At 38.2% G+C, this 72,089-nt stretch overlaps 1 pseudogene across 1 annotated transcript; it reads left to right on the plus strand.

Moving 5' to 3' along the window:
• The first annotated feature begins 18,744 nt into the window (after window positions 1-18,744).
• On the plus strand, window positions 18,745-37,326 carry LOC106993405 (origin recognition complex subunit 3 pseudogene; annotated as a pseudogene). The gene is made up of 2 exons (XR_001439633.3): window positions 18,745-19,260; window positions 32,258-37,326. The product of XR_001439633.3 is annotated as an origin recognition complex subunit 3 pseudogene (transcript).
• Window positions 37,327-72,089: the final 34,763 nt, after the last annotated feature.

Below are 72,089 nucleotides of genomic sequence, written 5' to 3' on the forward strand. Positions count from 1 at the left end.
ACTTCTCTTTTAATATAAATCTACCTTCTCTATTAATTCTGATTTCTCTGCTGACAAATTGGGTATAGTAACATTTAACTCTATGGGTTGTCATGAAAATAAAGAGCTATTTCTATTTATTTAGAGCTTATATAGTACCACGATGCTTTACAAATATTAACCCAATTTGCCCAGCAATTTTCTGAGGCAGATACTATTTTTATCCCCACTTTATGGATGAGAAAATTGAGTTGAAGTGATATACCAACTGACCCTAGTTCACATATTTACCTAGGGTAAAGAAACTAGCAAAGTTCTTAGTGGATACTGGAACAATTGTAAGTTACTATGCTCTTCCTATGCCCGTGGCTGATGTCTTAAAGCCCATAATTTCATGTGGCTGTAGCCTCACCTTAAAAGAACAAGAATATAAGTGCCATCTAGATGCAGGAGAATCAACAAAGCCCACGTATTTGTTCTGATTAAAACACTATTTCTTGGATTAACTCAGCAGCTCCTCAATTTGAAAGCTCATGATGGGTTTGACTGAAGCAGCTATAAGTAAACAAACTCTTTTTCCTGCTTGGTGCTGCCCATCTCAAAAACCCAGAAAGCAGCAGGGACCCAGGAGAATAAAGTTCAGGGAGGTTAATAATGGTGACCAAGACTTGAACTCATGTCTGTCTGGCTACAAACCTCATAGCCTTTCCATTAAAGCACAATAAATTATGAAAGGGGACATAATTTATGTCATAATTTCATAAATTATGAGAGGGGTCATTTAGTGACTTTCAATTCTACAACACATGGGATTTCTACAATTCCATCTTGACTAACAGTGTGAACCTACTTGTTCCAGATTTTGCTATAGATGCTAAGGACACAAAGAGGAATGAGATATAGTCCTCTAGAAATAATTTCTTTTTTTAAGTTACACTCCAGTGGGGGGCAGAGACTGTCAGTCTTTATCTTTTTCAGCCCTCCCCACTCTTTAGCACTGAAAATATTTACACAGCTGACTCAGCTAAGGATAGCCTGGACTGGTAGAAAGGGAAGACCTCCGTGTCTCCAGCAGGTGGGTTCTGGCATTAGTCTGGCTGCTGTAACCTGATTTCCCCATGTCTAAAGTAATCCTAAGCATTCCTGTATCCAAAAAGTGAACTCAGTTCCACTTATTTTTATTTCTTCACCTTTCATTCAGTTTATGCTTCCTGAATGCACCTCAAGTCTCAAAGTGGAGCTAGAGCCCTACCCAGAGCTCCTGACTCACATAACTCAGGCCAGTCCCTCTTCTCGATCATGGACTGCTTTCTAGACCTTCAGTTGTCAGCTCAGCATTAGACCACTCTAGGTATATTATGGAGACTGACAAAATTCCTACCATGCTGGACTGCAAATACCATCCTGCATTTGTTTTCTATTACTGCATAACAATTTACCACAAACTTAGGGGATTAAAACACTACATTTATTATCTCAGTTTCTATGAGTTAAGATTTTGGAAGATTTTAGCTGGACGCTCTACTCAGGGTCTCATAGGCTAAAATCAAGGTGTTGGCCAGTTGCTTCCACATTTAGAAGCTCTACTAGAAAAAGGTTCATTTCCAGGCTTACTTAAGTGGTTAGCAGAATTTATTTCCTTGCAATTGCAGGACTGAAGTCCTCACTCTCTTAGTAGCTATCACTCAGCCCCTAGGAGCCATTCTCATGGCCTTGTGGGCTCCTTCAACCCAGCAATGTAGGAGCTCCACCCTGAATATCCAATTTCTTTTATTATTCCAATCTCTCTGACATCCCCTTCTGTGGCCAGAGAAATCACCCTGCTTTTAAAGGGCTCATGTGATTAGGTCAGGCCCACCCGGTAATATCTTTATTTTATGGATGACTATGCCATGTAACAAAACCCAATCATGAGAGTAAAATTCATTACACTCATCCAGAGAGTTATGCTGGGCATGTACAGTGGGGGTTTGGGGGTTGATGTCATGGGAGCCCTCCTAGAGTTCTGTTCCCACACACCTCCATCTACAGATCCTAACTGCCATGTCCTACTCACCAGTTAAAGCCTTCAGAGAATGGTGCCAAACCTCATTAAGGCCAAATTTGTGATCCTTGCCACCTACTCTTGGAACCTGAGATTTGGGCAGGTGGCTCCTACTGGGAAGTCAGCTTCCAGAATCACTCAGTTCCTTTAATATAATGCAGATTATCCCCAGTTTCTTCCTCTTTCCTGAAGTTGCCTCACAGCTGAGCCAGCATAGGCAATGACAGCCTGGTAAATACAGAACAGTGTGACAAAGGCTACCTGACTTATATAAAGGTAAGGCCTTGGATAGATACAGTGCAGCAAACCGGATTCTGCCTGATAAAAGAGGAGTCAGGTGGGAGAAGTGTTGGCAGAAGAGTGATAGTTGTCAAGAACTTGTTTTAAAGGATTAGGATTTTATTAGGGGACAGGAAGAGCAGCAATGGAAGAGTTGGGGAAGCCCCAAAGCATAGAAAACAGTAGTGAAGGGCTAGTCTAGAATGAATGGAAGGGGGTGTTTGGATTGCAGATGCAGTGATCAGAAGGAAGTTAAGCAGTGGGCTTATACATTGTGTTTAGACTGGAATTTACCCTTCAAGTGAAATATAGTCATTAAAAGTTCTCAAGTAGGGGAATGACATGATCAGATGTGTTTTGAGAGTAATCATCCCGTGGACTAGGTGGGTTGATTTAAGATGGGACCATTTAAGCCAATAGAAGAGTAGTGGTTGGAAAAACTGGAGAAGGGAATAATGGTTAAAATACTCATTTTGGAGGTAAAATTGAGACAGATCATGAAGGCTATGAGTATGGAAGCTCAGACAATGCTGCTAACCTACTGCACAATTTCATATGCCATATCACATAAATCATTTAATATTCTTCTCTAAGCTTTGCATCTGTCTGTCTGCTTTCCTTAATAATCTACATAAACCTCAATGCTTTTCTCTGTTAAGTGTCAGATACAATTTTTCACTCAGGCTGGACTCATTTCCACATGGATTTACAGCAAGGTGAACACTTTTGTTCTTTTCATGAACCCAGCATTATGACCTTTCCTCTCACTCCTAAGATCTCCCAGGATGCTTTAAGCAACCTCAAATGTGTCACTGATTTCAGACATCTTTTTACAAGCTCTCCAATGGGGTTATTGTTTAAGAAGTCTCTGCTCATGGTTTAGTGACTCTTATCTAGCCCTGTGTCATAAAAATGACGTTGATATTTATCAAAAACTTACGAGTTGGAAATATAATCTCGGGTAATAGAATCCAAAAGAATGTTTACCTTTTGGAGGTTACTGACCACAAAGAGACAGAAGAAAGCCTTCTGAAGTGTCAGAAATGTTCTATATATTTAAATTTTGTGATAGTTATATGGTTTTTATTGTGCAAAAATTTATCAAGCTATGCATTTAAGATCTGGGCACTTTCCTATATATGAATTATGCCTAAATAAAAACAATATAGTAAAGAAATAAAAAAAAACCATGTGCCTTTCCCAAAACTTATGTATAATTCTTAAAAGGTGGGTTTTATAATCTCCATTATTAAAAAAATTGAGGTTCAAGTTTATGTGACTTCTCTAAAGTCACATGGACAGCCAGAGACAGAGACAGAATACAACTGAAGTTGCTTTTTTCCCCCAAAGTCTGTATTCTTTCAATGACAAGACCAAGGGTTTTCAAGATTTACTTCTGCCTTGATTTTTTTTCTCCCTGGAATACAATGACCTCTGGTCATGTATATATCCCTCCAAGGTGCACGTTAGATTTACTGTATTCTGATATGGGTGGCTTAATGAGGTCACACCCCCTTGCACAGGGGCAAAGTATTGTCTTTATATTAGCTATCCCAGGGAAAAGAAACCTCTCATATAGGAACCAGGAATGAGGAGTAAGGTCTTAGCCTGTCAATAATGGACAGCCCTGCTTCTTGCAGTGTTCATCTTTTAGGATGAACACTCCTCAGAGGTAGAAGAGGGCAGCTTCTGGCAGAAGAGGTTGGGAAGACCATGTCACAGAAGTCACAGTGTGCAAATCATTATACTGTATTTCATAAATGAGACTATCTAGCTTATTTTCCCTTTATATTCTCTAGGTAATGCTTCTCCAAGTGCAGTAAAATCTTATCTATCACAATTATTTTTTAAAAACACAGATTCCTGGGCCTCACTTCAGACTTAAATAATCAGAATATCTGGAACCAGAATCATTTTAACAAGTTCCCTCAGGTGTTTCTTTTGAAGCACACTAGGTGTAAAAATCACTATCTAGAATTCAGGAAAGTGATTTGTGACATGCCATGTTACACAGTGACTCTATCTTAAAAACGGGTTATCTCCTCTCTGAGTTCAAATGGAGTTGACTACAGTCAGAAACCCCTGAGAGAAACAATAGAGGTTCTTTGAGGTCAGACTCCTAAACTCATCATGAAGATTCTTCAACCTGTACCAACCTTAAAGATCTGGATTTTTCTTCTTCTTTGGAGATACACAATGTAAAGTTCATTGTTTTGCAAGGTTTAGTTTTGGGCAAACACAATGTCATGTAGCTACATACAGTCAAGATATAGAATAGTTTTATCACCCCCTAAATTCCCTTGTATCCTTTTGTAATCTACCTGTATCCCCACCTGCCTTCCCTGGCAACCATTGATCTGATTTCTGTCTGTTTAGTTTTGCATTTTCCAGAATAATGATTCTCTGTGTAAATGTAATCATATAGCATTTTGAGTCTAGCCTCTCTCGCTTTCTTAAGATAATACATTCGTTAATCCAGAATCCATGTTGCTGTGTGTTTCAGTTGTTCATTCCCTGTTATTGCTGAATAATGTTCCATTATATTGATGTAACAGTTTGTGTGATAAAAGAGGAATTGTCCTGGTTCAGGTATTTGAGGCAGGGGATAGTGGGTTAGGCAGTGACAAGGGTGTGTGATTAAGGTCCCACAGTTTGAATGTGACTGTATGACATGGAACTGCCACTGTATTGCTACCCTGTGACACTGTGAATGGAGAGTAATCCTTAGACATCTATAAGCTAAGGGTAAGTTTTATGAAAATGGATATAGAGTGTCAAGATAGACTATAAAGCTCCGTCTAATGATTATGACTACTTTTCTTATTTCCATCCACAACTAAGTTTGAAGAGAGTGGTAAAGGAACACTATGTGTCTATTTTTTTTATTACAGGCTGCCTCATTATAGAAGGGAGGAAGTAAAAAACACCAAAAATGTAGTATAAGAACAAGGACCTGTCACTTTCCATCTATGAAGCTTAGGTCAGCTTTGCCACATGTTGGAGTCCCAGTTTGCCTCATTTGGTTTTTTGTTGTTGTTGTTCTGCTTAGCTTTCCTAGGACATAAAGATTCAGGTGAGGGAACAATGGTCAGATTCTGTGAAAACTCTGAATTGATTTGCACATGTTAATTGCTTTTTTAGGCATTTGTACATATGTTGTATCTTCACTACAAATCTATGCAACTCAAAGGTTGTACCTCTCCCACAGTGCTTCCAATAAAGACAGGAACTCAACCTTCAAAGGAATGGAAGAAAAAAAATCTATGTAACATTAAATTTACATTTAAGCAGTTAAATTTGAAAGTCATATTGAAGTAAATATTTTCCTAAATAATTTCAGGAATAAAAAGTAAGCATTTTGATTCTGGTGAGTTTGGACAAGTTATACATTTTCTTCTTTTGCTTAAAACTTTCTTATTTGGTATTCATTCTAAAAACCACAAAGTTAAATTGTTAATTATAAAGTAAAAGATAAACTCAAAACCAACTTACAATGTCAGTATAAAATCTCTTTGTTATAATTAAAGTTTACATATTACACTTTTAATTTGGTAGAGTCAAAATGCCCTAGTGTGTTAAATATCAAATCTTCTAGAATCCTGATGTGTGTGAAATACATTTAACCCCTTTTAAAGATTACACAGACCACGTTGGAGTCACAATGTTTCTTGGTGAAATAATCGTTACAAGGTAGTTGCAAGTTTAGAATGCATAGCATATACACAGAGGGCCTTTTACATTCATTGAGGGCATACTATGAAGGGTTTATCTGGAATTCACTCTGTGGGTAATAAGCATTGATAAAACAAGACATCTGCTGGCTGGGCATGGTCACTCATTCCTGTAATCCCAGTACTTTGGGAGGCTGAGGTGGGAGGATCACTTGAACAAAGGAGGTTGAGGCTGCAGTAAACCAGGATTGTGCCACTGCACTCCAGCCTGGGCAACAGAGTGAGACCCTGTCTCAAACCAACCAACCAACCAACCAACCAACCAACCAACCAACCAACCAACAACTTAAAAAAAAAAAAAAGAACTCTGCCTTCAAGGGACTCACAGTCTGATGGTGTGTGTGCATGTATGGTAGTTTCTGGAGGGAGACAAATAAATGAAAGGATAATTATGATTATACAACATAATATTCTGTATGATACATATAGACACAATTATACGAGAATACAGAAGATTGAATATTAAACCTTCAATGGTTGTGAGAAAAATGACCTGATAAAGCCTCCTTTAGAAGCTAATAATATGCGGGTTAACTTTTAAATATTAAGTAGCAACTAGGTGAACTACAACAACAAGAGGAGTGATTTCTTGGCAGACTGCCTGAGTTAAAGACCTTGACTCTGCTACTCACTAGATAAATCACCCTGGGCAAGGTGCTTATTCTCTCTTCTCTTTGTCCCAGTTTCCTATAAAACTACCCCACAGTATAGTCTTCACGTTTCAATGAGGTAACATTTGTGAAACATCTTGTGTATAGTACATACCATTTAAAAATTTTAAATAAACAAATAAATAGGCTGAGGGATCTGCATGTAGGGACATCTGAGTGAAGGAGAGGAGACTGTATTTGACACCGTGCTTCGGTTCTTCTTTGCAAGAGGATAAGATGTGAGGAGAGAAGTTGCAAGCTATGGGGTGGAGAGTTAAATTGTAGGGACACTTGTAAACCCTTCCAAGTGGGGTAGGTTTTACCCTGAGGCTAATAAGAAGTAACCAAAGGCTTTTCAGTCAGGTAGTGACCTGTAAAGGCAAGAATCAAGGAACCCAGTGAAGATTCCTTGTGATATTACCACTGATAAATGCTGGTGGCCTGAACTGGAGTGGTGAAATATTAAGGAGAAAGAATCAACAAATCTTTATGACAGGAACTAAACATGACTCCCAAGGGTCTGTTTTTGTGTCTCCAGGGTTGGAGGAGCCATTCACTGGAGATGAGAAGGGAAAGGAGGAGGAGGAGGATCAAGACGTGGCTACAGTGGATGTTGTGGATTGGACCTAGCCTGTCTGGGAAGTCTGGGACACCCAGGGGGCAACTGCTAACTCAAGGCCTGAATGGATGGTGTTCCTCCAGTCTTTCCAAGAGCAGAGGAGAGATGATGAGCTGTTGGCTGTCTTTGATTTGGGTATGTGAACCTGAGGACTGACTATGAAAGTTGTGTCCTGTTCAGGGAGTAAGCCCAAAGCTGGATGGAGCTCAACACAGAGCAGCAGAGTGGGATGGAGCCATGAAAAGTGGGGCTAAGGAATAGGGAAAAATGAGGATCCTGGAGGGCCTGTGAAACTATCAGTGCCTGCCACATTCGCAGGTCCCTCCTGAAGATGCTAGCCCCATGAGGTTCTTTCAGAGGAGTCACTGTGGTTTGGGATGTGGATCTCAAGCAAAAATGAGCAGACCACCTGTCCTAGATTGATTAGACCAGGGTCTGATGCATGAGCCAATGGTGTGCGACCTGGAAATGTGGAGGTCACTGCTGTCCCCCATCCCTACCACCATCCCTACACAGCTTTGAACAAAAAAGGTCACTGAGAAGACCTGGTATTAGATAGAGGCATATGTGTCCACTCATGCCCTCTCTTAGGGACAAATAGACAGTGCCCACAGATAGGGTATTTGGAACCATGGTGAGTTGCTGGGGGTCCAGAGTGTTTTTCCAGCAGTGAACGAGAAGACATTGTCTTGCTTCATGCACCCTTGTAGGCATCCCATCAATATCAGTAGTACCCACTTTTGTTAGAGGAGGAAACTGAGGTTCAATATGTAACAAGATTACAAAAGCCACAAAACAATTCACTGTGTAACTAGCACTCATAGTCTGAGGCTAAATTGCATATTTTCCTTCTATTCTAAACTACCTTGCCAATACTTTGATAAATATAATTTAATCAGCAGTCCATGATAAGTTTTATTAAAATGTCAAGAGGCTTACCAGTCAGAATGAAAATGCAGGATAAAACACATATTTGTAGGTTTTACTAAACCCCACACTGTTGGAATATAATTCCTACTATTCAACAAATCCAGGCTCACTCATCTCTATTCTGTTGTGCTAAGACCACAAAACTATAGGAGGAATAATGTTTTCCTTTTTCTCTGTTCAAGCTTTGAGCTTAAAACTGGACACAGCATGCCACTTTTGCTACGAAAGCCAGGGAATTTGATAGCTACCACACAGATGCATTTTGCTTTATCTAAGAATATCCCCTGAGTTGGGAACAACTGGCTACCCTCTGCACTAAAAGTTTATTTGCCTGTTTTTACTTTTCTGAAAAACCACAAATCATAATAAAGAGTTTTTATTTTTATTTATTTATTTTTTTAGTGGAACCACAATAACTTCTAATCTCTGGTAAGAACACATGAAAGAGAAGCCAGACAGACTGAAATTGGTTCCTGTGTTATTCTGCTTTATCCTGCACTGAAGCTTTTAGGAGGTGAAAGTTGGCATTATTAGAGGCCTCAAAGGCACACCAGTTGCCAGGATGTACATCAAGGAACAAAGTGAAATCTTTCCTGAATAAGTGATTATCAAATTACAGACCTGTCACCAGAGCTTCCTGGGAAGGGTCAGCACCTTTCCTTGTTCCCAACAGACAAAGAATGTGTGACAGGCAGATCGATACTCCAGTTAACTAAACAGCTGGCTAATCACAGAATTGACAGCATACAAAGGTAGGTTTGAAGACAATGAAATAAAAGTGCCTTTTTATAGATTTTTTTTGGCGTATTCAACAGCTTGGTGAATTCTACTTTTTTTACAATTTTATTTTCTTCATTTTTCTTTTTTTCCCCCACCAGATGAGGCTGATAGTGATTCTAAGCTCAAATTTAAAAGAAGCGGGGATGCACCTCCCAGCTAATGATGTTTGCATGGGGTGTGATTAGTTATGAATAAGGGGTAGCACAGCTGGGGAGGGAGGCTGACTGATTGATCAGCCTCCTGTGGATAATGGAGGGTGCCCAAATCAATTGTTATTAACTAATTACTCTTCTCCTTTTGTCAGGATAAATTGGTTCATCCAAAGTGTTTTCTAAGTGTGTCAGGTGAATTGCATTAAAAAGGATAAACAGCACTCTTTTTGTATACTCTGACGAAAATCTTAACAGCTTAATTGTTGTTCTGCTGATTGGAGAGGCAGTGCTATGTAGTAATTAAGGGAAAGGTCTGAGTTGCTCTGATTGAAAGTCTTCTCTGTCACTTTCTAGTGCTGGGGCTGGAGCAAGCTACTTGACTCCTCTGTGACACAGTTTCCTTATCCGCAAAATGAGGATGACAATTGGGTTGGTGTGACAACTTAAAAATTATCATATAGATTTTTAAAGGTAAAAAATAAAAACAGTCATGTAAGGTGCTAGGCATGGTGACTGGCACATCGTAAGATTGTAAACCCGCAATAATACACTGTTCAACATTTCTTCCTTCCTTTTTCTTCCAGTGACACGGGAGAGCCACATAAACATATAGGCTGCATATATTTAATATAAAATATACAGATTCTCCAAAAATTATTTAATCAGTAATATCAATAATATCACCTTCCCTCTATAAAGTGTTTAATGGTTTTGAATCACTTTCCTATCCACCAGCATTTTTAATTGTCACAACATCCTGCAAAAGAAATAAGTTTGGGATTTCTGTTACAGAAGAAGAAACTGAAGCTGAGAGAGGTTTTGTAACTTGTCAATGTATTCAGCCATAAGTCATAAATTCAGATCAGTAAACTGGGTAAAACATTCAGATGCTGTAATCATATCTCAGTTTAAATATTTGCTTCACCACTTCTTAGCTGTGTGACAATGGGCAACTTGCTTAACTTCTCTGAGCATCACTCACCTCATCTACAAAACAGGAATACCAATCAATGCCTATCTTACAGGGTCGTGGTGAGAAGTAATGAAATTAAATAAGGCGTGTAAAGAAAACTACTTAGCATTCAGTGCATGTTAGTTGCTAAGTGCTCAGTATTATTATTGTGGTTGTAATCATTATTACCATCACTTTCATTATTATTAATTAGCAAAGTGCCAGCAGGAGCACTCTTTATACTTATTTTCATAAAACTTGTCATCTTTCTACTTGATCGTCCCCTCTTGCTCTTTCTTTCACTACCCCCTCCTCCTCTTCTTTAGCCACATATCAAATGCCATCAGCATATGGGATATAAAGTGTGAGCAACAGTTTTGTTAAAGAGGAACATTTTGACATTTTTGGCCACTGTTATTCAACCTCTTATGAATCTGCCCTCTTGAGCATGTCTCCTTGTGCCTTAGGCTGACAAAGTGGAGTTTCTCCATCTGCAAAGGAACTCATAGACCTGACCCATAACCACTGCCTCCTGAGATGCCATCTCTCCTAATCTTTCTTTATTTTCTTTGGAAACTTACCTGTTAGGTAGAAAGAATCTAACTCTTAACATCATTTGTGCAGCAGATATTTATTGAATCCCCATCACATGGTAGGCCCTGCTTCTTTCAATTTCATGCCCCAGAATAAGTTCACATGCAGAAGTGGGCTCTCCTAACCAGAACAGACATAGGTAAAATCAGGTCCCCTAGTGTTTTATGGGACACATACCCACATGCATGCATGTACACATGAATAACAAGAATATATAGAGACCTTTTTAAAAAAGAATATATATATATACACACACACACACACACAATGAAAGTGATTTAGAGGCAACGCTGTTCCCCTGCATGGTGAGCAGGATGGGGAAAGGCAGCCCTGGCACCCCAGAGGGCCCTGCCAATGAACCCAGCTTGCTTCTTCAGCCTGCCCTTTTTCTGTGCTTCTTGCTAGTGATCCTGCCTCCGTGCCTTTGTATAGGCTGAAGCTTCCACTTGGGAAGCCCTCCCTACCCCCATGGCACCTGCCATCAACCTAGCAAACATCCCCCCTAGCTTTCATCACCATGTCAACATTCCAGTTGTCCTGGAAACATGTCCATTCTGTTTCTCTCAGCTCCTGCCACAAAACTAACCCTGCCCTCCCCTCTACCAGCACAAACGCTCAGTGGACACTTCTGCTTCAACTCTCTCTCACACTGGATCTCTGAGCTCCTGGAAAGAAGGGACTTTAATATTCGGATCTTTACCCTAGTAAGTGATTGAGAACAAATGAATGAGAGGATGGAAGGAAGAGATAAAGGAGAGAAGAGAAAGGAAGATGGAGAAAGAAAAGGGACCTACAACTGTAGCTTATGAGATAGTGCTTAAATGATGCCATGTCATGCCCGAATAACATTGAGTGAAGCTTGAATTCCCTTGACTATAGCAAAGAGTGAAATAATTCAAAGTTATTGTAGTGTAAAGACCACACTGCTGTGTCTGGGGAGAAAAGAAGAAATATTCATGTGACAGAGACTGATTTGTTCTGCTCATGGAAGTAAGGAGATAGAAGATATTCTGGGTGGCAGCCTGACAAAGCCTGCCCTTCTCTGCAGAAATGACATTGTTTCCAGAGGAGCACTCATCCATGGTGAAAAGGGTTAGGGGACCTGCACTGGTCATCATGCTGTCCTTGTCTTGGAGTATCAGAGACTGGCTACAGCTAGGGCTACCAAAGGCATAAATTAAGAATTTCCTCAAAGATCACTTAGTTACAGACACTCACTTTGCAGAAGCAATCACTGAAAACCAGAAAAGGTAAATGATTTGCTCAAGGTCACACTGCTGGTTGGTAACAGAAAAGGATTTTTACCCTATGCCTCATTGTGCCTTCTTCAGCAATAAGAAAGGAACCTAAACACCTATTCATTAATTATGTATGAAAAGTTATTGGTATTTTATTTTACTCAGGTATTTTACTCTAAGAAACATAAAACCATTAAAGCAACATTGACTGTATGACTCTGTGTAAGGCATTGGATTATAAAAACATATTTGTACGTACGCAAGAATACAAGTTTCAGAGCCAGACAGGCTTTGTTTTATATTCTTGACTTTTCCACTGTTCCTCAGTGATTTGAGGCAACTTAGTTGAGCCTTGATTTCCTTCCTTAGTGCTGTACCCTTTCCCAAATGTGTGTTTGGAGTGAATAAATATAAAAGGGTTGGGGCTCAGGTTGATCAAGCCAATGTGACATTCAAGACACAGAGCAGCTCTCACGGGCTCCAGAGGAATTTAGAATCTAGTCTAGAGTAGGTAAACAGAAAAATCTCTGGCCGGGTGCAATGGCTCATACTGTAATACCAGCACTTAGGGAGGACAAGTTGGGAGAATCACTTGAGGCCAGGAGTTTGTAATTAGCCTGGAAAACATAGTGAGACCTTGATAGGAAAGGAAAGGAAAGAAAAAGGAAAGGAAAAAGGAAAGGAAAGGAAAGGAAAAAGGAAAGGGAAGGGAAGGGAAGGGAAGGGAGGGGAGGGGAGGGGAGGGGAGGGGAGGGGAAGGGAGGGGAAGGGAGGGGAAGGGAGGGGAAGGGAGGGGAAGGGAGGGGAAGGGAAGGGAAGGGAAGGGAAGGGAGGGGAAGGGAAGGGAAGGGAAGGGAAGGGAAGGGAAGGGAAGGGAAGGGAAGGGAAGGAAGGATCCCTGAGAAACCTGTGATCAAACAAGGGTCTGAACCATGCAGGCAAGTACCAGTTCCATCCAAGGAGGTAGTATCTACCTGCACTGGAAGAACAGTGGGGTGGTTCCTGTATGCTTATTTAGTGCCAAAGCATCTTGAATATCAAAACTTACAGTGCATCTAGAATATCAATAAGAAGGTGTGTGTAAATAAGAATAGATTTTAGTGTATATTAATAGAGTGAAGAACAATGAAGATGATTTTTTCAATAGATGCAGGAAAAAAATTGCACAATATGCATCTTTTTATGATAAAAACTCTTAACAAATTAAGTACAGAAAAAATGTTCCTTGACACAATTAAGGCCATATATCACCAGCCCTTCATACTCAACAATGAAAAGTTGAAAGCTTTTCCTTCAGTATCAGGAACAAGACCAGGATTCTTACTCTCACCATTTTTATTCAATATAGTATTAGAAATCCTTGCCAGAGAAATTAGTTAAGAAAAATAAAGAGAAAGTATCCAAATAGGAAAGGAAGAAGTAAAACTGTCTCTCTTTGATGAGGAAATAATCATACATTATAAAAACCCTAAAGACGTCAGCAAAACACTGCAAGAACTGATAAGCAAATTCAGTAAAGTTCAGGATATAAAATCAACTTACAAAATCAGATGTGTCTCTCTATGCTAACAATGAACTCTCCAAAAAAGGAATTAAGAAAACAATCTTGGCCCAGCATGGTGGCTCACACCTGTAATCCCAACATTTTGGGAGGCTGAGGTGGGTAGATCACCTAAGGTCAGGAGTTCAAGACCCACCTGGCCAACATGGTGAAACCTCGTCTCTACTAAAACTTCAAAAATTAGCTGGGCGTGTTGGCAAGCGCCTGTAATCACAGCTACTCAGGAGGCTGAGGCATGAGAATTCCTTGAACATGGAGGTTGTAGTGAGCAGAGATCGCGCCACTGCACTCCAGCATGGGTGACAGAGTGACACTCTTCCCCGCCCCCCGAGAAAAGATTCCCCCCCCCCAAAATGAAAACAATCCCATTAATAATAGCATAAAATACTCAGGAATAAATTTAACCAAGGAGTTGAATAATTTGTATACTGAAAACTATAAAACATCAATGAAAAAAAATGAAGAAGATGTAAATAAATGGAAAGATATCCCATGTTCAAGAACTGGAAGAATGAATATTGTTAAAATGTCCATACTACCCAAAGTGATCTACACATTCAATGTGATTCTTATCAAAATTGCAATCATAGAAAATTCTAAAATTTATATGGAACCACAAAAGGCCCCACAAAACCATAGCAATCTTGAGCAAAGTGAACAAAGCTGTATGCATCACACTAGCTGATTTCAAAATATATCACAAAGCTATAATAATCAAAACAGCATGATACTGGCATGCAAACTGACACACTGACACTTCTTCCTGCTTTAACTCTTTCCCACACTGAACTCTGAGCTCCTGGGAAGCAGGGACTTTAATATTTGGATCTTTACCCTAGCAAATATTTCAGAACAAATGAACGAGAGGGTGGAAGGAAGAGATAAAGGAGAGAAGAGAAAAGAAGATGGAGAAAAAGGGACAAGGAAGAAAAGGGACTTACAACTATAGCTTATGAGATGTTGCTTAAATGATGCATGACACTAGCTGATTTCAAAATATATTACAAAGCTATAATAATCAAAATTGCATGATACTAGCATATAGGCACTACAGGTATACACCAAGCTAAAGTTATTCTTGTAGAAACAAGGTCTCACTATATTGCCCAGGCTGGTCTCAAACTCCTGGGCCCAAGCAATCCTCCTGTGTCACCCTCTAGTGCTGGGATTATAGGTGTGAGCCACTGTGCCCAGTCTCTTAACCAATTTTAAGTGTATGATTTAGTAATGTTAGGTATATTCATGTTGCTGTGTAACCAGTCTCCAGAACTCTTTAATTTTGCAAACTGAAACTTTCTGTCCATTAAAAAACTCCCTATTCTCTCTTCCCCTAGCCCCAGACAACCACCACTCTACTCTTGATAGGAAATATGAATTTGACTATTCTAGATAGCTCATATAGGTGGAGTCATACAGTATTTGTTTCTTTATGACCAGTTTATTTCACTTAGTATAGTGCCCTCAGAATTTATTCATATTGTAGCGTGTGTCAGAATTTTCTTCGTTTCTAAGGCTGAAAACCAGTCTATTATACGTAAATATGGTGTTTTGCTTATCCATTCATCCATGGATGAACAGTAGGGTTGATTCTACCATTTGGTTATTGTGAATACTACTGCTGTGAACATGGGTGTATGGAATGATTTAACTTTAACACATAAATGAGATTTAGAATTATTTTTCTCATAACTCTCAGAAGCTCATATCAGCTACCTTTTAAGCCCAGAGGTGTAGCTCAGAAAACCTACCTTCCAGGGATACTGGGAAGATTAAGGGAAATAGCTGAGAGTGCCACACACATAGTAGGTGCTCCATATACTTACCATCCCCTTTCCTTCCCTTCTTTTCCCTTATAACTTGCCCCATTCTTGGTGCAGATTGCTGGGGAGTACGCAAGTTCCATGGTTGCCTACAGTGCATCAAGTATTCTGAAAATGATTAGACTGCAGATTCTGCCTCCTGTATAGTCAAAACATTTAAAATACCATTAAACCTCTGCTTTCCCAGCTCTGTGGGTTTCTGCAACCTACAGCTCACAAAATTTTTGTGTCTGCAGGGGTTCATAATATACTCTAGGCTTGATGCAGTGTTGCACATGTTTCTACGATGTGATTATGGGGAAGGATGTGATGCAGCTCGCCTTTTATTTTGAGATGGAAATTTTGCATGACATTTATCTCTCCCCTTGATTATGTACTTTGGTTCCCTGTGATCATTTTTCATGGGGATGAAAGGGTCTGTGAGAGTTCTGTCATCTATTTTATTTAGATTTTTGATTTTTAGATTTTCGTCCCACAGTCAACCAGTATAGCAGGAAAATATAAGTTCCTTTGTGACAAGTGGCAAAGAGGAGAGAAGGGAAAAGGGGGGGCATTTAGTAGCAGACACCATTTGTGGAGCCCCCACCATGTCCTGAGAATGGGGTGGGAGCTTTACCTCCATGATCTCTAACCTGCCAATGCTGCTTGAGAATTAGAGGTCAAATGACCTGATTAATGATAAGTGGTGCTTAGGAAGTATTACAGTCAAGATTTGAACCCAGGCCTGACTAGATCCTAGATCTGTGCTTAGGCCACTGCACAGCAATTATGCAGCTATTGAAAGCCAGGTGCTACCTAGGTCCAGGAAATGTAGAGATGGTGACTCTGGTGTGTGAGGTTTGCATTCCAGGCAAGACTATCCTCTTCCATTACATACGACTACATAACCAGGCAGAAGTGACTTCCATGAGGTAAAGTGTTCTGGGAGTGTAAAGAAGGGCACAATCACACCCTTTACTCTTTTTAGAAAACTTTTTATATGGACCTGATGAATATGCAGGAAGAAGGGAATTCTGGTTGTGGGTGGGGGAGTGTGATCAAAAACACAGAAGTGAGAACTTTTCAAGTGGGATAGTTGAGACTGAAGATACAAAGTTTGTTTTTTGTAAGCACGAGGGTAAGGACTCAGCTTTCAGACTCTTCCCTTGTGCTGTGCTGCATCTAAAACATGTAATGGTTTGGGCCTCTGTATTTAATGCGGATGCTGCAGCCACCAGGGATGAAGTTAGGCATTTTGCCCTGGCTGGCTGCTCTCTAAGGTAGGTACCATGTGACTGGCAGGGAGCAGCAATTCAGGATAAAGGAAAAATGAAATAGGGAGGAGGAATGCCTGTTTCCAGTAGTTCCTTCCAAAGAAATCCTCAGTAGCACTTTAGACACATGATCATGCCTAGAACTCTGATGGCCTCCTCTGTGTATGGGGTTGAGTTCAAGCTGCCTTTACAACTACTTTCTTCAGGCTCATTTCTTGCCTCCATACAAGGTGGAGGAAGGCCCCGGATGGATGATCCCATCCTCTCTCCAACCTTTGTACCTGGATGCAACACCTTTTTTCCACGTGCATCCATTCTTTCTCTCCTTCTGCACGGGAGCATCTCTAATTCATTTGTTAAGACCAACTGGAAAATTTCTTCCTCAGTAATACATTCCTCCACTTAGCCAGAGATAACTGCTCCCTCCAAGTGCTCCCATATCCTGTTATCTTTGTGAAAATTCTTTGAATATGATATCATAATTGTCCAAGTTTGCCTGCTCCACTGGTGCTGTGTACCTCCAGGGCATAGGAGGACTTGATGGAACAAATGAATGAATGGGTAAGGGAGCAATAGAATGAATGGCTGATTTCTCCATCACCATAGACTGCTGCAAGATCTGCACCAGTGGGCAAATTAGCACAAGAGGGAATGAGAGTGGGAGTGAGGAAATGATGAAGAGCATTTACAGCGGTCTGGGCATTTGTCCCCTGACCAATACCCTGTAAATACAGGCAAACATGGAAGGAACAGATATAGATAGGGGCACCTTCCTGAGGCAGGTGCTGTGGAATCCAGGGGGTGACAGGTGGAACACAGGCAGCTTCTCCAGGATAAATTCAACTGGCCTAAAAAAAAAAAAAAAAAAACACCTAAAAGAGGATTAAACTGTTAAAAGACAGTGTATGCCTGTACACTTCTGTTGCTGGGGTTTTTAGTAGCTACCTGGTAGAAATCTCTGGTATATATATTATTTCCCATTTTCAATTTCATGGAGTACATCATTTTCCAAAGCAGTGTCCCCTGTCTAGTAATATCTAGTCAGCCAGCCACATCCCTCCGCTGAGCTGCATAGATAAATCACATCTCCGCACATTGCAGTAAAGGCAGCTTACTGGGGTAGGAAAACGACTCTCTGGGTTTTGCAGAGATCTGAGTGCAAATCCAAATTGGACCATTTACTAGTTAGGGAATCTTGGACAATTTCTTTTAAAGTCTCTTTTTCTATGCACATCTCATCATCTGTAAAGTACAGAGGACACCCCCAGCCATCTCTGTGGTGAGGACTGAAGGGCTTAGTAGGCAATCCCTAGTTACCAGTCTCCTGCTAGCCCCCTGCCCTCCTTCCTTGAGAGACAGCTGAGTGGGGTGGAGCCAGCAGAGGAGGCAGACTGGGGGAGCATGACTTGAATTGCAGTTTTATAATTTTGGAAAGCTCTCATAACTTTTAAAAAGGGGTTTCATATTTCTCATTTGTTCTTTCAAACACTTGTGATGCAGGCCTCTGGGGTGGGATATTAAAGCATGAGCATCAACAATATCAGACTTGGAACCTTCATGCTGTGACTTCCTTAGGCATCCTGCATGCCCCTGTCTTCCCCTTTCATTTGTTTCCTTGAATTTCATTCATTTATTCATCTATTCTTTCATTCCTCTACTCATTAGTTAATGAATGTCACTCAGTTGTTTATTTTTTCCTTTATTTATTAAACATATAATGAATACCTCCTTTGAGGTAGGCATTGTGATAGACTCATGGGATACAGATATAATCCCAATGTTCAAGGGGCTCATTTTCCACCAGATGTGCATTGATAAACTAAGGCACATACGCGCGCACACACACACACAGTGATAAAGTGTCGAGTGCTGCAACAGAAATATGAACAGGGAATTGTGATAGCATAGAGTGATATGTGATTAAACCATCTCTGATTAAACACTGCATGGGTCAAGGAGGAGGTGCAGTTTCATTTTCAGTAACCAGTATTAGCTGGTCCCTTAGAAGAGCTCTTGGCTGGTGACATCACTTAGTTATGCAATCATAAGACTGGCGTCTCCTCAGGTCTCAGGAACTCTGACTTAGTATCACGTTTATGTAATCGAGATGAGCATCTACATGTGGAAAATGAAAGCTATAATCTTGGAGTGAATATAGGAGGCCCCCACAGTACTAGCAGGGAATCCAGCAAATTATAACAGTAGGGGTCTAACCAGACAAACAGAAACCACTCCAGTCTTTATGATAGACAGAATTTAATGTGGAGGATTTGTTATGCAGATGGGCGTGTAGCTAAAGAGTCAGGCAGATGATTGTGGGATGATCCAGAGATCAGAAATAGCAGGGAAAGTTATGAAGAAAATAAGAAGTGTTATCTGATCCAAGAGCCTGAGGCAAAGAGGAAGGGAGAGGAACAGCCTGACTGCTCCTTTCACTTTCTTCTAATCTCCTCCCAGTGCCTTCTATCGGCTGAAGCCAGTTAGAAGCCAGATGACAGAGAGACCCGGGAATTCCTTAGTCCCCTAGTCAGCCCCTCCACCTTGCAATTCAGAGGAGGGGAAATGGTGAGAATGTGATGGAGGGTGAAGAATCCCAAGATGGGTTCACAAGGACATTCATCCTTATGGCACTGGGCAATCTCAGGCTGTGCAAAACCAGCTGCCAGAAGCCATGACAGGTGAGTTCTTTCTTTTTTTTACCCCAGAGATGTGGTCTTGTTCCATTGCCTAGGCTGGAATATAGTGGCACAATCATAGCTCACTGCAGCCTCAAACTCCTGTGCACAAATGAACCTTCCACCTCAGCCTCCTGAATAGATAGAACGACAAGTGGGTGCCACCATGTTCAGCTAATTATTATTCTTTCTCTTCCTCTTCTTCTCCTTCTTCTTCTTCTTTTTTTTTTTTTTTTTTTTTTAAAGAATTGGGGTCTTGCTATGTTTCCCAGGTTGGTCTCCAATTCCTGGGCTCTAGTGATCCTCCCACCTTGGCCTCCTAAAGTGCTGGGATTTACAGGCATGAGGCACCGTGCCCAGCCTGGTTATCTTTCTTGATTTTTTTTTTTTTTTTTGAGATGGGGTCTCACTCTTGTTGCCCAGGCTAGAGTGCAATAGTGCAATCCCAGCTCACTGCAACCTCCACCTCCCAGGTTCAAGCAATTCTCCTGCCTCAGCCTCCTGAGTAGCTGGGATTACAGATGCCCACCAACACGCCCAACTAATTTCTGTATGTTTGGTAGAGATGGAGTTTCACCATGTTGGCCAGGCTGTTCTCAAACTCCTAACCTCAGGTGATCTGCCTGCTTTGGCCCCCTAAAGTGCTGGGTTTACAGGTGTGAGCCACTGCGCCTGGCCCTTTCTTGATTTTTATACACTTCAAAGTTCTTGAACAATTCATAGCAGAGACATGGAATACCGGAATAGTACTCAAGAGATGATATCAGACTTCCCGTCAAGAAGGCATATATGTGATTGTTCAATTAATTAACAAAGTAAACTGGATTTAAATATAACAGAAACCAAAATTGGGAATGAGATCATATAAGTTACATGATAATATAGTAATAATTATACATACTAAGGTTGAGCTCTTTCTATGGGCCAAGTACTGTATTAAATACTTTACATAAATTAGGTAACTTAATACTCCTTACAGTCCTGTGAGGGTATATATTATTAGCTCATTGTACATAAAAAGTAACTGAAGTTTAGTGACTTGTGGAAGGTTATCTAATGAACAAATAGCAAAGATAGGGTTCTAACTCAAATCCCTTGGAATCCAAAATATATATTCTTAATCACTATGGTATATGTCTGCAAAGGAACAAAAGTATCCTTCATATCACAGTCAGAATGTAGCTCTCTGGTTCCACCTTAAGGGACAGTGAGCATCCCGTGCCACGTGGTGGAGAAAAGGCTGCATATTACTAATGCAATGTGACATCCCAGAAAACAGTATTAGGGCCTTGATCAAAATATATTTGCATCATGTATGGCAGCAATAGTCTTAGCTTCTGTAATTAGATAATCTGGCACTAGTCTTGCTCTCCCCACTGTTGGAGACAGAAGTTTGGTCCTGGGGAATGTGGCAGGGGGAAATGGGCTGAAACCAAGCTGAAGAGAGTTTGAGCTGATTATCTTGCAAAATATGTCCAAGCTCTGAGCCATTACAGGATGAGAGTACCCCTAGGGATTGTGCAGAAGAGAAGCCCCATTGCCTTCAGCTCCTCTGAGTAAGTGCTGTGTAAACACAAAGTATCCAGATGATGGCTATGACAGTGTCCCATCAGTTAAAGATTAGTGAGGGCTCCCATGAACTGGGGACCCAGAACCACTGCAGAGACAGATGGAGATGATTCAAGGTAACAACAACTTCCAATGCAACACCACTACATTATCTCCCTGAGTTTCAAATGTTTCCACAAAAGAAGCAGAACAGATATTATTATCTACGTTTTCTAAGTGAGGAAACTGAGGCTCAGAAAACGGGTGATTCACTGAAAATTATACATGCTATCAGTAGAAGAGCTGGAATTAGTCTTGAGCTACAGGTTCAGAACCTTATTGCATTGTGCTATATTGAGGAGATATAGTTATGCTTTAATGTTCTTTTTATGCCTATCTGGGTTTTGGTCTGTTAAAATGACAAACCTTTAAACAATTCCTCTAACACAAATATTCTAAACACAAATCAAAGTTTCTGTAGCATCAGTGTCTGACTTAACTTCAAATAATGAGATTATCCCAGAGAAGAGCCACTCATCCCTAAGGCAGATCCATGTAACATCAGGCAGAGTGGTGTAGAATGCAGCAAAGGGGCTTGTACCTCACTCACCACGAGCCATTCACAGGATCCAGGCCATACATAAATTCCCAGCCTCTAACGGACATTTGCGATATAAGTGTGCATTCTTGGGAAACTACGGCCACCTTTGTATCTCCCATAAACATCATTGGACCACTTTATGGTCTTGAGTCCCTTGAAAAGATCTTTAATGGGAGGCTCTGTGCTCCTGAATAGGGCCTTGCCACTCTGGAGCAGTCAGAAAAGACTTCATGCAGAAGTTGCTGCTTCAAATGAGGTGTGAAAGTGTAGGGGTTCCTCAGGAATACTGGGGATGGCTTAGTCCAACACTGGCATTTTTCAAATACAATTCACTTCAACTCAACAAACACTTATCAAATGTGTGTTTGTCAATGTTCTCAGGAAATTCTGACCCAGAGAAGTCAACATATTTTTACAATCACCCGATATGCTCATAGCAGAGCCAGGTTTGCAAGACATGTCTCCTGACCCTTAGGGGACACACACTTCCTGATATATCCCCCCGGGCCTCCTCACTTCCTTGGAGCAAAACAGCACTGAAGGACCTTAATCACTGTGTTTTCCTTGCTGTTAATGCTAGTTGTGAAAATGCCTGACACTGAGATCTGTCCTATTTCATGTGCAGGTAGAGTAGTGATTAATGATCTACATTATCATCATTGAGACTTTGTCCAAAAATTAGCTGAATGAATTTGTTAGATCTGACTATCATTTTGAGAGCCACAATTTTATTTGACATGAATGAATACTGAAATAGCTATTTAACCTCAGGCAAGGCTAGTCTATCTAATCTTGATGCTGTAGTAGGCTGGTTCCTTCAACCAAGAACCCAGCAGGAGGGTGTGCCGAGTCATCAGCAGCACTTCCAAATTGGAGCACCCGTTTGTTGCATGCCTCTTTGCATATGTCACCACATGTAGTGCTCACAAAAAATGAGAATTGTTATGTTTGTTTTACGTAGGAGAAAGCTGGAGCATAGAAATGTTTTTAAGTAAATTGTTAAAGGTTACACAGCTAGTTAAGTACAGGAGGTGCAATTCATACCAGGCTTGTCCAATTCCAAACCTCCTGTTGTTTTGCCAGAGAAAGAAAGTTTTGAAAGAAAAGAAATTTTAAAAAGAAGAAATTCAGATTTGGAAGGAACTTTATGTTGTAGCTATATTGGGGGTGGTCATGGGGCCTTGTGAGCCTTAAATCACAGAGGGTGTCAGAGAAACCAGAGAAGATGGAGTTGAGATGGAGGAGGATTAGGACCAGGAAATCAAACAGGCTCTAGTGTCTTGCTGTTAAGGGTCAGGACCAAGGGCAGTTTATGTGATCGCTGTCATCAACGTCACAGTGAGGCATGATTTTGTATTCATCTCACTGCAAAACTTAAGAAGGCTTTGAATATTATGCTCAGTTATGGAGAATTGTGGATCAATAGGATCTTTTATACTTTGCTGGTGAGAATGTAAATTGGTATAACCACTTTGGAAAATAATTTGGTATTACTTCACAACATTTGATATTCATGATCTCACCCCTAGATATACCCAAGGAAAAATATTTTTATATGTGTAAGAGAAGACATGTCCAATAATGTTCACAGTGGTACTGTCTATAGTAGCAAAAAAAATTGTATATGACCCAAACACCATCCCCATGTCATAGGATAAATAAAATATGGTATATTAATTCAATGGGATATAGTGGAATATTATACAATAGTCAAGTGAATAACTTATGATTACGTACAATATAGTAAGAGCTATTAGTATGGGGGAGGACTACATGTGTAGATACAGGATTTCCATTATGTAGGTTGCTGTAGTAATGGCTCTAAGGTGTCCATACCTCTGTGTATCCACACCCTTGATATTCTCCCACACTGGCTATGGGCTTGCAAAATGACTTGCTTTGACCAAGGGGTAAGAGCAAACATGATAGACACTGACTTGGAATGTGCTTGCACATCGAGCTAGCTCTCTCTTGCTGTTCCTAGGAACACTACAGTCATTATCATGTGAACACACTTGAGCTATCCTGGTAGAAAAACCTGGCACCACCACCTCTGTAACCCCAGCTGACTATTAACCAATAGTCCACAACAACTTCCAGACAACTGTGAACAAGGCTATCTCAGACTATCCAGCCAAACCTGCCCAGATCAGAGGAATGACCCAGGTGAGCCCAGGTGAATTGCCAGCCCACAAAATCATGAACCAATAAATCATTGTTACTTGAAGCCACTGAGTTTTGAATGATTTATTATGTGGCAAAACCCAACCAATTTCATTTTTACTTAGGGCAGCAATGTATTTTATGATAAACAAACAAACAAGTGAGAACCTTGTATAAACCAACGATGAACATATATTTTGAAACAAGGAATATAATTAATCCAATTATATGCACCTGAAGCTCATTTAAAAATAAGTAATAACAACAAAAGCACAAACTCATCTTTTAGCCTGATGATTACATCAAGCTGCAAAACAATCTCCCCCATTTAGAGTTTTTTGCTCCTTGTGGCAGATTGCTGATGTCAACCCTTCCTCCAGCCCGCAGTTAATTCCATAACTAACTCCTTAATAATAAGACATAAGAGGAAGTGATGTGTACAGGATCCAAGTCATTTCAGCAAAAGAATCTTGTCCTGGACTCTTTTCTCCCTTTTCCTTCCCATTTTCTGGAAATGGCAAGAACTGGAAAATCTTGTACACCAGTTTTGGGGAAAGGACACCTGCCCTGTTAGCTTGGGACCCTGGTGGATTTGTGGACACAGAACTGGATGCTACTTGAGTTGTTACATGACAGGAAAATCAATTTATCTGTCAGAAACACTATAATTTGTGTATCTTTGTTACAGTGCCTTCAATTTTTGCTCTAACAAACTCTTCCATATCAATCCCTACAATATGCTACAGTGATGTTTCTGATATAAAATTCTTTTTCCAAATGGGTATGCCTGTATTGCTTTTGCTCATGTAAAAACTTCAAACCAAACAGAAACATATGAAAAGGATATAATTTCTGAGGATGTCGAATGATTTGAATGTTATCATTCCATATTTTTAATGCATCTAAAATTGCATGTGGTTAGACTGCTAAAATTGTACTCTTCATATTTTTCTGTAATCTGCTTTCTCTATTTAATGACATACTACAGATATCTTTCCATGTCATCACAAGATCTATACAATAGTCCACCCAATGGATATAACATACTGTATTTTAAAACCCTCCTATGCAATTATTTTCAACTTTTCACGTTTTTGTAAAAAATAATTAGAAACATTCTTACATCAACTTTCTTGTGCACTTGTTCAAGCTATTTCCTTAAGTTTTAGAAGAAAAATTTCTGGACGAAGGGGAACTTCATACGTACAATATACATCTTATCTGGTGAAATGTTTTAAATATTTCCCACTCTCTGAAAATAAAGTCTGGACCCAATGGTCTGGCATATTCCAGCAGTGCTGTTCTTCACTATGCTCTCACTGACCTTTCTAACCTTACTTTCCACTCCCTAGAGCACTCTGTATTTGAGCCATATTGATTATAGATTTTTGTTGAAGATATCCAATTATTTCAGAAGTTTGCTCTACTTATGTTACTCCTTCTGTATTTAGTTATTTTACATTTGTCTGTTCCATACAAGAAACACACACATGCACACACTCACACACACCTACTTTATACGTTGATCTAACTTCTTTCTGTTCTTAAAAACAGAGCCCAATATTACCTATTCTAGGAAACCTTTCATTATGGTTATTGTTAGCCTATCACATCTCCCTCCTCTTTGCTTCTATAGTAATTTTACCTACTTTTATCATAGCACTTATCACATCCTGCTTTGCTATTTATTGTGTTTGTTTATTTGCCGGTCTAGACAATGTCATCCTGAGAGAAGAATGTGCTTGTCTTTGAATTCTCCTTCTCGGAATGGTAGCTGGCACCTAGCGGTCATTCATGGGAATGCACATACACTTTGCTTTTCCCCAGGCATTCTGGGTCATGTTGTCATCAGGATCTATTCTAGGTTTCTCTAAATAATATTTCATATTTTGGAGTCTCATTGGTTCTATTCCTATCACCCTAAACTACTTTCTTGGGGTAGACAGACTGAGGTGGTCCCATGCTCCCCTCTTCTAGATATTCAGGTCTTTGTATGATCCTCTCCCCTTGAGTGAACAGAATCTGTGAATTGCTCCTAACCAATAGAACATAAAAAATATTATGAAATATTGCTCCCTTGACTAAGTTATATCATGTAAAACTCTCTCATGACAGACTCACTTGCAATTCTGCTAACAACCTGAGTAGGCTTGAAGCAGATTCTTCACTATTCAAGTCTGTGAATAACAATGAAGCCTGGCTAACAGCTTGAATTTAGTCTTGTAGGTCCCTGAGCAGAGGTCACAGTTAAGCTGTTCCTGTAGTCCTGATCCATAACTATGAGATAATAAATGTATAATGTTTTAAGCTGCTCATTTCATAGCAAACTGTTGCATGGTATAGAAAATACTGGGCTTCCAATAGAAATATCTGAGATTTAAATAAACCCAGACATCAAAACTATAATCCTTCCCAGTAAGTGACATGATTGGAGTCATAGATTAAAAGCAGAAAATATAAAATTAGGTGGCATTGATATACTGAGAACCTCAAGGAAAAGTAAAAATCTGTCAACACACAACAGTCTAGAATGTATGTGCTTTCCAATGTCTGTCTGCTGGTCTACAATCCTAATGATAATGGGCACTTTCTTCCACATGCATTGGTAACTGAAGCTTGACTCCTACTTGCATATGTGGGAAGCATTTGCATGTAAAGGAAAAAGGTCCAGTGTTAGAACATTCAGCCTGTAGTGAGGCATAGGCATGAAGATAGGAGTGAAGAAAGCTAGTAAGAATTGGATTTCAATAATTTAACAGAATTAAGGAATCATTACTAACGTACCATAAAGTTATAAAAGGACCATAAGGATATATAGTTTCTTCCTGAATTAGGCTGTTATATTAATAATAAAATCCATACTTCACTGGTGTTAGCCAAAATGTTGTCAAAGATTGAATGCTTATGCCATGGTCATGGCAAGGCTGCCAATTAGGTTTCATCATGTATGCCAATGATAATTGATTAATATTGACAGCTTGTATTGAATTAGGCTTCACAAGCAAGTATGTTGTAGCTAACCAGCAACGTCTACCATTAGCAAGGGAGAGTGGTAGGGAGGTATGCATCCCCTCCCCTAGGCAGCTGATGAAATTGTGGACTTTGTATTAAAATACATGGAGTTTGAGTCCTGACAATTATATTCACCAACTTGGTGATTTGGGTCATGTCACTTAACTTCTCTGAGCCTTACTTCTCCAAATAGTTAACTATCTTGAGGAGTCAGAGAATCATTAAGAGAGTCTGTGGAACAGTATCCAGCAGAGTGTCAGGCCCCTATTTGATGTTTTTTTAAAAAAATTTTATTCATAATTGCCAAACTTGGAAGCAACCAAGATGTCCTTCAGTAGATGAATGGATACATAGACTGTGGTAGATACAGAAAACGGAATTCATTCACAATTCACTAATAAAAATGAGCTATTAAGTCATGAAAAGACATAAAGGAACCTTAAATGCCTATTATTAAGTGGAAAGAGCCAATCTGAAAAGGTTACATACTGTTTATTTCACCGGTATGACACTCGGGAAGAAGCAAATCTCTGGAGACAGTACAAAGATCAGTGGCTGGCAGGGATTAAGAGGGAGGGAGGGATGAATAGGCAGGGCACAGAGGATTTTTAGGGCAATGAAACTATTCTGTACAATATTACCATGGCACCATGGCACACACATGCCATCATATATTTGTCAAAACCCATAGAATGTACAAGACCAGGAGTGAACCCTAGTAAACTATGGACCTCAGGTGGTAACAATGTCTCAATGTAGGTCCATTGACTGTAACAAATGTATTTCTGTGGTGCAGGGCATCAATAGAGGAAGAGACTATGTACAACTGTTGTTAGGTGATATATGGGAAATCACTGTACCTTCTGCTCAGTTTTGCTGTGAACCTAAAAATTCTCTAAAAGTAAAGTTTACTAATTTTTAGAAAGTCAAATCATTTTGAACCTTTGAATATTTGTTAAGCAAGTGGATGAAGAAATCAGCAGATTTAAGGGATGAAAAGTAAACGTAAATTGCAGTAGAGATAAGTTATAGGTATCAGTGGACTGTGAGAAAGTAAATTTAGTGACTAGAGACATTAGATCAGAAGGAAAAGGGTATCAAATGAAAAATACGGAGACGAATGAATTAGGAAGAAACAGCCCAAGTGCCCAATATCAGCAATGGGCGGCAGTTTGAATGATTAAAGCACACAGTGGAAGGCGCCGCCTCTATTTACCTCTTTGTGTAACAGCCATGAGATTCACATTACCTAGAATATTACCTAGTGTGGAAACGTGCCTGTTTTCAGAACGCTTCCACCACAGCGCCACCAGCAGGATAATCAACTTGTATAATTCCAAAGGCAACATGAATAATGGTAAGATGTTCATTCTTGAAGTGATTAACAGGTGCAGACTGCTATGGAGAAGAGTCAATAAGGAGGCAGAGAGAAGTTCCCTTGTGATATGGTTTGGCTGGGTGCCCAACAAAATCTCACCTTGAATTTTAATAATCTTCACGTGTCAAAGATGGGGTCAGGTGGAGATAACTGAATCACTGGAGCACTTACCCCCATACGGTTCTTGTGGTAGTGAATAAATCTCACGAGATCTGATGATTTTATAAATGGGAGCTCCCCTGCACAAGCTCTCTTGCGTGCCACCATGTAAGATGTGACTTTGCTCCTCATTTGCCTTCCACCTGATTGTGAGGCCTCCCCAGTCATGTGGAACTGTGAATCCATTAAACCTCTTTCCCTTATAAATGATCCAGTCTCAGGTATGTCTTTATTAGCAGCGTGAGAACAGACTAATACACCTTGCTCCTGCTGAAAGGTAGGAAAACTCAGGAAGAGGAGTCCTCAGCTTTAAAAATAGGCATAAAACTCAGAATTCTGAGTGTGAGCTGACTCTCAAGTCAGAGCAAGGACTAATGCTTGGAGGGGTTCAGCTTGTAAACTGTCTACTGAAGGTAGAGGAACATTCAGCTTCTGGCTGGATGCCATCTTAAGGCTGGAAAGAGAATCAGAAATTACTATATTAAATCTTGTAATGGGAACACATGATAAACTGTTAGGCCCTTGCCCTGAATTGTGTGTGTAACTCAAGTTTCAAGAGAGAGATGGATAGTAAACCAAATGTACTGTATGCTATTCTATACTGGGTGCTATGTGGTAAAGAAATGAACAATAAGCAATGGTAACATAGAAAAGCATTTAATTTGAAAAGTGTCAAAATCTGGGCATGCCATTTTGACTCACAAGAGAAATGACTTTTGCTGACTTCTAGGCTTTCCATGCCAACGAGCGCAGTGGGATTTAACAATCTCACTGTCCAATGGAGCCAATACCATACTCTGATTCAAGTTGAATGGATTCATGTTTAAGCTGGACCACTTATTAGCATAACTTTGGGCACATCATCTGACCTCTCAGAAACTCATTTTAAAAAATGTTATCTGTAAAATGGAACTAGTAATAGTTTCTACTTCATTAGTCATATCTTAGCAGAGTAGTGTTGACTTAAATCCTGCTTAACAGTGTTGGTGTGAGGATCACTTGAAATGGTGGCTATAAATACACTTTGAAAACGGTAAAGCATGATACAAATATAAATCATTGATGCTATTATTTTTATTTATTATTTAATTTTCAACATAACTGATTAGAATTTCTGATCTTTAAAAGCAAGAAGAGCAAAGTTTTATTTCTGCCATTTCTCTCTCTTTTAAAAATAAAATTATGATATATACTACCATGCCCTGGATGTGGAGTCTTTTTAGTAAAAGTCTTAGAATGAGGGATGACTTCTCTTTTCTCCATCACCTCTCTGAGATCAACACGGCTTAACAGACTGAGGACGGTTTTCGGACAGGAGCTACTTCCATGTCACACTTTAATATACAGATGCATCTAATGTTCCTGGTCAAGAGGGTAAACATTGCTGCTATATATATATATATATATATATATATATATATAGCTTCTCTTCAAATATATATGTGTGTGTATATATATATCTGTATATACACAATGTGTGTATATATGTGTGTATAAAATCCTGATGTCTTCTCTACAGTGCTAGCTAGTTGCTAAAACTGATCCAAGTTACATTAAACTAGATGTAGTCTCAAACAGAGCCAAGTTGTATAGCTCTGCAACTAGATCTAGCTGTACATTTTTGGTATAAACCTCTTTTTATAATATTTATTTTTGTGAACATATTTCTCCATATTATATGCAGGAAATGTATTAATTTCCCAGTCAATTAAAATGTGCTTTGATAAAGAGTAAAAAAGACTGAACATTATCTCTGAGGACAAATGTGCATTCCTTAATGTAACAGTATATTTAAAATGTGGTTTGATTAATGCCAAATCCTCAGAAGGTACATTTAAGGGAAAAACAGCCAGGGTTATCAAACTGAAATTCTTGTCAAAAAAGATCAGTTCCCATTTCATTTCAACCATTTATCTTTGTAGTTGGTAATGTTTTCATACCTTTACAAGATTTTATAAATGAAGTTCTTTTGATATCCTTTCAAAAAATGCTTAATAAAGTAATGGAGCCAATTTTTTTTTTCACTGACTGTTCATGGTAACTGGGAATAGTTTGCAGAGAATAGGAAAATTTCTTTTCTTCAAACTTGCTCAGTAGGGATGAACAGTTAAATTCATTTTTTTTCATACCTGCATTTCATTTAAACACAAATCTCTCCTTTCCCTCACACTTGCCTTTCACAAACTTAAGCCGAGTCTACAAAGAGCAGTAAACCAAAGAAAGAACAATGAGACATTATTTTAGGTTGTAGGGAATCTATTACAGTGGGAAAATGCTGAATTCTGAATCTGAAAACCTGGGATAAAATTTCTACCTTCAAGTTGTAATTGGGTCTTCGGGAAAGTTACTTAAGCACTAGAAGTTTAATGGTAACAGTCTCAATTTCTCTATCCACTAAATGGAGGATAATAAAATCTCCTCTTATTTCACAGACTTGTATGTGAAATTCAAAAAAGGTGATTATCCACATTATCATTAACATTTTTAATTGCTTCCTGTGCTTCCTGTGAATCAAAAATAAATGCAACATATGTAGTGTGTATTAGAGATCTACTCATAAACACAACTTCCTGTTGCTTCCTGTGAATCAAAAATAAATGCAACATATGTAGTGTGTATTAGAGACCCACTCATAAACACAACAGCCCCATAAGGAATGTTCTATCTCTATTTTGTGGTCAAGGAAACAGAGTTTCCGGGAAGTTAATAGACTTGCCCAAGGTTAAAAATCAATGAATGATACAGCCAGGATTAGAATTCAAGGAAAGTTGAAGTCTGTGCAGTTAACCATTATACAATACTAATTTCAATGATCACAGAATATACATGCACTTAGGAAACCATAAAACACTAGGCAAATTCACACGAATTACTATTTACAATTTAAGTAGTGGCTTAGAATGAGATAAACTAACTGGCAATGTGACTGTTATTTCATAAGAGGTTGATAGATGATATTTAGGACAATGTCAGTGTTGATCTTGATTTTTACCATATGTTAAAACTTCAGGGCTAGGCATGGTGACTCACACCTGTATCCCAGCACTTTGGGAGGCTGAGGCAGTTGGATCACCTTAGGTCAGGAATTCAAGACCAGCCTCACCAACATGGTGAAACCCCGCCTCTACTGAAAATACAAAAATTAGCCAGGCATGGTGGCGGGCACCTGTAATCCCAAATACTCAAGAGGCTGAGGCAGCATTGCTTGAACCTGGGAGGCAGAGGTTGCAGTGAGCTGAGATCACGCCACTGACTCTAGCCTGGGCAACAGAGCAAGACTCCGTCTTAAATAAAACTTCAAAGAAGAAAGTCTCCACCCCATGAAGTTAGAGAGAGGTATGTAGTCAATCTTCTTACCTCAGCCATATCTTTCCTATCCTTTCCCCATCCCAGTACCCACAAATTACGCTAATTCATGCCCCAGATTGGTATATAACTTAAAAAAAAAAAACTGTCTTAATGTATTTTACAAATATTTGTTTGATATCTCTTATGTTGAATATTTGTCCAATATCTATTTGTTGAATATTTATTGATATCTATTTGTTATATTTGTTGAATATCTATTATGATTCATTTCCTTAACCACTGTGTACATTCAGCCATGTAAAAACTCTACATAGGAAGACATAACAAGCAAAATCTATTATAAAGCTATAAACTGAGTGTCTTATGGGAGGTCAGAGGAAGAACCAAGAGTCTCAAAGGAAGTGAGAGATATCCCTAGGGAAAAAAGATGGTGAGAATATTCTAAATTATAAACTAGTACATGTAAAGGTAGGAAGACCAAAGAAAAAGGGTGTATATGAGCTGAGGGTATATGTATTAGATGGGCTTGGGTTTTAGGATATTAGGTGTGCACCAGCGTAACTGGGAAGTGGGCTACATGGAAGGATGTGATAGAAGAGGTAAGTACCTTCACTAAAGATGCTGGTCTAAAAGAAATCAGTAAGACCAGGCCATGCAGCTCAAAATGCTAGTGCCCTCATCTATGTACTTAAAGTGTCCTATCAAGTACCATCAGGAGACTACCTGATATGACCTTGAAATAAGTCTAATCACAAAAGGACAATAGAATCCATTAGTGTTCTGAAATTGCAGTACTCTCTTTAACCTGTACTCTTCTACTCTCCACTCAGGATCACAGTCAAAAGGTATTCCCGGTGCATCCGGAATCCACAGAGCCAGTAGGACCATAACCACTTCCTCAGTGTCTAAGGGCTGCTTTGTGTTTAAGCCAAACTCCAAAAAGAGAAAGATCTCTGTGCCAATGGAGGACTATTTTAACAAAGGGAAAAATGAGTCTAAGGACAGTAAGCTTCAATTTGGAACTTAGTTGATATGGCAGCAAATGAAATGTGAAAATGAGCCACTACAAGAAGAATTAAATAAAAACTTGTTTGACAATCTAATTGAATTTCTGCAAAAATCTCATTCTGGATTCCAGAAGAATTCAAGAGACTTGGGCTGTCAAATAAAACTCAGAGAAATTCCAACTGCTGCTCTTGTTCTTGGTGTGAATGTCACAGATCATGATTTAACATTCAGAAGTCTAACAGAGGCCCTTCAGAATAAAGTCGCACCATATGTAGTCTCATTGCAAACTAAAGACTGTCCAGATATGAAACATTCTTTTTGCAAAAGTTGATCTCACAATTGTTGAACTGCTGTGTAGATATAAAATCCAAAGAGGGGGAAAGTGTTCAGCTCACCCAGAGAAAGATACATTATTCAATGGACTCACTTTCCAGTTGGTATATGACTGTCACACAGAAGACAGACCCAAAAATGCCAAGCAAAAAGAGGACTACTTCTAGCCAATGGCAGTCTCCTCCTGTTGTGGTTATCTTAAAGGATATGGAAAGCTTTGCCACAAAAGTACTGCAAGACTTCATAATTATCAACAGTCAACATCTGCATGAATTTTCACTAATATTCATTTTTTGAATTGCCATATCTATTATCATCCGCCGATTGTTTCCTCATGCATTATCATCTCTATTGTGCATAGAACTGTTCCAAGTTTTGTCTTGCAAGGAGCACCTGACTATGGTACTCAATAAGCTACTTCTTACAACTCAGTTTCCCTTTAAAATAAATGAAAAAGCATTGCAGGTTCTGACGAACATCTTTTTGTATCATGATTTCTAAATTCAAAACTTTATAAAAGGACCAGCTTTCTCTATTAGAGCATTTCTATTCCCAGCCCTTAAGTGTCCTGTGCTGTAATCTTCCAGAAGCCAAAAGAAGAATAAATTTTTTATCAAACAATCAATGGGAAAACATCAGACGTCTTCCATCTTTTAGGAGGTACATAGAAAAGCAAGTTGCGCTCTTGACCAATGAGAGATGTTTGAAGGAGGAAACACAATTATTACTAGAAAACCTTCATGTGTATCATAGGAATTACTTCCCGGTTTTGAGATGTCTTCATAAGTTCACCTCTTCTCTTCCCAAGTATCCACAAGGTTGACAGATCAGAGAGTTGTACCGCACATGTTTAGAAAAGAACATACGGAATTCAGAGGAGTATGCATCAGTCTTATAGCTGCTGAAGATGTTGGCAAACGATGAACTGATGACCATACTTGAGGAATGTTTCAAGGTTTTTAAATCTTCTTGTGAAAATCACCTTGGCAGCACAGCTAAGAGAATAGAGAAGTTCCTGGCCCAGTTTCAGAGCTTCGATGAAACCAAAGAGGAAGAAGATGCTTCTGGGTCAGTCAAAGAGGCTTCAGAAGACAGACCTCTATCATCTTCAGAAGTCTTTACAGGAAATGAAGGAGTCAAGTGGAAGTAAGAAGCAAACCAAATTTGAAGTACTCAGAGAAAATATTGTGAACTTCATGACTGTCTAGTGAGAGAACAGCTTCTGCCTCCTGAGACACAGCCTCTCCATGAGGTGGTCCGCTTCAGTGCTGCCCATGCCCTTCGTGAGCATTTAGATGCTGCTCCATGAATTGCCCTCCATACTGCACTCAACAATCCTTACTATTATCTAAAGAATGAAGCACTGAAAAGCAAAGAAGGGTGCATTCCAAATATCACCCCAGACATCTGCATAGCATATAAATTGCACCTAGAGTGTTGCAGGCTAATCAACCTTGTGTACTGTTCATAGGCTTTTGCAACAGTTTTGACAGCTGCTGAAAAAATGGATGCAAATTCTGCAACCTCAGAAGAAATGAATGAAATTATCCATGCTTGGTTTATTAGAACTTTTTTTGAACTAGAACTTTTAGGATTTATAAAACCTACCAAATAGAAGACTGACCTTGTGGCAAGGCTAACACGGGGAGGCTGCTAGAAAGTGAAAGCAAATGAGTGAAGTCAGAACTATCACATTTAGCTTAAGCGAAAAAGGTGACCAGTGATATTTACATACACTAGAGGACTAGAGGAGCCTGTTTTGGTGAGAAGATAAATGTGTAATCCTTATGTGATGTTTATCCTGAAAAGTACATTGCTAACCCCAAACAGGCATATATCAAAACACCTGTAGAATACTTTAGAGTCCAACAAATAATATATATAACTAAAACTGCTCACACATTTTACTGTACTTTTCACAAAGTTATTACTAAATTGTGAGTAAATCATTCTTGAACTTATAGTATAAAAGTATAATAAATTCCTTTATCCAGGAGTATAAATTTTTAAAAAATGTATTCCCTTTGACTTATCAGTACCTGAAGAATATTTTCAGAATGAACTTGGTTAAGGTTCCTTTGCTGATTATAAAATAGCCAGTTCTTTATCAGAGATGGATTCTTCTCTTAGTCAGTGGCTTAGGTTGGATAACTGCATATTATTTTAACTTAATCTTTTATTTCAGTGATGGTCCTGCCAAATCTCATATTGGCATGACCAAAGCTTCAGGCTAGGGCTCAAGATTAATGCTGTGCTTGTGAGCTCCCATAGTCAGAAACTCTATAGTTTGTGAAGGAAACCCAGGATGCACTCAGCTGGCAGAGCTTTTAACAACACTCAGAGTGAGTCCAGCTTGCTCTAGCATGGTGGCAACAGCTCAGCAGTGCTAATAGGAGTAATAACTCACATTTGTCTGTAAGGAAATAGAACTAGAAGTCACAGACAGAAAATAAATAAAGGTGGAAGGCGCTAACTTCAGCCTCACTCTTTTTTTTAAAATCTCATGAGTATTCCACATTTTAAGGAAAGCTACTCCTTCAGATAAAGGGAAGAAGAGAGTGTCCCAATCCCTCTGTGCCAAGCATTGTGCAGAAACTTTCCCATGAAAGTTCCCATTTAATCTTCATATCTCGGTGAGTTATTTTAATCCCATTTCACAGATTTACATTATATGAGGCTAAAAGACTTGTCCCCGGTCACGTGGTTAGTAGGTGACAGAGTAAGCTTCCAAATCCAACATATGTCATAGTACATACTGACTGTGTTCACTGACCTGCAAAGTACCAAGTCACTGCCTTGAACATAATGATTTCAAAACATCTTTCTGAGATGTGGCTTCAGATACATTTACCATGCCTTCTCAGCCCCTTACCATTTAAGTGTGGATAATTCTATTCAATAAGATATTGAGTAGCTTTTATGTGGCAGGCATGCTGGATAACAGAGGTATAATGTTGTATGATGTTATGGACTGATGCTATATGCTCCCAAAACTCACATGTTAAAATCCTAACCCCCAATGTGACAGTATAGGAAGCTGAGACCTCTGGGTGGTGATTAGGTCATGAGAGTGGAGACTATATAAATGGGATTGGTTCCCTTACAAAGGAGACCCCAAAGAGTTTCCTTATTTCTTCTGACACATGAGGACACAGAGAAAAGATTGCCATCAATGAACCGGGAAGTTGGTCCTCACCAGAAGCTGAATCTCTAGTGCCTTGATCTTAGACCTCTCAGCCTCTAGAACTGTGATAAATAAATGTTTGCTACATGCTTGTTGTTTAAGCTACCCAGTCTATGGTATTTTTGTTATAGCAACTTGAATGGACTAAGGACAGATGAGGACCAGTTTTTGTCCCCACTTATTTTGTTATTTCTTCAACATATATTGAGTGCTTGTATGTGCCAAGCACTGAACTAGGTTCTCAGAGCACAACAGTGAGTGAAACAGCTATAATTGCTGAAATGGCTTATAGTTCACTGAGGCTCATTGTCTTTGGAGGTGGTGATCACAGCCTCTGGCTGGTGATACATACTCTTCACTTCTAGCTGAGGTGATGGATTTTTACTTACTGACATAATTTTTCATTTTTTTAATCACACATTTATAAGACATCTGTAATGAAATTAAAGATAAAGAAATAAAATGAAATTGAATATTTCAGAATTTCGTTGATCCTCTGATCAAATATCTTTCAAAATCTGTTTTCATTTGAACTAATGCTCAAGAGTCATGCTTAAGAAACAATTTAATAATTTTCAGTAAGAATGCATTCACTGATTCTATTTCTTAAGGAGATTTTCCTATGAAGAAAACCTATCTCAAAGTGGTAGTCATTTATTGACCAAAGAATACATTTATCCACCCTTTCTGCTAGAAGTTTTCTAAAAACATCATTGAGAAATAGGATCTGAGCAATAAAGAGTTAACCCCAAATCAAATTAATAATAATTTTAAAAAATTTAACAAAGCCATCAGTGGCAGACAAATACAACATATAATTCACTATATATTTACAAAGTAAGAGTCAGTGTTAAAGGTGGATAAGATAGTTAAATAGCATGTTTATTTAATAAGCATGTACAATGAGTGTCTGTCCTATGAAACCATACTACATATTTTCAATTAAGGCATTATACTTAGCAGAGTAGGAAAATGATTATGGGAAGGAGTACTATTTTAAAAATAAATAGATTCTGGTAACTTACCTAAGAGAAAAATATTTGGGTGTGGTTTACAGATTACTTTTAGAAACTGATGATGAATTTCCTGGAGTTGTCTACCTGCTATGAACAATAATAAAAAAATGTTATCTTGGCTGTTTAGAAGTACCCAGTCATTAAGAGGAAAGCCATTGGAGGTGGCAGTGTTGACTGTGAAGGGTCACAAGGAGACTTTCTGACTTGATAGAAATGTCCTGTGTCTTGATAGGGCTGGAGGTTATGCGTATAAATTGATTTGTCAAAAATGATGGGACTATGTTTTTAAGTTCTGTGCCTTTCACTCTAGGCAAATTATAACTCAATAAAAGTACAAGTAAAATTTTAAAAATGTAAACTGTGGTAAAGGAAAAGACTTCTTGCTTATTTCTCAAAATCCTGGCTTGTGCCTTGTTTAAACCCTCCATTTCACATTATGCAAAGGCATCTCAGGAAACTGAACACCAGCCTGTGGCTTGCTCTGGACAGTGGCCCGTGTCTTATGCCACGGCCATATTTGCTGTTGAGATGGCAGAATAATGGACTTACTGTGTGCAAGTGTACTCATACGCACACACGTATGTGTGTTCACATTGTGTATATGCACCTGAATATGTTCCAATCCTTTTTTGAGCTCCATTTTCTCCTTCTACCTAAAGGGAATTGTACTACTGGCTGTGTCTTACTAAGAAAACCTGTGATTTGGTTCATTGAGATCACAGATTTGAAACAGCTTCTAAAATTCTTAACATTGATGATCATGTTCAAATTATTTTTTTCTGATTCAAAAACGGATGTGTTGCGGGGAGGGTGTAAATAAGTAGTTACACGTACCTAAATTACCTGTTAACTTTCTTCCCCTCAAAATTCCCAGGGTTTATCTTTCTCAGCAAATGCTTCAGCACATAACACCATTTATGGCTGCTGCTTTTTTCTTCATAGTCACAAAAGGTGTCCTGGAGTTCAAGACCAGCATGATCAATGTGGTGAAACCCTGTTTCTACCAAAAATTCAAATATTAGCTGGGCATGGTGGTGGGCTCCTGTAATCCCAGTAATCCCAGCTACTTGGGAGGCTGAGGCAGAAGAATTGCTTGAATCCGGGAGGTGGAGGTTGCAGTGGGCTGAGATGGCGCCACTGCGCTCCAGCCTGGGTGACAAGAGCGAAAACTCCATCTCAAAAAAAAAAAAAAAAAAAAAAAAGATGTCCTATTATCTCCTGAGCAGCACATAGTAACTGACTGCTTACAATATGCTATTTTTACAGAGACTCTAGAGACATGTTTTTTGTTTGTTTATGTTTGTTTGTTTGTTTTTCTGGGTCAGTGGTACAGTTTAGTTCCTAAGCAAACTAGGCCAAAGATCAACCCTACTGAGGTTAGTTGTGTGGACCCTTTCCCCTGACCCCAAGTGTCTTTTTTGTACCAAGCATGTGTCTTCAAACTGGACAAGTTCCTCACCTATGGAAATTGAAATAATTTCCAAGACTTTTGTCTTCTAAGCTTGATCTCAGTCTGCTGAAAGGAATGGAGTGGATGCTTTTCAAGCAAATCATGCATTGGGGCTCTTATTCCAGTGCCTCAGTAATATTTGAGTTGCTGGGATATGGGGAGTTATGACTGGAATATCTGTTCCAGTGACAACTTTCCTTCCATGAAAATTTTCTGTAAAGAATTTGCTTTTGTATACCTTTACAACAACTATAAAAGTTTGAGTTGAGTACTTGGAAATTTAGTGAATCTACTCTCAAGGGTAATTAGAGGAGAATAAAATAAGGATCGGGAATATCAAGAGTCAACACACAGGTGGAACTGAAGTGTTTTTGTTTGCTTGTTTTTTGTAATAAAGCCTGGGGCAAGATTTAAAAAAAAAAAAAGGGTAGAGACCTCTGTGTGCTGGGAGAGAGAGCCCTAAGGCTAAGTATGAAAACTTTGACCTGAACTTCTCAGTAGCCAAGCTCAGAATACAACCTTGGTGTCTGAAGTATGCCCAGCTACTTACTAGTCACCCAGAACTTTTTCCATCTCAAATAGTCATAGTTCCTATGTGTTTTTGAAATTTTGAAATACTGTAATCATAAAAACAGAAAGATATTACCATTCATGTGAAGGAAAGACACAAAACCAAAAGCCTCTTGCCCTTCATCATGCCCATGAAACAAATGTACAAGGCTATCCTAGAGGCTGCAAGGGAGCTGAAACCCTGAAACTTCCAAAAGGTAGTAAATAAAAATTAATGGCACAGAGGCCAATCTAATTTAGCATGCATAAAATATCATTAGTGCTATCTATATTGAGTGTTCTGTTTTTACTGTTATATGTTAGTAAACATAAAAATTAAACCTTTCCTAGGTTTTACCCCTGATCTCCTTGCTACTAAGTCTTTATTTTCCATAATGTCTTAATTCTGGAAATACAAACCATTCTTCCATGACGTTTTTCAGAAACTAATCCTAATTGTTAGAAAGTAAAGACTATAATGTATTATAAAATAGGTTATTATTGCTGTTATGTGGGCAGAAATGAGAATTACATATTGTGATAAATATGAAAGCAACTATAGCTTATACACTTCCTGAGCCTCAGTTTCCTTATCAGTGAAATCTGTGCATATGAGCGAAGGTGATGGACTTAGTAGTAGTTAGAGCCTCTTCCACCCCTAACGTCTCAGTCTATTCACATTTCTCACAACTCTAAGTGCAAGAAACCAGCTTCAGAGACAAGACTGCTAGTTCTTTCTCATTAAAATCGAATTTGCATTTAGAAAGTGTGAAATTTAGGAAAAAATAATTGCTAGAAAAACAGAAAAAGCAATGATATTTTTATGTCACTCCATTTACTTCCTTTTTATGAAATCAAATAGTTCTAAATTCGTTAGCAAGACATCCACAATTTCCATGATATTTCTTTAAATTCCCTTTCTAATCCCATTTGTCCACTCATCCTGCAACAGGCAACCAGCTCACTAGTTCAGGTAATATGCTGGGGATTGCCCCAACCAGTTACTTGTATATTTTCTCCTCCCATCCTGGAAAGCCCTTTCTTCTATCTGCTTATCAAAATTGTACCCATTCTTTATGGTCAAAGCTCACTTTTTAAAATTGGATCTTTCTAATTAGACTAATCTTCCTTCTGTTTCAATCTCTAAGCATCTTAGAGGCACAGCCTATTAATGTTGAAGGGTTTATTTTATTATTTTTATATTAAAGTTAAAATATCATATATAGTAGTCCCTGCTTATTCCCCCAGGGGATATGTTCTAAGAACCCCAGGAAATGCATGAAACCATCAATAGTACTAAATCCTATTTATACATTTTCCCCATATATACACACCTATGATAAAGTTTAATTTATAAATTAGGAACAGTAAGAAATTAACAAAAATAGCTAACAATAAGGTAGAACAAATACAACAATATACTGTAATAAAAGTTATGTGAATGTGGTCTCTCACACTCTATCAAAGTATCTTACTGTACTGTACTCAGCTATTTTTGGACCATGGCTGACCATGGGTAACTGAAACCACTGTAAGTGAAATTATAGATAAGATAAGGGGGATACTATACTTTTCTTCTTACATTAAGAGCTTTTTGAGGGCAAAATTTTGGTCTTCGTGTTTGTACATTTTTATGCTTACATTTCATGCAAGTATTTATCAAAATGCTTTTATAATGTCTTAAAAATAGTACCAGAGTAAGATCAGGAATTTTGAGTTCCAGTTTTACGCCCTTTATCAACTAATTACGCAGCCATACACATATTATTTAAACTCTATTAACCTCAATTATCTCATGTAATATAAGGATAAAAACATCCACTCCACATGGAGGATTAAATGCCAAAGAGCTTTTAAAATTCTAAAACACTATATTACTTTAAGAACGAAAGTTATTAATGTTGTTCTTATAATTTTATTATGGTAGTCACTCAATGACTACTAAATGTGTCTTTAAAAATGAAAAAGCAAAAATAAGTAGATAATAAATGTCATATTTGAATTTGGTTATAACAGAATGGGAATGACTATACTCATTTATTTTTTCTCTCTCCCCAAACTCTATTAAAATAAAATTAAAGGAAATTTTTAGTAGCTAAAAAAGCAACATTACAAAGAGAAAAATGAGGAGACAAGAGCAGACAAGGGATTTCTATGAACTTTTACAAATTTGAAAGTGGATGAAGGAGTAATAACTGGCATAGCAGAGCAGGGGTCATTATACCCTCTAAACCTGGAGAAGGATACTTCAAGGATAAACCAGAGGATCCTCCCTAGGAGCCCAGGAAAGACTTGCAGCTTACAGCACCTGGGAAGGTGTCAATGAAGGAGGGATGGAAATGAAACTACTGTGTGTAGAGTAGTTTTTCTTCATATCCCCTCTCTCTTCTGTATTCCTGTGGTCAGACATTATTTCATTCCTATTCTCTTCTCCTTCCATTCCTCCAATCCCAGGAGAACAGAGGTTTATATGCTAAGGAACTGAACCTTACAAGTTCTGGACTTGAGTGCACCAGGCACAGGGGAGGATGGAGGTCAGATGTGGGACCAAAAATACAGGGAGATGAAGTGAATGTCTGCATTTTGAATGGTAATGATAGCGCTCCCAGCTTCCTTTCTCTCCCTGCTCCTAAATGCAAGGAATAAGATAGTTATCGTCAAAGCTAGAGACTGGAAGATTCCTCTCTGGATAAAATAGAGAGTTCGGGGATATGACACACAGATAATGACATATGGAGGTTTTCCAATTGGATTGGGGGCAGATAATCGGTAAAAAACAGGCAAAAAGCAAAACAAAACACAAAAAACTGTTTGTCATCTCATTTCTCTAAAGTGAAGTGGAGAAGTTAAGGCCAACTCTTCCCCACTTGCCATCCTCCCACACAGGGAATCTCTAATTTGCTTTTTACTGACTCGTATTTAAATATGAAGTAGCATTTAATGAAGGAATATCTTTAATTTGAGGAGTAAGGTGAGGAGGGAGAGACAGCAGGAGACAGAGAGAGAGAGGAAAGGGAAAGGAAATCTAAAAAAATAGAATTGAAAATTTCAAATAAAACTATAATATATTTAGAGAGAGAAAAGATAAGGCTGAATTCTTGAAATAAGTACATGATATGATTTTAAAAAGGTGTAACTGGAGAAATTTTTAAAAATCAGTAAATTAAAATTATGATTGCTTATATGAAAAAATATTTTAAAATAAGATTCCAATTGTTTTTTTCCAAAGTTTGAACTAAAAAGCAAATGTGGAAAGACAGCATAGGAAACAAGAAAGTGAGATAATCTGAGGAGCTCTAACATCCAACAAATATACATATTACAGAGAGAAGTTTGTTTTTTTGCAACTAACTAGACACAGAGATAAATATTTATAGTTTGACTGACTGACTGTGTCTTCTGCTGATTGCAAAAACACCACCAGCTATAAATCATCTCATCTATAGCTTGTCTATTCCTCACTATATAAGTAGAAGGCAAGAACACCCTGCCAAGACTCTCTGATCTTGGGATCTAGGGTACTGTTCCTATTGCTGTAATGTGAATACAATAAATGTCCTTACTTCTTTATTTTTCTCTCTGTCAATGGAGACAAATACATTAGAAAAGAAGTAATAGAATACATTGTCAAAAAAGTAAAACATCGAAGTCTCCAGACTGTGGGCCCAGAGGGCCCATCTCAATAGGTGGAGAAATATTCATGTGAAGGTCATTGGGAATAAAAAGAAGAGCCTTAAAGGCTTCCATCTACTGTCTTCTTTCATTTTGTGCTGCTATAATAAAACACTCAAAACTGGGTAATTTATGAAGCACAGACATTTATTTCTCACAGTTCTTGAGGCTGGGAAGTTCAAGACCAAGACACCAGCAGATTCTTCATCCGGTGAGGGCCTAGTCTCTGCTTTCAAAATGGTGCCTTGAACACTGCATCTTCTGGCAGAGAGGGACATTGTGTCTTCACATGGCAGAAGGCAGAAGGACAAAACTGGCTGAACTATCTCCATCAGACTCTTTTATTAAAGCATCTGATCTCTTTCATGAAAGAGGCGCTCTGGTGGCCTAATTATTTCTTATAGGCCCCAATTCTTAATACTATCACATTTTCAATACCTGAATTTTGAAGGTGATATATTCAAACCATAGCACCTACTGAGGACCAGGAATGAGAATGGAATTGGATTTTCAACAGCAATAATAAACTCTAAAAATTAATAGAGAAATATTTTCAAACTTCTGAAGAAACATTATTTTTAACCTGGATATCTAGTATCGGAAAAACTTTCAGTCAGACGCAAGAATAGAATTAAAATAAATCAAGCTATTTAATAACTACAAGCATCCTCTAGCAATTAGAGGATGTACTTCAGAAAAATACAGAACTAAACAAAGAAGCATGTGTATGATTCAGGAAATAAGGTATCTCCCCCAGAAGTAGAGTAATAAGAAGATTTAAGATGATGGGAATATGATCAGTTATACTGAATCAGGAAAACAGAGAGCTCTAAAGAAGGGCAATCATATAGGAAAAGAAAAATCATAGGTTATTTATATTTGAAAAAACATGGTAATGTAAAAAAATTGTTGAAGTACTTCTGAAGAATTGGTGATAAATGTATAGAAAACCCATAAATAAAAATAATTTATACTCAAAGGATTATAAATTATTCTACTATAAAGACACATGCACATGTATGTTTATTACAGCACTATTTATGATAGCAAAGACTTGGAACCAACCCAAATGGCCATCAGTGATAGACTGGATAAAGAAAATGTGGCACAAATACACCATGGAATACTATACAGCCATAAAAAAGAATGAGTTCTGTAATCCCAGCATTTTGGGAGGCCAAGGTGGGTAGATCACCTGAAGTCAGGAGTTCAAGACCAGCCTGGCCAACATGGTGAAACCTTGTCTCTACTAAAAATACAAAAATTAGCCAGGCTTGGTGTTTGGTGCCTGTAATCCCAGCTACTCGGGAGGCTGAGGCAGGAGAATCACTTGAATCCCGGTGGCGTTTGCAGTGAGCTGAGATCGTGCCACTGCACTCCAGCCTGGGTGAAAGAGTGAGACTCCGTCTCAAAAAAACAAACAAACAAAAAAATGAGTTCTTATCCTTTGCAGGGACATGGATGAAGCTGGAAAGCATCATCCTCAGCAAACTGACACAGGAACAGAAAACCAAACACTGCACGTTCTCATTCATAAGTGGGAGATGAACAATGAGAACACATGCACACAGGGATGGGAACATCACACACCAGGGTCTGTCCAGGGGTTGGGGGAAAGGGTGGGGGAGAGCATTAGGACAAATCTAGCTTAAAACCTAGATGACGGGTTGATAGGGTCAGCAAACCACCATGGGACATGTATACCTCTGTAACAAACCTGCACATTCAGCACATGTACTTCAGAACTTAAAGTAACATAAAAATAAAAAATATATAATATATAATTTGAAATAGAAGTGAACAGCATCTATTTTTCTACTCATTGTATTTTTATCAAATCTTTGACTTGATTTAACCAAAAACTGTGACAATTTGGAAGATGGAAAAGGAAAAATGTATATGGATGAGGGTCAAAACCTCATCTACCAAAAGAGAAGTAAAAAGGTGTCTAAAATGGAAAAAAAAATCAAGAAATGGTAGTATTAGTAATTTGCTTATATACTGGTCATTACCAGTGGAAACACACAAACGGGTGCATAGTTCAAATATATGCAAGTCTAAAAGTTGGGGGAGAGGTGAAGCAAGGTATAATTTTCCCCCCACCTTTCATCCTCCCAGTAGTATTTAACTTCTTAAATCATGTTCATGTAGTAATTTTATAATAATAAAAGCGAATTCAGAAAAATTAAAGTAAAAATGTTCCATATTCAAGAAGCAAAAAATATATCATCATAAAACTTGGCCATTAAACTAGAGTCTCCTTCAGCCTGTTCACATTACACGAGCCGTGGATTATGTGCACAGAAGCAATGATAGCATAGGTCATTGAACATTTTTGAGTTTAAATAAATCTTCCACAATTGGAAGCTCTGTGCAACGGGAAGTAAGTTGGTAAGGTTATTGAATTGAAAAACCTGAAATTTCTAATTGTTACAGCTCATCCTGGGTATGTGCCAGAATAGTTTCTCCTTTTTGGATGATTTAATTTTTAGAATATCAGAAGACAATTGAAGGCTCAAAAATAATAATACTGCTATAAATCAAAATAAAGTGAGAGCTTGAAAGTGGTCCAAGAAAATATCTGGCCATGTTTATATCTGGGAGAGAAGAACGGTGAAGAAAACTGCCATTTACTGAGCACTTACTATGCACCAGCTTTAATCACCTCAACTCATTCTCTTCTTACAACAGCTTTGTGAGACAAATTACCACTTTCTTTTTAGAGATGAAGAAACGGAGCACCAGAGAGGTTAATAACCTGTTTCAGTTCACACAACTGTAAGAGGTAGAGCTGATACTGTTTTCCAGACTTGAAACTGCTCTCAACCACCTGGTTATGCCATCCCTTAGGACTGTGTTTCTTCCTCCTATCATCCTTAAACCCAATATTCTCCAACTGGGGTCCAGCAGCCACGAGGCTATGGCCCAAATGAGCAACTGATGTGCCAAGATACTGATCTCCTGAGTCCTTTAAGCATGCCAGGGAGGTAAAGCCTGGCCCCTTACTCAAGTGTCCCAAGCTGGTATCGTCATCTATGCATCATGATATGAATGAGGTTGGAAACTTTACTTTAGGCACCAATAAATCAGCCCCCTACACTTTTTTTTTTTTTTTTTTTTTTTTTTTTTTTTTTTTTTGAGACAGGGTCTCGTTCTGTTGCCCAGGCTGGAGTGCAGTGGTTTGATCTTGGCTCACTGCAACCTTCATCTCCTGTGCTCAAGCAGTCTTCCCACTTTAGCCTCCCCAGTGGCTGGGACTACAGGCTGCCAGCTGCAGCTCTGACCAGATAGCACTGCAGCAGCTGGTTGCTGGCCCATCTTTTCTTTTAGAGAGGGAACTCCACAGGAAGAAGCACCAAGTCCTACATATCTGTATGCGTCCAGCACTAGAACAGTGGCTGGCACATAGCAAGCACTCAATATTGGGTAAATAAAGGGATGACTAAATAAATATGCTCATGGGATCGAAACTCAAACTTTATTTCCCCAACTTGCTAGCTGTCAGATCTCAGACAAGTCATTTATATTGGCAAACGGGGATAAAGGAACTATGTCTTAGGTACTCACTAATTAAATGAAATCATGATGATAATAAAATAACAGCAATTAATATTTTGTGTGCATTTACTATGTGACAGGGAAAGTTACAGTGTTTTGTAAATATTAATTCATTTAATTTTAAGTGTATGTACATGAATACATTCATATAAATAGTCTACGTATGAGACTGGTTAGAACTCCCTATCTAATATATTTCTCACTGCATTCAAACTCAGTTTGGGGCGTATTTGATTTCAATTTCTGGTACTCCCTTGAGAGCAGATAGAACGGTGCAGATGACTTAGACTGAGACTAAGTGTTAGAACGCTTATCCTGCTGTTCTGTGAAAATGGCACTGGGGGATAGAGAAAGTGATGCAGGATCACATTTCTTATAATGGGTGGCTCTATCTGTCTTAAGAAAGAGAGAAAATTAGTATTCTCCTAATAGACAGAATGTCACAGAAAAGTTCAACCTTCTTCATAATACTGTAATTAGTATTTCATATACTATAATTTTACTCTTGATGAGATAAGCACTTTCTGAAGAAATTTCAATATCTATATTGCTAGTGCTAGCAAAAAAAAGCAATTTAAAATGACACATTTTAATACATAATAGCTGCCCCAACCTTTTGATGTAGCAGCATGAATATCAAATTCTCTGGGAGAGAATGAGGTTTGAGGTGCCTTCAAGGGGTTGGTGTCTTTATAAAGAACGCAACACATATCTGCTGAATGGAGCCAACCTCAGCCCCCTGGGTCTTTTAGTGATCAGACTGGTGAGAAAATTCCCTTCAGCTAATCTTGTCATAATTCAAGCAGACTTACCCACAGGACATGCTAAGAACCTAGTGGCATTGCTTATAGATAAGCAGGAAGAAGGGTTATAATAATTTTGAGTCACCTACCATGTACTAGGTATCATGCTTTATAAACAGTATGTCATTAATCCTCATAGTATAGATAAGAAAAATCAATGCTCAAAAGAGTGAACTTACTACCGAACATGTAAGACCAATAAGTATTAACCCACATCTACCAAATTAGAAAATCCATTCTCTGAACACTGCAATAGGCTGCCCCCTGAAACAGGTTGTTTACAACAGAATTGCCTCATGAGTGAATCTGATCCCTTAGCTACATTCACCAAGGATAAGTCACTGAAAAGAAAAATCATGGACACCAAAAATTTCCAATGTATTTAAATAGCACTGATAGGGATACATAGGCTCTGAAAATATCCTAGCTGATAAGACAGCCAGGGGTTGGAATAAAGAAATGTTATCTGTGGCTCGTTGTATTTTCTATGGCTTTCAAGTTAAGACTGCCTGCAGTGACCACAACAGAAATGGCTGGTGATTACAAATGCTCATAAACATCCTCAACACATACATTTTTCTGAAAAGAAGCATAATAATATTGCTTTGGCATTGTACTGTCTTCCTGTGAGTTGTTATTTCAACAGATAACTTTGATCATTTTCCAAAACAGCTATCAGAAATGTACAGATTGAGGCAGCTACTGGGCACTGCAGGTTGGAGGTAATTAAACCAGGTTTCCTCCACTTGGTCCTCCTGACCAGTGCTAATGATTACCATCACTGCAGGGACAGCATAAATACTAGTGCTATTATCACTGATAGTGTGAGGAGGAAGAAGAGGAATGAAACGAGAAAGGAGAGCTGGAAAAATGACAAGGAAGGAAGTGGAGATTATTTATATGTTATTTACTATGTCTTTTTCATTTATGTGCTCAGCATGTAGCACGTTTGCTGGTAAATAATTGATTTCAATTAAGAATTATGGAAGGCATGGAAGTGTTTAAAAATGGATGAATGGCTAAACATTAAGAACTACCCTCATGTTTTACTTTGTTGGGGTTGCCACAACAAAATACCAGTTACTAGGTATCTTAAACCAAAGAAATTAATTTTCTCAGTTCTGGAGGCTACAAGCCCAAGATCATGCCACCAATCTGGTTGGTTTCTTCTGAGGCCAGTCTCTCGACTTGTATACACCTGCCTTCTCACTGTGTACTCAAATGAATTTTTCTCCATATGCAACATGTCCCTGGTATCTCTTCCTCTGTTTTTTAAGGACATCAATCCTACTGAATTAGAGCCCGACCCTTATGATCTCATTTAACCTTATTTACCTACTTAAAGTCACTATATTCAAGTCCAATCACACTGGGGGTTAAGAATTCAATTTATTAATTTTGGAGACACTATTTAGTCCATAACACCACAAAATTCAATTGTGACTTGAATGTTATCTTTATCATGAATTACTTCCTGATTCTTTCAGTTAGGATTACTATCCCTACCTTTTCTATGCTAGAACTTTATCAGTTTGCCTTTTGTTTGAATATGGCAGAAACCTCCTAGATAGCCTCTTTGTCTTTGGTCTTACTCTCCTTTTTCCTCTCTCATTCTGCATAGCTGTCAAAGCGAACTCACTAGAATGCTCGTGAGATTGTGCTATTTCTCAGCTTTAAACCCATCAATGAGTTTATGAATATAAGTATAACTCCTTAAGATGAGGTTAAAATATCTGCACAATCTGAAACACCATTTGTGTAATAAAACTTGTCTTCCAAACCTCTCTACATCACATTTCAGCCACTCTGTACCAAAGGAACCTCTGCTGTTCCAGATGTCTTGGCTGTAATCATGTTGTCCTTGCTTCCCATGGATTCCTAGTTCAGATTTCTCCCACTTCATTGCAGTGGCCTATGGCCATACACATGCACATACTCTTCCACCTCACCAAGATTAAAAACATCCCCTTCTCCTCCATTCAGACTCTTCTTGTTCTTTCCTTTGTGCTTTCAAATGTTCATTCCACTGTAAAGTGTGCCCTAGATGGGAGTCACAATAAGATATAAGCAGGAATAAGTATACATATTAAAATACTGGCAGGAGCAGTTCTGACTGATGATAACCATTAGACCAATGTTATTAGATAACAACTCTGGAACTCTGGAAAATAAACTCTGGAAAAGAAAGACCTGAAGGCACGTGACAACAACTAACGGGAGTCAGAAATGGGGAGGGAGGTATTTATTCTTGAGCCATCTTTGATGGTTTTTGTCTAAGAACAGGCCCCAGTGGGCATCACACCGAGTAGGTAAAACTCAGTTGGAACACATATCATTTTAGTTACTTGAAGAACCAGAAGAGAAGGGTTATTGTGATAACAATAGTGTAAAAGTGAAGGAGAAAATCCAAGAAAGGAGAAAGTCAGTGAACAGGAAGGCTAGGTTCTATATATAAAATGTGCCCAAATCTCTGTTTAACCTTTGAACTATGCAGGTACAAGGTAGATCCAAGCAAACACCCCAATTAGTAAAAGAAGCAAACAGAGATTTCAGTTGATGCATATTAGAGGTAGGCCAAAGTTTGGAGTTTAAGTTCAGTCACGTTAATTGTCAAAGAAATAAATGAACTTCAAGTAAATATATTCAAAGGCACATAACAGAACTCAGAGTCTGTACAATATATGAACCATAGTGTTTGAAGCACAATGCTGGAGGTTAAGGGAGACCAAAAAGCAGTATCTAGCAAACAACGACAACTATGGCCTCTTCAAAAGCAGGCTGAGAATAAAGATGTATTAGATAAATGGAAACGGACAGGATTTGCCTCCAGCAGACCTATACCACAGAAAATGTCGGAGGGAGTTTATTAAGACAGAAGTAAAATTACAACACATGGAAAATCCAAGAACGAATAAAAAACACTGGAAATGGTAAAATGTGGGTAAATATAAAAGACTATATTTCCTCTAAAATATATATGACTGTTTAAAAAATGATGTAAATTGGGTTGTGAAGTTTACAATATACATAGATTCAATACATATGACAACTCTAGCACAGGGAAAGTGGAGGTGGTAAGTAGAATTACGAGGTTCTTAAATAATGTGGTATAATTTTAGCTCTAAGTAGACTGTATAAGGTTAAGGATGTATACTTTAATCCCTAGAACAACCACTAAAAATAAATAGGTAATAAGTCAATAAATTAATTAAAATAAAATCCTAAAACAATATTTGATTAATACAATAAAAGACAGAAGATAGAAAAAAAGAAAAACTAAATGGAAATAAATAAATAAAATGGTAGACATAAACCCAGCCATATTAGTGTTATATTAAAAATTAAAAACATATCATATTAAAACTAGGTAAACAACAGGTTTGCATTTTGAGTATTTGTTCAACACCAGTGTGGTGTTAATGGGGCACAAGCCCAGGCCTAACCATTTAAGTAACAGTGTTCCTCTGACACATAATAGTTATTCCATAAACAAGAGAATCTATGGCTCAATCATATAATGGTTTCTTTATTTGAAAAGGTCTTCAGTTCATTTTCTAATGCTTCATATATATTTTTCAAGATGTTGCAAAATGAACTTAAAATACAAACATATTTGAAAAGCTATATATATTTCAAATATATATAAATATATTTGTGGTTTTAAATGTGCAACTATACATATTGATGAAGTAAACATTTTGCCACCAACCCTTTATATTTTTGTTTAACTTAATATTAATAGAACATTTGACAAGCCTAGTGTCCTCCAGATCACACTTTGGGAAATAGTGTCTGAGACTCCTCACCCTCTGTCTGTTCTGTGGAGGCCTGTACCAACTGAAAGTTGGCAAGCAACGCGCTGAAGAAAGAAAAGACCTTATCCAGCTATTTAGAGGAGATGTGACAAATTACAGTGACAGAATATCTTACATTGTATAGATTTTACTGTCTCTGGAACCCTCCTGGTTATTCTTTTCATGTTTCATCTTCATGGGGACCTGATGAAGACAACAAGGAAGGTCTCTCTACTGCTTTTGCCACTACTAACAACTACCATCAAGTGGAATTTCAAGAGGTGGGGCTGCAGGAATTATGTGGGCACAGGAATTCGGTGACTCAACATGTTTACCCAGACAGGGATTGCACAAAAATTACTAGCCCGAAGCTCTTACCCACCCTAGGAATGTCCCTGTCTAAACTATAAAAAGAGATTTGATTATCCAGGCTTGGGAAACTTAGTTAAATGTCCCGAGGAAACCTGGTTTCTTCTTTCATAAATGGTGTTAAAATTATCCTGGTATTTCATTGAGAAATAAATTACATCCATAAAGAAATGAATAGAATATATATTTATTGGTCTTTTTCAAATGTTTCTTATATATTTTGTTTTCCAAGACATGTTGCAAAATAAACTTAAAATATGAATATATTTTAATACAGTAAAACTAACACAAACTTTAAATATCTGGACCAAGGATATTGGGAACAGCTGTAGCTAGCATTTGAGTTTGGGTCTGGCGAATGCCAAAGCCCACACAGCTTGATGCATAGCAGATGAGGAACCGTTCAGGTTTTCTTTCCCCTTTCTCCTTTCCTTAGGAAAACTTATTTTCAAACACCCTTTATATGGCTCTGACTCTGCATGTAGGAACTTTCACCCCTGTGTCTATGCACAATCAAAGCATATGTGCATCTGCCTTTCTAGAAAGAGGGGTAGGAGCCCTAAAACCAAAATTATGTCAAGGCGTCTTTCCGGGCACACAGTGAAGAGCTTCAACCAGCCTGTTGAGACTTTCACAACTACCCCATAATTCAATGTTAAATACTTTCAGGAGCCTGGGAATCACATTGAATATGCAAATTAAAAGTCCCATGAAAAATCACACTGCCCACCATTGTAATGGTTTAATTACTGATGATAATAGCAGTTGTATGTCTATGAGCTCCAGTTAAACCTTCCAGCAGCTTGTAGAAATATGTGCCTTCTAGTCTAAGATGGGATGGAGTCTAAGATAGACATAACATTTGCTATCCCTTTCTTTTCCCTTTCTCCTTCTTTATGAACCTGGAAAATACTGTAAATTTATTTCAGAGAATCAACATAATTTACTTAATCACTTTTGCCTTTGTTTAACTTCCCCTTTACTTTGTTGTTTCTGCTTGACACACGAAATTAATAATTAGGGTGAAAAATTATAATCATACCCAATAAAAGGCATCAGTTGACTGAGTTATCAGAGGTATTCCCTGGCACCAGGATTCCATGTGGTGAGGGCTTTCAGGTGCTGGTTTTGACTTTTCCCAGTGTGCATTTTGCTCCCACAGAGCTCTCTTAGAAGCCTACAGAAAAATGGGGAATGCAGACAGAATTGCATGTTGAGCGAATTACACTTCTATACTCAATTCTTTTGTCGGAGTGGAGTAGTTTTGGAGCGGAAGAGCAAAGCACATATTTACTCCAACACCTCATTGCTTCCCTATGCCAAGTAATATTGGAACGTCACTCTCTGCAGCATTGGCCTATTGGTCATCATGGTGGGGTGCTAATTCTTTAAGCCTGAAGCATATGGGAATGAGCTTGCACTCTGGAGTTTATATTAAGAAATTAGACTTGGCTAAAGTTAATTGGATTTAAGTTATAGAGTGTTACGTACAAAGTACAGGCCTTGCAGTCTCCCAGACCACTAGCTCTGTTACCTACTAGCTGTGTGGCATTAGGCAACTCTTTCCACTTTTCTTGATAGTAGTTTATGCATTTATTTGTCAAATGAGTATGTGTAATGTACTCTTTGAAGTATACTCAGTATTAAATAAGGAAATGTAGGTAAAGTACTTGCACCTGGTACCTTGTAGTTGCTTAGGGCACAATAATTCCCTTTCATTGCATACAAACATTGGAAAATGCTCCTTTAGCTCTCTTTTAATTTTTCTTCCAATTTAGGAGCATCTATGATCCTATAAGTGGGATTCAATTTGTGGGGAACAGAGGCCAGGGCTTCCTGCATGTGGAGACTGCCATGTTTGTGCAAGACTGCAATCACCCCAGAAGCTATATTTACAGGAAACACAGAGTTAAGTTTGATGGAAACAAGCCATAATGTTATCTTTTGGAGAAAAGCAATATTAATACAGGAAGATCCTGATATAACATGATGTGAAATTGCTAACATAATAAAGCTATATGACATTTCTGCCTCAGTGTGAGTTCTTTCTAGAAGTGAACCTAAGAAAAAGAATCCAGGTAAGTGAATAAATGAGGTTTCTCTCTCCATCTCAGAGTGGTCCATGATGTTCAATATAAAGGATGACAATGTTTTCCCCTGTGAAAGTGGCCTGACAAATTCTTGCTTCTCCCCTGATCAGCCCAGCGACTGGCCAAGACAGGGGAAAATAATACCTACACACTTGGGATGTTGCTTAGCACATACATGAGAAGCAGTGGGGTAAAGTGGCTAATACTGCAGTTTCTGGAGCAAAATTGCCAAGGTTCTATTCCTGGCTCTGCCACTTAGAGGCCATGTGACTTTGCACAAGTCACTTAACGTCTCCCAGGTTTGGCATCATCATTTGTAAATATGGAAATAACAGTACCCATCATTAGGCTTGCTGCAGAGTTAACACTATAAAGTGCTTTGAACAGATCTTGGCACAATGCAAGCGCTCAATAAATATAAGCAATTGTGTCTCAGACATGTTAGACTTTGCTATTCTTACATTTAATAATACATTCTTGCTTGCCAAACTGGGAATAACTATTTTTGAGTTACCCCAAATACGAATATCTGATCAGTGTATTGAAAATGTAAAGCAATGCTCTTCCAAATATAGCACTTAATTGTGGTTAGTTTTTCTCCACATGCTTCTTTATTACAAGACTGAATTCTTTGAGAACAGGGACTGTCTGGTTTTCTTCTGTACTCAGAGTGCCTAACAGTATGTTTGGCACAGAGTGGGTAGTCAATAAAACTTGGCTGAAAGGTTGAATAATAAATTGACCAGGTAATTTATGAATGAAGCAAAGAATGATTGAAAGATCTACACCATTTGCGTTCACACCCTCCCTCTTTCCTTATGTCTCCATGATTGTGTGTCTCTCAGAGCTAATTCATTCTGCATTGGGGCTAATGATAAAAGAGGCCATTGTGAGAAGAGGCCAACTCTTAAGCCCAGTCACTCCCTCCCTCATTGCGTCTGCTTGTGTTTATGTAAGCAGAAAAAAAAAAAAAAGCATGCATTATGTTTTTATGAGCCTTGCGATTTATTCTGTTTTGTTGTCAGACCTTTGGGAATGCATTCTATAAACTTTATTGAGACAAGATATCTAGAGACGTTTGCATATGTCTGAGCTCAGCACAATATTACTTTTTAATGCACTTTTGACTTTGCAGGCAGAGGATACGGTAAAAAAATGTAAAACAGCAGTTGTTGGGGTTTTTTTATTACCTGCATTTTGCCTTCCTGGTTTCAAAACAAACAAGCATCTCACTCTAATGAAATAAACAAATAAGCATTAGTTCAGCCCAGTTATAAATGGGATATTTCTGTCATTGGGTTAGAAACAGACCTTTACTCCATGACAACAGGTACAGGGCATAGGGTGGATGGCATTCTTGTCAGTTGGGATCGGTGCCAGCTCTCCATTCTCTATATATTAGAAAAACAACCATATAGTGTCTGGCAACAAGGAAGATGATTGCAAACTCAGACTCACAGAGTCTCAGATAAAGAAGCTGCTTAACTTCCACCTTGGGGAGAAAAAAGTCTCAGGGAGGTTTGGGGATATACCATGGTCACACATTCAGTGCCTTGTCTTTATCATACAGTGGGAAAGAGGTGAAGGTAGTCAGGGCTGAAATTGAAGTATGAAATCCCAATCATGAGGTCAGGACTAGAGTATGAAACTGGGCAGCAAGGAGGCTAGATGTTGCCAAGCACAAAGGAAAAGTACTGAAATGATGATAAATTCCAGCAATACTGGTATAAGAATCAAAGCCTGCTTGTCAATCTGATGTCAAGCAAGACAGGTGTTGATAAGGAGGCAAGATGTGGAGAAGAAATGCTGGGAAGAAAGTGGGTGAGGAGCAGTTCTGAGGCACGGGGTCTGCTCTGCTGAGCCCTCTTCCCTTGGTAAAGGTGGCTGTTGCAGAGAACAGAAGGCAGCTAACAAATTCAGGCACGGTGCTCCAACACTCATCTGCCATCTGCAGCACTTGGCCTTTCCTCTTAGACCAGACCACCCAACCACAATATGTGTGTGTGTGTGTGTGTGTGTGTGTGTGTGTGTGTGTTTCTGGAATTTACCCATAGGTGAGCAGCTACTTGCAGCTTAATTGAGCAAATCTTTTCAAGAAAACTGACCCTTGGAAACATCACTTCAGGAAAGTTACAGTAGAATTTTTCACTTTAAAATTTCTAATCACAGACAAATCCTAGGTCTCAACGAATCAAATGATCGATGTTTAGGGCTCAGGTGGTTTTGTGGTAAAATAAAAGGAATTGAGACATTAAAATTTGGACCTTTTAGGAATTTCAAGTAAAAGGGAAAAATCCTTCAATATTAATTTTTTATCTCTACATATAATAAACTTTGAAGGTTACAGAGTGCTTTCTCATCCTTTACAATAACCTTTGATAAGAACAGGGAGGTTAATTGATTTGTCTGTGATTATAAAGCTAGGAAGTGGCATGGCTAGGATTTGAACCCATGTCCTTTAGATAACTTGGTGGCATTTCCTTCCCACTGCATGCCCCCTAAAAACATTTGTGCTCATATTAGTGGGGATATGGGAAAATTTTAGGGTTCATAAAAATGAGCGGATGTGACTTTCCCTTACATTAGATGCCGATTTTATACCTCATGTAGAAAGTCATTTGTTCCACAAATGTAGTTGTGTCTATGTGTATTTTGTGCACATTATCTATTAGCCCAGATTGCTGAGGAAGAAGGTGGGGTGGGAGGGAGAAAGTGGGGTGGGAGGGAGAAAGTGGGGTGGGAGGGAGGGGAAGAAATTACAGTGATGAATATAACCCTGGTTTTAGAATTACATTTCCTGGTTTAGTATTTGGGCTCCACTGATTATTGACTGTATGTTTTCATAGAGTTGACATCTGAAAGCATTCCCTGACCTTTCCTATCCCTCCTCTGCCCTTGTTATCGCTGGGCTAGAGGCCCTCCTTCTGCTTATAAAGCATCCTCTGTTACCTTTGTCATATGATTTATCATTCTACAAAAATGTTTGTTGAGGACACGGGCTGGGAAGTCTTATTGTCTCACCAAGGCCTAGCCCTGTGCTTGATATATGGTGTGTTCTTAATAAATATTGGTTTATATGCCAGATACCTTCCATTTGCCTCTCCATGTCTGCCATCCATCCTTTCCCACTCTGCTTTCTGCTGTAGGAGGAGGCCCCTAAGGGCTATATTAATAGAGCTCCTATGCCCTCTGGTTCCACTGAGATCAGCTAAAGGGCAGCCTGAAGAAGGGACCAGTGGAAGAGAAAAGAGTAAGGTCAGAATATTTCCCCAGAAAAAAACCACCAGGGATGGCCATGTCCCATGATCAAGGGCTACTGTTTCTTCCAAGATGGGCTCTACGTGCCTTTCTCTCATTCCAGGCTCTAGTAACCTCCCATCCATTCCCTCCAGCTTTCAGAACTAGAGTGATAACAGCTCTCTTCTGCTACCCCTCAGGTTTGTACCACTGTCTTTAGTAGTCCCCCTATATTCTGTCTATTCTTTCATAATTAGTCCCCTTAAAGAAAACTCTCTTTTTAATTAAAATATTCACTAATTTACTGATTAATACATTTGACTGAATACATTTTTGCTCTTAACTTATCCTTAGCTATGGTTTCCTCATCTGTAAAATGGGGATAAAATGTCTTAAAACATAGCTTTTGGGTGATTAAACCAAATAATATATATGCTATGCTTGGTTCAGTGCCTCACATAAAATCAACACCTAATGCGTTCAATTATAATAGTGGTAATGATAGTAATAATAAGATAGCTGCTGAGGTCAGGAGTTCAAGACAAGCCTGGTCAACTTGGCAAAACCCCATCTCTACTCTCTACTAAAAGTACAAAAATTAGCCAGACGCGGGTGTGGTGGTAGGCGCCTGTAATCCCAGCTACTCAGGAGGCTGAGGCAGAAGAATCACTTGAACCTGGGAGGTGGAGGTTGCAGTGAGCCGAGATCACACCACCGCACTCCAGCCTGGGCAACAAGAGTGAGGCTTTGTCAAAAAAAAAAAAAAAAAAAAAAAGATAGCTGATTTGATATGGTCAACCAGCCTAATTATAAAGATACATGGTGAGATGAGAGCCAACAGGCTTAATGAGACCTTAAAATGCATCATGAACTTATTTATTTATGTACCAAACACTTACAGAGCATGTTGGCAATGTTAGCTGCTAAGAATACAGCGGCAAACAAGACAGACCTGCCCATTGTTTTTACCATTGCATTAGTAGAGGCCGCTATCATCTCACCTGAACCATAGAGTCACCCTCCTAATTTGCTTCCCTGCCTCCACTTTGCCGGTCCCCAGACCCCATCTGTCTTCAATACAGTGGTCTTTCAAAAACATAGATCATGTCCATCTTTGTTTAAAATATAATGATGGCTCCTGAAAGGTGCTGGGATTAAATCCACTCTCCTAGAGCCTGACATGGGCTGGCCTTGCCTAGCTCCTGTCTAATCTTGAGACACTCTTAAGTTAGCTTGCTGAACTCCAGCCAGTTCATTAAGAATTGGTCTTGCTCAGTTCTTAAAACCACCCATTTCTCACCTCATCTATTGTCCCTATGTTTGAGCACTTACTTCCATGAATCCATCTATGTCTCTGGCCCTTCCATCTCATCAGGATTCCTGCGTTATAGTACTTATTCCTTTTTGCAATTTTTTATTTTTTTTATTTATTTATTTATTTTTTTTTTTACTTTAAGTTTTGGGATACATGCAGGTTTGCTACGTAGGTATACATGTGCCATGGTGGTTTGCTACACCTATCAACCCGTCATTTAGGTTTTAAGCCCTGCACACATTACATTTGTCAATTAATACATCTCCCCAACTGGAGAGTAAGACTAAGGATGGCAGGGATGTGGACTTTTTGCTCAGTGTCATATCCTCTATCACCACATAGTAAGTGCTCAGTGACCAAGACACGATCCTCACCTCAGCAAAGCTCATCATTTTGTTCCAGTGGCTCCTATTAGCAATGGAAAGATATAAGACCTTTACTCTATTTATAGCCTCTAAGTGGGAAGACCTCATAAAATATAAAGAAGCTAAGAGACAATTGTGGGGATAATGGAGAAACTTGACACTTGGAATTAGATCAAATAGATTAAACCCCACTGATGGTTTAAGACCAAAGCAGCATACACAAGTAACTTAACTTTTCAGAACTTCAGATTTTGTCATTAAAATGAGAATAATAATTACCACTTCACAAGGTTTCTAGCAATTGAGTGACATAAAATATTAAGTGCACCTAGTGCAGTGCCTGGCACAGAGTAAAAGTTCAATAACTTTTATCTTTTTACTTGTTATGATCACTAGTATTATAATTTTTACCGCAATATTCACCTTATTCCGTGAAATGTAAGACCTATAGAAATGTGTATAAAAATAAGTGGATGAGGTTGTTACATATACAGCAACCACCCACTATCTATCTTAATGAAATGTCAAAAACAGAACTTAAGAAGTTTATATATAGTATAGTTAGAAGCCAGCTTTTCAGAAATTTCTCAGTCCTTCAGCATGAATTTAAGGAATAAGTTTAGAATTAGGTATAGAGTTATTAACTAAAAGATTGGAAATGGATATAATGGGAGTGCTGGAGTCTCAGAGCTGGAAGGAGGCTAGAGACAGGAGTTATAGACCTTTGAGGTGGAGGGGCTCCCCATGATCCCAAAACCCACAGGATGGCCTAGAACAGACAGTTAAAGAAAGTCCTGAAGCTAAGAGGAAAAATGTGTGTGTGTGTTTGTGTGTGTATAAAGTTTTACATATGCATGTGTATATATACGTACATATATATGTTTATATATAATATTTTATACATTACATAAGGCTGTCATTGCCAAGACTTTAGTTGGGAGGTGGTTCTTTGGACTTGACAAAGATACTCAGGCGAAAAAGCAGCAGCATTGAGACCATTGGTAGAAGCCAGGAACCTCTCAGTGGCCTCTGACCCATTCACCAAGATACAACGGTAATTATGTAATGCTTACAGAATGGCGAATTATTTGGTTACACTGGAGGATTGAAATGGGGCTCAGCGTGTGACTTCTCCCATTGGATTGATGCTCTAACATTCCTTATTGTGATAACCTATCCACATGTGAATCAAACCAAGTCCTAGATTATTGAAAATCATTTAAATACCCAAGAAGGTATCAACAATACCAGAAACCACCCCCTCCCAGCGTCCTCTTTTTATGCTTTCATTCTGTCATCATGCCATCACCACTGTGGGACTCTGTTGTTTATATTGTTCCCCAGGACAAAGTGTGGTGCTGGGTAAAGAACAGGGCCTTCAGGTCTGCCAGAGGTGGATAGGAAGCCCAGGCTGGTTTCTAACTAAAAAGACACCTCCCTCGTCCCAGCATTTATACACACACAGGCACACAGGCACACAGACACACACACACACACACACACACACATAAAACTAAGTTTTGGGGATACATGTGCAGAATGTGCAGGTTTGTTACATAGGCATACATGTGCAATGATGGACTGGATAAAGAAAATGTGGTACATATACACCATGGAATACTATGTAGCCATTAATTAATATTTATGGTACTTTTTATTTAGTTATACATTGTCTAAAATCTGTAGTGGACTGACACAGAAAAAACAGTGCCTATTTCCTGACCTTAATTTCTCAGAGCCTCAGTTTTCTCATCTGCAAAGTGAAGATAATGGTACATACCCTAGTGGAATATATATTAATATTCTGCCTTATCATAGAAAGAATTCAGGAAATAGAGGTACTTTGGGGAGGATTAAATGAGGCCAAAAAAAAAAAAAAAAGTAAACTGCCTATCAAAGTGTTTGGAACAAGATGCACAATCATTTTCTATTAATCCTCTTTCTCTGCTTACATATTTTCCTCTTGTAGTGGCAAAGAGAAAAATTAGCTTAACTTCCTCCTTCCATCTCTTCTCACTTCCCTGCCTCTTTCTACTTTTTACTGAAACAAATTAATAAGCTTTTACTGAAACTACAATGGACAAAGCATGGTGCTAGACACCAAGGACGTAAACATAAAGAAGGAAAGATCTCTAACTTAAAGAAACTCATCTTAGTGGGGAAGAACACAAACAGGCAGTTATGTTTTGAGATGTATTATATTGGGGATATTACAAAGTACTACACAACCACAAAGGAAGGCTTGCTTGGGAGTGGACTCATGAAGTTGGCTCTTACGCATTGAACCTGATGTCAATTCTGTTCCTAAAGAGTGTTTGTTACCCGTGACCACTTTTTTCAGTCTCGGCGGATCTGTATTTGTGTGTTAGAGGAATGACCTTTCTAAGGTTGGTTGGATTCTAGACACAAACCATCTTCCTAATAAATGACAAAATCCACTTACGGCGTAAGTGTTTGGGGATTTGTCCTCAGTTTGGCAAAAGGAAGACTTGAGTGGCCCTCCAAGGAAACTGGATTACTTGGCTCTTTGATTCCATCTCATGTCCCCACCAGCCTGCCTGATGCTATGAGAATCAGAGATTGCTAGGAAACAATTCTTCCTTCTCCTCATTCTTCTCTTTTGTTAGGTTCAGTGCTTTCTTTGTGAGCAGAGAGGAAGTTAGCTCTGAAGATACTGCAATCTGTAATATTTGGAAAAAAGATCACATCGCTGTTATTTATTGGAACCACTCTTTCCTCCCACGCAAGTCCTTGTGATATAATCTGGATAATGAAAGTTTTACTGCTTGCATTTACACATCTATTCAAAAGAGTTCTTGCCAGCCACTGGCCCTTTTGAAAAGATGGCTTATAATAGATTCTAACATCTTTATTGACACAGGTATTGAGTGGCTTCTAGAAATGTATATTCAATAAGTCCATATTTTGGCTTCACTATTTTCCATTTTTTGCAAGCAAAAGTCTTAATAACAGATGTAGCTGATATCATTTACATGGACATTATTGATATAGATATCTGTGTCTATATCTGCTTCAATTACATACCTCTCTCTAGATAACAGCACCCTACTTCTTGGGAAAAGTTTTCTTCTGTTTACTAAAACCATGAGGTCCTAGTGGAAATAGTGCATCTCAGAATGCTGCCTCTTTGATACACATGTGAATGACTGATCTAGGATGGGCCAATCACAAACCTTCCCCAAGGATTTTCATGTTGGAAATAAGAAAAAAGCCTCTGTCTTCATGGTGATTTAACGTGGTGGGATGTTGCTGTCCCTCAGTTGGTCTGAGAGATAAAGGCAACCTGCTGAAGAAAGTAGAGATGGGTGATAAAGAGAGCAACTTGGTGGAGTTCCAGAGCCAGGTCCCTGTCATCTTGGAATTATTCCTACATTCCTACTCTTCTTCCATTTGGTGATGAGCCAGTAAATTCTCCCTTCTATATATTCTAGCTTAAGTTGAATGTTGCAGCTTGCAACAAAAATCATACTGAAATACTTCCCTCTGTCATTGCTACCTTCTTTTATTATTCAGGAAGCAGTTGGTGGGGTGGGGTGGCATTGTTGCAAGTTCTAAGTGAAAGGTTAAAGATAACTCTAAAGTCCTAGGGCAAATTAGAGTCCTAAAGTGAAAAGAAGTGTAAATAAAAGGAAGATAGTTTTAAGGCTATATTAGTTTACTAGGACTACCCTAACAAAATATCACAAATTGGGTGGCTCTAAGCAACAGAAATTTGTTCTCTCACCATATTGGAAGCCAGAAATATGAAATCAAGGTGCCCTCAGGGTCATAATCCTTCTGAAGTCTCTAGAGGAAAATGATTTCTTGTCGTTTTCAGCTTCTGGCGGCTCCTGGAGTTCCCTGGGTTATGGCAGCACAACGCCAGTCTCTATCTTCATCTTCACATGGCCTCTTTCCTCTGTTTCTTTTTGTGTGCCCTTTTCAGACCCTTATAAGGAAATTCTCACTGGATTTTCAACTTATCCTAAACCAGTATGATTTTATCTTAATTTTCTTCCTAATTGCATCTGCAAATAAGGTCATGTTCTAAGTTTCTGAGAGAACATGAATGTTTGGGGGGCAACTATTCAATGTGCTACAAGGGCCAAACTGAACTGAGTTTGAAATGTGGATCCTATAATCAATTGCTAACTCTGTAATTCTAGGAACAATCATTTAAACTCTCTGAACCTCATTTTCTTTATCTGCAAAATGGGTGTAATACTACCCATCTCTGAGAGAAATGTATGATCTTCACTTTCCTCAGTGCGTGACACATAGCAGATGCTTAAAAATTATAGTTTTACAACCCCTTTACTTTATTAATGATTGACACTGGTTATATAAAAAGGGATAATTGAATACATGCCAAACAGAAATATAAACAATCTATTGTGGGAGTTTGAGGAGGATCAAGGAAGGCTTTGTGGAGGAGGTGTCATGTTTAGATGGACCTTAAAGAATTAATAATTTTATCAAGTGGAGAAGCTACAAATGTTCAACTTAAGTGCAGTTCAGGAGAGGGTCTAGTCTGATATGGTCAAAAAAAAGTATAGGCTTCTAGTGGTTCAATTCCCTCCACATGAATCCTTTAGGGGTGGAGAAATACCATACGCTTTAGACAAATCACTAGTTTGCTAATTTGACTTTTTATAAATGTCAGTAAAAAAGTAATTTCAAGGTTGCAATCTATACAGAGAATCTGGAGAGCACATATCCAATATTGTGAAAAAGCATGGATTTTTATATTTTGGAAAAAGAGTGATAATCAGGTTGAAATTTTACAAGGAACATTGAGAAACCAAAAATGTGATGAACACTACACCATTTACAAAGTATGCTGTAATTTGCAAGTTATTTGTCTCTTTCCCCCATAGATGGCAAGTTTCTTTAAGATAGGGGCTCTATCTGCCAGTTGGTGTCCACAGTGCCTAGCACATAACAGGTGTTCATAAAATATTTGGTGAACAAGTGAATGAAATTGTATCACATATTGTATCCCACACAAAAAAATCAGTGAAATGTAATCATGAGCTAAGTGCTATCAGTCATATTACTCTTTTTTCTTTTTCTCCATAACTGCTAATGAGAGTCAAGAGATCTAAAACTTGGAAGTAAATTAGGATTAAGGGTGGACAATTGATATTTCTGTTTTCACCTTTGCACCCTTCTTTCCCCAGTTGATTATATTCATGGTGTCAGAGTGATGCTTTTAAAACGTGAGACAACATCACTCCTCTGCTTATAACCTCTAAAGGTATCTGTGGTAGATTAGAGAAGACTCTAAATTCTTGCTATTCATCATTTTAAAAGGTGGAGTCCAAATGTATTTATCCTCCCCTTGAATCTTCTCTGGCCTTAATAACTTGCTTGACCAAACAATTTTGACATAAATCTCTGCGGGACTTCTGAACTTAAATTTTATTTCTTCTAAGAGGTATCACTACTGAAATTTTATGTATGCATTTGTTTAATGTCTGTTCTCTAAACTATATTACCAGCTTCATGAAGATAGAAACTATGCCTAACTACTCATGGCTGCATTCCCAGGGCCTAGAACAGTTTCTCCTGCATAGTTAGCACTTAATAAATATCTGTTGAATGAATGAATTGAATGGGACTTACAAAATTGGATTGTTAACACCATACTGGTGAAAAGGTAGTATTTTCAAAATGTTCCCTTTCTCTGACAGAAGATAGGCTGATCAGCTTAATTGTTATTTCCTCTGCTTGAATTTCTGTGATTTAATTTAATCTTCCATCTTTGCCCTTCAAACCTATGTGCTCTTGATTTAATCAGCAGGATCAAAACTATTGCACTTCCTTTTGCCCCTGAGCCACTAACAGAAAAATGATTGACAGTTAATCATGTCTGAAGAGGATCTCTTTCTCCCTTTTTCCTTTCTTTAAAGTAGAGTTGAACTAGGTTATCTACTTGAATAAATCTTGTTAATACATATTTTTAACTTATTTCTCACAGTGCTTGTGTATGGGTGTTCTAATTTTTCTGTTTTAAATAGAATGGCGGTCCTCATAAGTTTATATGGGAAAAAATGCAACAGACGATAAAAGGAGGTAAACTGACATTGAATGTCTACTATATATGTTGGCCATGTGCTTAAATTTTCAGTTTACAAAATATCTAGCCCTTATTTCTGGTCTTTCAGGACATAAGTCATTTCTGAAATTTAAATCTCTAGCACTCCTATGTCACACAGAATTGCAGACATTGGTCAATAGATATCATTGTCAATATTAAACAAAAACATTGTCAAATGTTTAATATTTAGTAGTGCAAATATATAATAATATGCTTTATTTCTTCATGTGTAAGTCAGGTAGCCTAGGAGCTTCATATTTTCAACAAACCAAACATATCCCTAGAATAGAAACTCCATAAGGACAGGAGACTTTCCTTTTGTGCATAACGTTACCCCCTGTGCCAAAGCTAGTGCCAAGTCCATAGTGAATACTCAATAAATGTTGCTGCTGAATGAACACTATTAATTTACTGGAGGAAACACCTATCATCACTGGTCTAATACAATTTTCAAACAACTACACAGCATAATTCTTATTATCATAAAAGAAAAATTATACCCCAATATTTTGAGATGTCTAACCCAGTGATTAAACTCTATGTGGCCTCCCTTATCTACACTTGATATAAATACTTCTACATTAAATTCAAAGTACATTTTTAATTTTCAACCCAGTATCAGCTACTCAAGCAGGATTTCTCTATTCCCTAGGTTTCTTTCTCCCAATCTGTTAACGAACTGCCTTCTCATTTTTTTTTTCCTGATGTTTTCTCTCCCAGTCTCAGCTTATTTGTCTATTAAGGCATAATAGACCAAGAAAAATTCTATACAATTTTGTTATACAATGTGATATTTTGATGCATGTATGTATTATGAAATGATCAAATTGAGCTAGTTAACATATTCATCACCTTACATATGTATTTTTTGTGGTGAGAACATTTAAGATCTACTTTCTTAGCAATTTTTAAATATACATTATTATTATTATTAATTACAGTTACGATGTTGTATAATAGATATCCAGGACTAATTTATTCTAACTGAAACTTTTTACTTTTTGACCAACATTTTACTAGACCATCATTCCACTTTCTGCTTCTGAGTTCAACTTTTTAAAAATTCCAGCTATAAGTGAGATAATGCAGTATTTGTCTTTCTGTGCCTGGCTTATTTCACTTAGCTAGATTCTAATGATGTTCTCCAGGTTTATTCATATTGTTGCAAATGACAGAATTCCCTTTTGTTAAGGCAGACTAGTATTTCATTATATATAAATATGCCACATTTCCTTTATCCATTCATCCATTATTGGAAACTTCTATTTGGAAATATACTACGAGGCTATAATAATTAAAACAGCATATTATTGGCATAAAATCAGACATATGGGCCAAATAAACAGAATAGAGAGCTCAGAAATAAATGTACACATTCATGGTCAATCAATCTTTTTCAAAGGTACCAAGAACACACAAAAGGAAAAGGATAGTCTCTTCAACACAAGTGCTGGGAAAAGTGAATATCCACATACAAAAGGATGAAATTGGATCCTTATCTCACACCATATACACAGATCAACTCAAAATTGAGTAAAGATTTAAAGATAAGAACTGAAAATGTAAAAGTACTAGAAGAAAACATAAGGGAAAAGTTCTATAATATTGGTCTAGGCAATGATTGATTGATTGGTTGATTGATTTAGAGAAGGAGTCTCGCTCTGTCACCCAGGTGGAGTGCAGTGGTGTGATCTCGGCTTACTGAAACCTCTGCCTCCCCAATTCAAGTGACTCTCCTCTCTCAGCCTCCCAAGTAGCTGGGACTAGAGGTGTGTACCACCACACCCAGCTAATTTTTGTATCTTTAGTAGAGTCGAGGTTTCGCCATGTTGGTCAGACTGGTCTTGAACTCCTGACCTCAGGTGATCCACCCATTTTGGACTCCCAAAGTGCTGAGATTACAGGTGTGAGTCACCACATGCAGCCTGGACAACGATTTCTTGCATACGAACCCCCAAAAAACAGGTAACAACAGCAAAATTAGACAAATGGGATTGCATGAAACTAAAAAGCTTCTGCACAGCAAAGGAAATAATCAACCAAGTGAAGAGACAACCTACAGATTGGGGGAGACAATCTACAGATTGGGGGAGAATATCTGTAAGCCATACATCTGATAAAAGATTAATATCCAAAATTTATAAGGAACTCAAACAACTGAATAGCAAGAAAACAAATAATCTGAACAAAAAATGGGCAAAGCACATGAATAGAATTTTTCAAAAGTGGTCAACAGGTATATGAAAAATGCTCAATATTATCAATCATTAGGAAAATAAAATTAAACCACAACGAAATATCATGCCACAGAAGAGAGAATAGCTATTATTTAAAAAGACAAAAAATAACAAGTACTGATGATGATATGGAGAAAAAGGAAACTTTGTGCACCAGTAGTGGTAATGTAAATTAGTACAGCCACTGTAGAAAACAATACAGAAGCTCCTTAAAAAATGAAAAATAGAACCACCATAAGATCCAGAAATCTCACTTCTCGATATGTATGTATTCAAAGGAAGTGAAATTAGTATGTTGAAAAAATACTAACACTTCCATGTTATTGCAGCATTATTAACAATAGCCAAGAAGTGGAACCAATCTGCTTCCTTATTCTTGGCTGTGATAGTACCTTCTGTTCCCTTTGATTTGCTGCCACCCTCCTCCCGCTCACACACATGCACACAGTCCCACACAAATATACCTGGATTCTCAGCTCTACATTCTCTCTCACTGCTAGCAGGACCGGAAGAGACTGTCTCTTCATTCATTTTTATGAGACTGTCTCTTCATTCATTTACTTAGAAATACTTATTATGCAATTGCTATTAGTTGAGCTTTGTAGTAGGGGCAGAGACAGGGATAGACCTTAGCCTTAATTCCTTAGACATTAAATTACCTGAGTAGCCTACTTTCTATGCCATATACCAGTATCCTGGATTTCCTGCCAGAAGGAATGATCAATCATTCAACAATTATAACCTTCAAAGGGATTAAGATGTTTATAAAGTGCCTGTTTTTAAAAATATTTATTTAATAATCCTATATAAATAAATGGAGTGAATTATCAGTAGTAGGTCTAGACATATTCAAAGAATACACTATTTTGTAAGGTCAAATAGTGTTAACATATAGATAAGTCATACATTATAATTACATTTTTTAGATAATTCAAGTAGAAAACATGGAAAACAGTATGAATGACTATAGTATTGTTAAGGGGATGGATCTTTTTAAATTTATAGCTCACACTTTGTTTAGATTTCGTCAGACATTACCTTTATCTCTTTTTAAGTTAATGCGTGAGGTGGAGGTAGGAGATGTGTGAGTCAAAAGCATAAATCCTTTAATGACTCGACAAGTACTTATTTAGCACCTACCCAGTTGTTTGCTGTGTCAGGTGCTATGTAGACTAAAGAGATTAAATAAGGTTGTCCTGAAGATGCTAATACATAAAGAGTAGTAAATTACACTACACGGGAAATAACATGGTATTGCATCATGGGGACTGTTTTGCAGCTAGAACCTCAATGGAGTTGTTCTTCCCACAAAGAGGAGTGTGCCATGCCCACTCCCATAGGAAAGCATGGAAACTCAGTCAGGAGAACTTGGAAGAAATGGCAACTGCGCACAGAACATTTACATCAGGACAGAGAGTAGGGTCAGGGAGGATTTCAATGCTAGGCAAACAAAGAGCTAGAAAGCCCTTTGATAGTTTTGAGTAATTACTATCAGGCATTTAGAGGCTCTTGTAGGCACAGATATTTATAGACATTAATTAATAAAGACTTGCAATTGAAGTAAACCTGAGTGCTTACCTCAACAGAGAGAAAGAACAAACCACCAAAGTGACATCATGACATAGATGTGCCTGCCATCCTATTCTCTGACTACCACCTGAACTTTTAGGTTCCATTCTCAAATATTATCACTCCAACAATGTGGGGGCTCACTGCAGCCTCTAATCTTTCTGTCCTATAATTTTTCTAAATTGTTCAACACCATTCTCATGTCCTTTTCCTCCCTAGCCAGCTCTTATTCCTTCATGTGTTACTGTTGATCAGTGGTTCTCTACTTTCTGTTGTGAACCTTTGGCATCTGGATCACCCATTAAGTTGTCTTCCACATCTGCTTAAGTCACCTGCTTAGAGAAGAGGCTGAAATAGTCACCAGGGTATTTACTCCATTTGATATTGTGAGAATGAGTCTAGGCCTTCTTTACCTCATTCTCTAAATAATCCCATTTGGTTCCATGATTTTAAGTACCATCTACAGGTTTAGGAATCACACATGCATATATAACTGAATCCCAGATCTCTTTCTCTTCCAGGCTTTTATGTTCAAGGCCTATAGACCATCTTCATTTAAATATCTGATAGTCCCTAAAATCCCAAATGTTAAAACAGAGCTCTTCACTTCCTCATACAAAATGACTGTTCCTTCAGTCTTGTCTGATAAACAAGATTATAATTTACTAGGTTGTTCAGGCCAAAAACTAATGGATAACTCTTAGTTACTCTCTTTCTTTCCTCTCCGTCTCCACTCAGTCCATCATGAGGTCCTGTTGTCGTCGTGAAATAGACACCAAGCCACTCCAATCCTCTTTGTCTTCCTTTTAGCCACTTTTCTAGTCATGCTGTCCTCCTCTCTTGCTGAATTACTTTAAGAGCTTCCTAACTTGTTTTCCTATTTTCACTCTTGCTCACCTTCCATGTGCTATGTACAAAGTACCTGATTTATTTTATTTATCTTCTTACAAAGTAGCTAGTGTTTTGAAACCATAATTTATATCTAATCACTGTGCCACATGAAACCCTTCAAGGTGACATTTAGAATAAAGTTCAACTTAATAGTGTGATTTATACACCAACATAATCTATACTCTGCCTATTGCCTACTCTGAGCTACTCTTCATCTCACTCACTGAGGACCCCCATTCATGGACCTCTTTTCTGTATATTCCTTCAGCATATGATGGAGTAACACTTCTGTGACAGACACTCTTCTCCAGCAGTGAACAAAAATGTCCCTGCCTAAAGGCACTTACACTTCAGTGAGGAAAATGGATAATAAACAAATAAATACATAATGCCAGATGGGATAACAGTTATAAATTAACAATAACACCAAAGAAGAGAATAAATAGTCAAATCAATCCTGAGCAAAATGAACACAGCTGGATACATCACACACCTGACTTCAAAATATTCTACAAAGCTATAGTAACCAAATCAGCATGGTACTGGCATAAAAGCAGACACATAGACCATTGGAACAGAAGAAAACTCTGATCCATACATTTACAGAACTCTCAGTTTTGATAAGGCACCAAGAACATACATTGAGAAAAGAACAGTCTTCAATAAATGTTGCTAGGAAAACTGAATAACCATATGCATAAGAATGAAACAACTTGCCTATCTCTCACTATACACAAAAATAAAAACAAAATGATAAAAAAACTTAAGTCTAAGACCTGAAACTATAAAACTATGAAAAGAAAACATTGAGGAAATGCTACAAGAAACTAGTTTGGACAAAGATATTTGTGTAAAACCTCAAAAACACAGGCAATCAAAGCAAAAATAGACAAATGAAATTTTATCAAGCTAAAAAGCAAAAGAAACAACCAACGAAGTGAGAGAACAATGCATAGAACAGGAGAAAATACTTGCAAACTGTCTGACAAGGGATTAATATCTTGAATATATAAAGAGCTCACACTACTTACTAGCAATAAATAAATAAATAAAACAAATAATCAGATTAAAAATGGGCAAAAGATCTCAATAGACATTTCTCAAAAGAAGATATACAAGTGGCCAACATATATTATACATTAAAAATGGTCAGGCTGGGCACAGTGGCTCACACCTGTAATCCCAGCACTTTGGGAGGCCAAGGTTGGTGAATCACCTGAGGTCAGGTATTCAAGACCAGCCTGGCCAACATGGCAAAACCCCATCTCTACTAAAACTAAAAAATTAGCTGGGTGTGGTGGCATATGCCTGTAGTCCCACCTACTTGGGAAGCTGAGGCAGGAGGATAGCGTGAGTCTGAGGGGTAGAGGTTGTAGTGAGCTGAGATCACACCACTGCACTCTAACCCCACAACCTTTGGGCAACAGAGCAAGGCTTCATCTCGGAAAAAAAAAAAAAAAGTCAACATCACTGATCATCAGAGTAATGCAAATCAAAACCGCAGTGAGGTATCAGCTCACCCCAGTTAGAATGACTTTTATGAAAAAGACAGGAAATAATGGATGTTGCCAAGAATGTAGAGAAAGGAGAACTCTTCTGCATTGTTGGTGGAAACACAGATTAGCAAAGCCACTGTGAAGAACTGTATGGAGGTCCTTCAAAAAGCTAACAACGGAATCATCATATGTTCCAGTCATTCCACCACTGGATATATATCCAAAAGAAAAGAAGTCAATACATGGAAGAGATACTTGCACCCTCATGCAGCACTAATCATAAGAACCAAAATATGAATTCAACCCTAAATGCTCATCGATGAATAAATGGATTAATAAAATGTGGTATATGTACACAATGGAACGTTTTTCAGCCATCATAAAGGATGAAATCCTGCCATTTGCAGTAAAATGATGGAACTGGAGCTCATTATATTAAGTTAAATAAGCCAAGAACAGCAAGAAAATTATCGAATATTCTCACTCACATGTGAGAACTAAAAAAGTGGGCCTCCTGAAGACAGTGGATTCATGGTTACCAGAGGCGGGGAAGGGGAAATAAAAACAAATCAGACTAATTGGTACAAATGTACAGTGTGATAGAAGAAATGAGACCTAGTGTTTGATAGATCAATAGGGTGAGTATAGTTTATTTCAAAATAGCTAGGAGAGAATCATTCAAATATTTCTAGCATAAAGAAAAGACAAATATTTATGATGATAGATATCCTGATTACACTGATTGGATTTTATAAATTATATGAATGTATTAAATTATCATATATACCCCCAAAATCTACATATATACTATGAATCAATAAGAAGATAAAATTTTTTTTAAAGAGTAGGGATACAAAGTGTGTACTCTGGGTACACTCGCAGGCCACATTTCTTTCTTTTCTCAAGGTATTTGCACATGTTTTTCATGTCTGCAGTCCTTTCTCCAGGCTCTCCAAAGGGACAGTTTGTTCTTATTTCTCAGGACTTTTCTTAAATAGAATCTCCTCAGAGAGGCCATCTCTTAGCATCCTCATAAAGTATTTGCTTCTCACCTTCAGTTTCTGTCTGTTATGATACTCTCTTCTTTTTTTTTTATAACATGTATCATATTATTTACCTTTAATAATGTGGTTGCTGGTCTATTACCTGTTACACCACTAAACAGTAAGATCCATGAGAGCAGAGGGCCTTGTTCATCTTATTGCATATTTAGTCACTACTGCTTAGAATTGTGCCTGAAAAGATGCTCACAAATTCTTGTTGGATGAATGAACAAATCTCTTTGTCAAAGTTCTGGGTGAAGGAACTCTGCAAGTATTGGAATATATATTTCTACATGGTAAACACTCTCTGAAGTGCAGGTCAGTCATGTGCACTTACAAGCAACTTACTTTACACAACTCTGTTACAGTAAGTTTACTTGTTGGGATGAATATAACACATTACCCTAAGGATGTGAAACTTATTAAGTAACTTCCAGGTTTCTATTGTAATTCTGTTAGTCAAAAAAGAGAACTCTCAGTGCATTTAACATCAAATATTATAGTCAAAAGTCCAAATGGCTTGGTGTTTTGGGGTCACAAAAACCATAATTTAGTCCCAAAGATACCCCTTTTTAACACTGTG

This window comes from Macaca mulatta, chromosome 14, assembly GCF_049350105.2.
Source record: "Macaca mulatta isolate MMU2019108-1 chromosome 14, T2T-MMU8v2.0, whole genome shotgun sequence".
NCBI lineage: Eukaryota > Metazoa > Chordata > Mammalia > Primates > Cercopithecidae > Macaca > Macaca mulatta.